At 44.4% G+C, this 72,089-nt stretch overlaps 1 protein-coding gene across 2 annotated transcripts; it reads right to left on the reverse strand.

Annotated features, from left to right (window-relative positions):
- Positions 1–12,077: 12,077 nt before the first annotated feature.
- Positions 12,078–48,352, reverse strand: IFITM10 (interferon induced transmembrane protein 10). Of its 2 annotated transcripts, none has more exons than XM_077460556.1 (3): positions 48,144–48,352; positions 37,479–37,839; positions 12,078–15,577 (listed from the first exon to the last, which is right to left on the reverse strand). In XM_077460556.1, exons 2-3 carry the CDS (start codon positions 37,737–37,739, stop codon positions 15,428–15,430), a joined length of 411 nt encoding a protein of 136 aa, XP_077316682.1. In that variant the 5' UTR covers positions 37,740–37,839; positions 48,144–48,352; the 3' UTR covers positions 12,078–15,427. The 2 variants fall into 2 exon arrangements, with proteins under 2 accessions (XP_077316682.1, XP_077316693.1); XM_077460567.1 differs by having other exon boundaries at positions 48,089–48,171.
- Between the last annotated feature and the right edge of the window lie 23,737 nt (positions 48,353–72,089).

Here is a 72,089-nt window from a genome sequence, read left to right on the forward strand (position 1 = left end):
CACCAGCTTGAACTGCACTTATGGGACTCGGCACATCACCACGTGATACTGCAGTGCTGGTTTGACTATGACCAGATTGTACTAGGCCGCTGGTGCTTGCCAGTTCCCCAGAAGGATGAGCGGCACTAGTACTTCTCTGCTTCATACGAGGGACCTGCGCTTCTTGCACCTCAACGACAGAAGAAGATCAGGGTCTGGTACGCCTGACCTTGGCAGGGACCACAACTCCGTTGTCAGCGCTATCTGTCATGGAGCCGCTGTCGTCTACAGGATCGTATTCTGAATCTGACAGATGAGTGACTTCCTCTTCACTATCTGTCATGCTCAGAAACGTGTAGGCCTCTTCACTAGTGTACCTTTGATTTGCCATTTTGGGCTCTAAATTTAGTGGTACACTAGTGAGACTCACAAGTAAAAAAGCTCCTAGGCTGTCAGCTACTGTATCAAAACGCTACCAAAAAAACTGTTAGCAATCGCAGGGATCAGGCCTTACTCTGCGAACGCTGCAGTTATGTGTTTGGTGTAAGTGACAGTGATCATTCGGTACTGCACTTGTGTGGGCTGGGCGGAGGGGCAAAACACAGGTGCTAGCAGGTATCTGGGCTGATCCCGTTAAGACTGCGTTTTTGGGAACTCTAAACTGCTGGGGACGCTAGTATAGATCTGATCAGATCAGATATTGATCCATTCAGATACTATACCATTAATGCTGCATCTGCAGGTGTTAGCGGTACAGGCACTAACCTGACGCTGTCTGGGGCGACGCAGACCCTAACTGACACTAAAACCTAACATATCACCCACCGGGCGATCAGGAGGTTAAACCTTTATTAGGTAACAAATGGCGGGTGCCTTGGCACTATAAAAAACAAACTAACCAGCATCACCTGTAACAGTTATACAATGATCACTGGTGAAAGGGTTAACTAGAGGGCAATCAGCGGGTTAAAACCTTTACTAGGTAGTGTAGTGGCCATAACCCTTGGCAGGGCGGCCTTGACTTTTGGGTTTACCGGTTACCTCCGCTTGGCTTGTTCTTCCACGTCTAGGGGTTCCCAGGGTTAGTACCCAACAACTTTGGATGCTGACACCATAAAAGTCCTTTAGAAAGGTTTTTATTTGCAGGGGTAACATCCAACAAGCACAGTCTCGTAGGATAACAGAGGGCAAGGGTAAAGAAACTAAGGCACCTTGAACTGCTAATCATCAGAATGTCTCTAATACCACCCAGAGATTAGCCACTCACAGCTGGGCACTTTAAAGCTGAACAAATCTCTAGCCAGAGATTATGGCAGTCAGCACTTTGATCCAGAACTTGTGAAATCTCTGATCTTGAGTAATTTGTAACAGAAAGTGAACAGGAACCTTTTCCTCAGTACCTGGAACGTTCTCTGTCTCCTTGGCAGTACTGGAAAAGCGTGGATTCATTAATGTCCTTCACAACCCAGCAACCAGGCACTTCTTAGGATGCCAGCTTGTTGGCCCTCCTCCGAAGAGTCCTCCCCCGGTCGCTTACACGAGCTGTGGTGCCCCTCCAAACCGAGAGCACACCCGGACGCCTTGAACCCTCCCTCAGTTACTGCGCCTCGGACCAGCCAGTTCCGAGACTCGGGAACAGACGGATGCCCACCCCAGACCAGGGGGGTCTATTGGGGTTAGTCAACCGAAGCATGTTGCAGAGCGATGCACGCTTCCGTGACCGGGACCCCTCACGGGGCTACCCCGGTCCAGAGTCAGGAACAGGCAGCTATGGCCTCACGAACGAACCCAGAACACCTGACTTCAGCATCTTAAGTACCCTTCCCCAGACTCCTCAGCGGGGCCCGGCGCACCCACTGATTGGCTCCGGAGAACGCTGATACCCAAAGCGTCAACCAGGCCTGGTTCTGAGCCTGTCATGTGCACTCAACTGTACACATGACCAGGCAGAACTCTAACACAGCCCAGCCAAACTGATGTCAAAGTTAAACCTAAATAATTAACCCTCAGAACTGTTCTGAGGCGAAAAACTAAATTTGTACATGACAGACACCTTGTCCCAAGTGTCATCGCTACGGTAGTATATGGGGTACCTGACAATATAAAAATCTGACGGTGAACCTAAATACTTACCTGCCTAACTAGCGTCACCTGTGACACTAATACAGCGATCAGAAAAAAGATTGCTTAGTGACACTGGGGATGGGGGGTGATCAAGGGGTTAAATCTTTATTAGGAGGGGGTTTGGGGGTACCCTAGACCTAAAGGGGCCTAACACTAACTGCCCTACCACTTATAACAGTCACAAATGACACCAATGCAGTAATCAGTAAAAAAAAAAAAAAAAAACTGCTATTGGTGTCACTGTGACAGGGGGTGCAGGGGAGGGGGATTGGGGGTGAAAAGTGAGCCTGCGTGTTCTACTGTTAGTGTAGTGTTGACGCAAATTCACATTGATGTCTTCTCTCCTCAGCACCGGATCAAAAAGACCAACATGAGGGGAGATGACATCACTTCCTCTGCCACTGCCACATTACAGGAGCAGAGGAAAGATTCCATGGCCATGAATCGATGGCCTCCCCCTCAGCACAGATCGCTACCGGAACGATGCCGACCACCTCGGGCCCATGGGAGGCAAGTAACGTACCCATACATTACTTTGCCTGCCTGTGCCATTCTGCCTCAGTATATCTGTGTGAGGCGGTCGGCAAGTGGTTAAATACAATTTAAAAGCCACATTTGCTAGTAGGTGAGCTGAAGTGGTTGCACCCCCAAAACACGTCCATTGATCCCCCATGATGGGAGATAGCACATGTTGACATTAGGTATGGGATCAGAAAGGAAATCCCCATTTTGACCTTTTTCACACTATAAAATGTCTGATATTACCTTCTTTTTTGCGATGTTTAACTTTGTAAGTTTCAGAGTTGTGAATGTAATGTTTGGAAACATGCCTGTTTCTGTATTTTTTTTTATTTTTTATTTCAAGGTAAAACTTTGAAAAAAAGATGTGTTTTTTTTTTTTACCGCCAAATGTTTTATAAAACGCACATGTGAATATCCACAGAGTAAAAGGCTTTCTACTCAACAATGTGTTTTTTTTCTTTCAATGCTCAATAAGGCCTCATTCTCACGAGGGCGGATCTGCTTCCACGGAGTCTACCTCTGTCTGCCAGCTCAGCGGGAGATCTCCCGGTTGATCTCTGCTGAGCTGGCGGATGACAGGTCCCTCCCTGCTCACTGAGCGGGGAGGGGCTTGTGGAGCACCGCTTGTTTCTATGGAAGGATCGGATGGAAATGGACAGCATGTCTGTTTTCATCAGATCTCACCTGATCCGCCAGCGACAGATCTGAACATAGGGCCGTCCGTCTGCTTTTGGCAGATTGGGTCGGATGTCAGTGGACATGTCACCGCTGACATCCGTCACTTCATAGATTTGCATGGAGCGTCCGTTCAGATCCGCCATCAAAACTGACAGGTGAATCTGAACGGTCCAACAGTGTGAAAGGGTCCGTGACAATGGGTGTTATTTAAATAATGTGAAAACCACTTGGCACTACAAGTGCACTACGAGACAGATAAAAGAAACACAAGCAGTAAATCCAAATCAAGATTTTATCAGATCAATTTTTTTTTTTTTGTTTAAATGTTTTTTACAAATTAGCTGGCATAGGTCCCCCTATCCATAAAATATTCCACATATTTTTCACACGCTTCACAGGCGCTTTGGGGGGGAAAGCCAGGACGGACAGCTTCCAGGGCTGCCAGTGTTGGTTCCCAAAGTTCAGCCTCAGGCCCAACTGAGGCTATATAATTTGTAGCATTTCTTTTTAAAAAGTTGTGCAGGATGCAGCAGCATAAACCAGTGTGGTTCAGTTTGTACTCTGCCAGGTTGATTGCCGTTAGAAATAGGCGGAACCGGCTGGCTATTATCCCAAAGGTATTCTCCACGACTCTTCGGGCTCTGGCCAGCCGGTAATTGAAAACCCACTTCTCCGGGGTGAGGGTCTTCTGGGGGAATGGCATCATCACGTGATTGCCAGCACTGACACCAGCACCGAGATAGAGAGCACTGAGACCACACCAGCACCGTGATAGAGAGCACTGAGACCACACCAGCACCGTGATAGAGAGCACTGACACCAGCACCATGATAGAGAGCACTGACACCAGCATCGTGATAGAGAGCACTGACACCAGCACCGTGATAGAGAGCACTGACACCAGCCCCGAGATAGAGAGCACTGACACCAAACCAGCACCGTGATAGAGAGCACTGAGACCACACCAGCACCAAGATAGAGAGCACTGACACCACACCAGCACCGTGATAGAGAGCACTGACACCAGCACCGAGATAAAGAGCACTGACACCAGCACCAAGTTAGAGAGCACTGACACCACACCAGCACCGTGATAGAAAGCACTGAGACCACACCAGCACAGAGATAGAGAGTACTGAGACCACACCAGCACCGAGATAGAGAGCACTGACACCAGCACCGTGATAGAGAGCACTGACACAAGCACCGAGATAGAGAGCACTGACACCACACCAGCACCGTGATAGAGAGCACTGACACCAGCACAGAGTTAGAGAGCACTTACACCACACCAGGACCGAGATAGAGAGCACTGACACCACACCAGCACCGAGATAGAGAGCACTGACACCACACCAGCACCGTGATAGAGAGCACTGACACCAGCACAGAGATAGAGAGCACTGACACCACACCAGCACCGTGATAGAGAGCACTGACACCAGCAACGAGATAGAGAGCACTGACACCACACCAACACCGTGATAGAGAGCACCAGCACCATCAGTCCCTCAGTCCCTACACTGATAAAAGACAGCTGCAGAATTGGGCAGCAGTCAAGTATAATATTCTTTCTATATTTGAAAGAAAGTAGATTATACGTGTACAACCCTATATCCGTCCGGTTCCCGACCAGCGCACGACGATGTACGTCGACAGAATGGCACGGGCAGGCATATTGGCGTACAGGTACGTCCAATCTTCAATGCCGCCCTGCCATGGGGAGTGCGCCGCCGGCGGCGCGCTCCCGCGCTGGTCGGGACCCCCGTGAGTCCGGTCGCGGGACCCGCGGACTCGATCGCCGCGGGCATCCCCGCGATCGTCTCACGGGACGGCTGAATGGAGGAAATGCCGTGTAAACAGCATTTCTTCATTCTGCCTAGCAACTAGTGACGCTGATTTCTGCTCCATGTGATTGGAGCTGAGATCAGTGTTCACTAAATTAAAGCCCAACCCCCCCACAGTTAGTAACACACCCCTAGGAACACTTAACCCCTACACTGCCACCCACTGGTTAACCCCTTCACTGCCAGTGTCATTTACACAGGAATCACTGCATTTATATAGCAGTGATTACTGTATAAATGACAATGGTCCCAAAAATGTGTCAAAAATGTGTCAAAAATGTCCGATGGGTCCCCCACAATGTCGCAGTCACAATAAAAATCGCTGATCGCCGCCATTACTAGTAAAAAAAAATAATAAAAAATTATTAATAAAAATGCTATAAAACTATCCCTATTTTGTAAACGCTATAACTTTTGCGCAAACCAATCAATAATCGCTTATTGCGATTTTTTTTACCAAAAATATGTAGAAGAATACGTATCGGCCTAAACTGAGGGAAAAAAATGTTTTTTTATATATTTTTGGGGGATATTTATTATAACAAAAAGTAAAAAATAATGTGTTTTTTTTCAAAATTGTCGCTCTATTTTTGTTTATAGCGCAAAAAATAAAAACCGCAGGGGTGATCAAATACCACCAAAAGAAAGCTCTATTTGTGGGAAAAAAAGGATGTCAATTTTGTTTGGGAGCCACGTTGCATGACCGCGCAATTGTCAGTTAAAGCGACGCAGTGCCGAATCGCAAAAAGTGGTCTGGTCTTTGACCAGCAAAATGGTCCGGTCTGTAAGTGGATATACTGTACGCCTATACCAGTCCTTAAAAGGACCTTTGTGGACCTAGTAGCTAGTGATTTGCAGACTGTCCCTCAGTCCCTACACTGACAAAAGACAGCTGCAGAATCGGGCAGCAGTGCACTCAGCAATCACCAGCACCCTATATACTGTACACCTATACCAGTCCTTAAAAGGACCTTTGTGAACCTAATAGTAATAGCTAATGATTAAACTGACTGTCCCTGCTCCACACAGTGTCCTGTCCCTACACTGACAAAAGACAGCTGCAGAATCAGTCAGCAGTGCACTCAGCAATCACCAGCACAGCAGTGCACCAGAACCCTATATACTGTACACCTATACCAGTCCTTAAAAGGACTTTTATGGACCTAATAGCTAGTGATTTGTGTCACTACAGTCTGTCCCTGCTCCACACAGCAACCTTTCCCTACACTGACAAAAGACAGAATGTAAAATGGCCGCCAGATCAGGTCTATTTATAAGGTAGGGGGAATGTCCAATTGTCCATGTGCTGAAATGTCTCAATTGGCTGTCCTGTACCCCATGATGGATGTGTCATCATGGGTCAAAGTTCTTTCACAATGTAAACGCATATGTCCGCCGGGTGAACAGCGCCAAAAGTCCGCCGGTTTGGCGAATCGCGAACACGCAAAATTCACCGCGAACCGACCGCTGGGCGAACCGCAAGGCCATCTCTACCCGCAAGCACAAACTGAACAGCAGTAAAACGATCGGAAATAAGCACAAGTCTGAAAAGTGTAAATTGTCTCTCACCAAACTTCTACTAACGTGAGATTAGCAGAAGGAGCCCAAAGGGTGGCCCACTGGGTATTAAACGTACTTTTTCTAGTCCCGTCGTACGTGTTGTACGTCATCACATTCTTGATGGTCGGAATTTGGTGTGACCATGTGTAAGCAAGACAGCTTGAGCGAAATCCCATCGGAATTCCATCAGAAAAACCAAGCTTTTTCCGACCAAAATTCTGATCATGTATACGCGGCATAAGAGTGTTTTCTTTCTATTTGACAAGATATACCGTATTTTTTGGACTATAAGACACACTTTTTTCCCCCAGAAATATGGGGAAAAAAGGGCCTGCATCTTATGGTGTGAATATACAATAAGCACCGCCCCTCGCCGCCGCTGGCACTGCCCCGCCACGATCCGGAGCGCTCAACGGCCTCGGCCTTAGGAAAGGCCACGGCTTCGGCCTAGCTCCGGAAACCTGCGTTAGCGGGGCGGGGTCAGGTGACGGGTGGCTCCGCCCTCCGCATATAACAAAAGTCAGGCCGCCGGGATCCCGCAGTGTCTCCTCCGTGGAGACAGAAGATGGATGGATTCGCTGGGCTGGATCAGATGAGCCATCGCTGGACCCCGGAGAGATGATCATGCGTCGCTGGATAGCAAGAGTGGATTACCACCGCTGGAATCTTTTTTTATTTATTTTTATTTTTAATAAAGGACTTTTTCAAAAGTGAGTTTGTCTTATTTAAAAAAATTTTACACTTTCTTTGTGAAATGGTACCATTTCAAACAGGGGGGGCTGGGATCTGGGGGTCCTCTTGTTAAAGGGGGCTTCTAGATTCTGATAAGCCCCCCCACCCGCAGACCCCCACAACCACCGGCCAGGGTTGTGGGGATGAGGCCCTTGTCCCCATCAACATGGGGACATGGTGCTTTGGGGGGGACCCCAAAGCATCCTCCCAATGTTGAGGGCATGTGGCCTGGTACGGTTCAGGAGGGGGGGCGCTCTCTCGTCCCCCCTCTTTTCCATGACTTTCAATGAGTGTTCTCTGTATTACGGGAGACGACAATTCATTATAGCCACAAGTTTAAAGGACTTTTTTCCTGCAGAAATGACACTTTGTGCAGGGACAGTTCTAAGCACGGGAAACATGCGCCCCTTCACAGGCATACTATAGATACCCCCCAGGTACGAAATTTAAAGGAATATTACACTTTTATTGTTTCACTTTAATCATTATTAAAATCACTGCTCCCGAAAAAACGTCAGTTTTTAAAACTTTTTTTTTGCATTGATGCATGTCCCCTGGGTCAGGACCCAGGTCCCCAGACACTTTTTAGGACAGTAACTTGCATATTAGCCTTTAAAATTAGCACTTTAGAATCTTTTCTCTCTATGTCGAATATTTTCTCTCTGTCGAATACTTTCTCTATATAATCTTGGACTAATAGAGGTAAGGTTAGGCACATTCGACCACAGGTTCTATAGACAGATTGTTATTGTCAGAGTCACGTCTAATCTCCTATTCTATATCGAACTGTTGTAACAACGAAAACGAAAATAAAGCATTTATTTATGTCGGATATTTCGTTTTTCAGATTCTGCACTTTCGTTATCGTTTGTCAAAACGAAAATGAAAATACCTTAAATTCGGACGAAAATGCATTCGGACGAAAACGAATACTCAGAAGTACTCATCCATCCCTCATCCATCCCATCCATACTCAGAAGTACTCTCCCATCCATACTCATTCAATCTCAGAAATACTCATCCATCCATGCATCCCTGCCAACCATGCTCAGAAGTACTCATCCATCCCATCCATACTCAGAAGTACTCTCTCATCCATACTGGTCCATTCTCAGAAATACTCATCCATCCATGCATCCCTCCCATCCATGCTCAGAAATACTCATCTATCCATCCCATCCATACTCATCCATGCTCAGAAGTACTTATCCATCCATACTCAGCAATACTCATCCATGCTCAGCAATACTCATCCATCCATCCATCCATCTATACTCAGCAATAATTATCCATCCATCCATGCTCAGCCATTCCATCCACCCCAAGCCATACTCTGCCATACCGAGCCGTACCTAGCCATGCTCAGCCATGCTCAGCCATACTCTGCGATACTCTGCGATACTCAGCCATACCCAGCCGTGCTCAGCCATACTCGGCCATACTCGGCCTCTGTATGTGGCCAGGCTGTGGAAAAGTCTCCCACATATGGTATCGCCATACTCAGGAGGAGTAGGAGAATCTATTTTGTGGTGTTATTTTTAGTACGTGCATTCTATGTGTTAGAAATATTGTATAAATGGACAGCTTTGTGTTAAAAAAAAATGCGTTTTAATTTTCTTTCCACATTTTGCAAAAATTCGTATAAAAAAATGACATGTTCAAAAGACTCATTATGCCTCATAGATTATACGCTAGGGTGTTTTGTTTCCAAAATGGGGTCATTTTTGGGGCGTTTCCATTGTCCTGGTGCTCCAGGGCCTTCAAAATTGTAAGAGGTAGTCAGGAAATTAGATGTGGAATTTATGCTCCAGAACGCCTGATGGTGCTCCCTGCATGTTGGGCCTCTGTATGTGGCCACGCTGTGTAAAAGTCTCACACATGTGGTATCGTCATACTTGGGAGGAATAGCAGAATGTGTTTTGGGGTGTAATTTGTCGTATGCATATGCTGTGTGTGAGAAATAACCTGCTAATATGACAAAATCTTGATTTTGCAAAGAATTGTGGGAAAAAATGACAACTTCAAAAAACTCACCATGCTTCTTTCTAAATACCTTGGAATATCTACTTTCCAAAAAGGGGTAATTTGGGGGGTATTTGTACTGTCCTTGCATGTTTGGGGTCTCTAGAAATTAAGATAGGTCGTCAGTACTTCCGGTGTGAATAATTTTCAGCAATTGGCACCATAGCTTGTGGACTCTATAACTTTCACAAATACCAAATAATATACACCAATTTGGGTTATTTTTACCAAAGATATGTAGCAGTATAAATTTTGGCCAAAATTTATGAAGAAAAATTACTAATTTGCAAAATTTTATAACAGAAACAAAGGAAAATGCATTTTTTTTTACAGAATTTTCAGTCATTTTTCTTTTATAGAGCAAAAAAAAAAAAAAAACTGCGGTGATTGAATACAACCAAAAGAAAGCTCTATTTGTGGGAAAAAAGGACAAAAATGTCATATGGGTACAGTGTTCCATGACATTTTGTAATTGTCATTCAAATTGTGAGAGCACCGAAAGCTGAAAATTGGTCTGGTTAGGAAGGGGGTTTAAGTGCCAAGTGATCAAGTGGTTAAAAAAAAAAAATCACATGTACATAAGTATTCACAGCCTTTGCTATGATACTCAAAATCGTGCTCAAGTACATCCTGTTTCCACTGATCACCCTTAAGTTGTTTCTACAATTTGCTTGAGTCCGTCTGTGGTAAATTCAGTTGATTGGACATGATTTGCAAAGGCATACACCTGTCTATATAAGGTCCCACGGTTAACAGTGCATGTCACAGCACAAACCAAGCCATGAAGTCCAAGGAATTGTCTGTAGACCTCTGAGACAGGAATAGATCTAGGGAAGGGTACAGAAAAATTTCTGCAGCATTAAAGGTCCCAATGAGCACAGTGGCCTCCAGCATCCATAAATGGAAGAAGTTTGGAACCACTAGGATTCTTCTTAGAGCGGGCCAGCAGCCAAAGTGAGCGATCGGGGGAGAAGGGCCTTAGTGATGTGACCAAAAACCCGATGGTCACTCTCACCTCCAGCATTTCTCTGTGGAGAGAGGAGAACCTTCCAGAAGAACAACCATCTCTGCAGCACTCCACCAATCAGGCCTGTATGGTAGAGTGGCCAGGCAGAAGACACTCCTCAGTAAAAGGCACACGACAGCCCGCCTGGAGTTTTCCAAAAGGCAACTGAAGGACTCTCAAATCATGAGACAAAAAATTCTCTCATCTGATGAAACAAAGATTGAACTCTTTGGCCTGAATGGCAAGTGTCATGCCTGTAGGAAACCAGGCACCTCTCTTCACCTGGCCAATACCATCCCTACAGTAAAGCATGGTGGTGGTAGCATCATGCTGTGGGGATGTTGGGCGGGGGTTGGGCGGGGTGTAATTCAGATTTATTTATTTTTTATTCTACACTGACTGTCTTTGAAAATTGCCCCAGCTGCTGTTGAAATCAAATCCGGGGACAGTGTCCTATATCCAGAGACTGTCCCCTGAAACTGGGGACATCTGGTCACCCTAAACTAGAAGAAACAGCATCTAGCCCCTGTAATAATCAGACTTTATATGTGCTCTTTTCATATGATATGAGTGTTCACTATTCAGTCTTGCTACAGCTCCAGGAACCTAAACCTATGAGTTCTTGACTGCACCTTTATCTGTGTGTTGGCTCCGTCTTGTTGGACCTCCTACCAGTTGCATTGGCTTTTATCATAATCAAGCACACTCTGGCTGAAGCCTACTATGCAAAAGTCCACAGCTAAGCATTTGAATGTTGGGGCATATAGATCCATATACAGAGATCTTGTACTGCTTATTATGAGCCATTGAATGCTTGTCAATGCTAGAAAGTTGAAAAGTGGGAAACTATCACGCTGGAATCAATCGTTTTATTTTTCTTCTTGGGTAGCACAAATGATGTTCAAGGTGTAAGAATCCATAGCAACCTAAGAAATGTGTTAGTCACATCACAGGTCTCTTTTACAGAAAAAAAAACCTGCTGCTGAGATACTATAATGGCAGACAGTGTTGGCATATTTTTTATTCATTCTCACAGCTCTTTCTCCCATGAACTGTACTTAGAGCAATTATAATTAATGAAAATTAATGAAAATCTTAACCCCTGTCTCTAAATGCAAGTTAATTTTACGGTGTTCATATGTGATGCCATTACCATCGACACTTCTAAATTCTGCCATAGATGGCAACTATTTCAAAGAGCAAATCTAAACAAGGCAAAAAAATAATTCCGCTTCCGTGATGCATGTTTCTTGCAGTGTCAATCAAAAGTACACAGAGAGGTGGTTGGTACAAACCATAAGAATCAGTACCAGGATAGGGTGGTCCAGGTCCCAGGGCAAGGATCCAGAACTGTGCCCCCTGCATATTATAGAATAAGTGCACCACCCTGCATCCATTCTTTGCCTCTTGCTTGCCCGCCTGCCCACCCCTTGTCCTGGCTCCGATGAGAAGGTGTTAGGAATTGCACTGCATATTAACTGCTTTCCCAAAGATATTATTGTTTACACAATTTCTCATATTCCACAAGTTTCTTTTTTAAGACATTTTTCTGATTTTTAAAATAGACTGAGGTTGTTCTGTAAGGCTAATAAAGTAAATGGAATTAATCACGATAGAGACATAGTATATTTATTTTTCCTCAAAATTTCAATTCAAATTTTACAAAACTCTTTTACATTTAAGGTACTGCCGCTTCAATCTGCTGCTTAAAATCATAGCTGTTAGTTATTATTAATTGTAATCTGCTGTTACACAACACGGTCTCTATTTAACCCTTACGTTACCATGACATTGAAGACTGTATTTAACATTTTAATGCAAAGAGTAATGATGTGCAGCAACCAATCACAAATCAGCTTCTGGACATCTGGTATAATCAGACATGTGAAAGGTAACTTCTAACTGGTTGTTAAGGTTTACTACACTTTAAACATTAAAACCTGATCTGCTGACTCCAATTTTTTCTTAAAAGAAAAACTATGTTTAAAACCCAGCTGAACTTTCAGTTTAAGGCCCCTTTCACACATGCGGATGGTATGTCCGTATTTCATCCATCCGTTTGCGGATGAAATACGGGCATACATTCATCCCTATGGGATAGCGGGTGTCTGCGGATGAGCATCCGCAGACACCCGATATCGTCTGCCTCCGCTACTGTCCGATTCTGCAGACGGAGGAAAATCCTATTTTTCTATCCGTCTGCAGAGCGGATCGGATGAACACGGACAGACGGTCCGTGCTCGTCCGATCCCCATAGAGGAGAGCGGAGAGCTGACAGGGCAGTCCCTGCACAGTGTGCGGAGACCGCCCTGTCCGCCGCCGGCTCAGCGGGGACAACGGATTGATCCCCGCTGAGCGAGCGGATAATCACGGGGCGGATCATTACTGATCCGTCCCGTGTGAAAGAGGCCAAAATCCGTTAAACACATTTCTAGCACATCAAAACAAAAGGTTTTCTTTAGAAAGCAGCCACAGCCTGAGTAGAAGAGCCTGTCCCCTGCCAGCAAGCTGCTGAGAAGAACCCTTGCTCCCTTTGTGACAGTAGTGGTCACTTTGTGGAAGTTTAACACACTCCCTGCTGATTGGAGAGGTCTAGTTCTGACTCAGCAGAGAGACCACTGACACCACACACCACACAGAGAACAATGGTCCTTCTCTACAGCATGCTGGCGGTGAAAGGCTTTTCTACTCTGGCTGCTTCCTAAATAAAATACACTGTAAGACTTTAATTGAAATGTAATATTCAATTAAGCTTTAATTAATAGGGTTTTCCTTTTACCATTATTTTTAACGTAACACTTTACTATAATACGCATCATTTACAACATCGTCTATTAAATATCAGAACATTACGTTCTTGTTTATGGCTTGTGTGTCTTCTACAGTCACTTGATCTGATAATGTATTATTGTTGTGAAGCTTATAAAAAGTGTAGCAAAGAAAAATGGTGTTATTGAATGCTTTCATTTAACTTCTGTTATATATAGCTGGCATCTGATTGGTTGCTGCATCTCAGTTTTTAAAGATGCCACAGTGTAGGTCACAAAGAACTCTAATATACTACAGAATTTTACACATTATATCCCACCCACAAAGCAATACTTGCTGTCCAGTTTTCATATGGATTAACCTAATAATACTAATATAGAATGAATATATGGATAAGGTTTAAAGCGGAGTTCCACCTAAAAGTGGAACTTCCACTCATTTGTCTCCTCTCCTCCTCTGGTGCCACAGTTGGCACCTTTCTGGGGGGAGGGGGCACAGGATGCCTGTCGTTGTCAGGTATCCTGTTCCCACTTCCGGGAGTCCAGGCCACGGCCCGTGACATCACCGCAGGGCTCCCTCCTCCTCTCCCTGTCACGCGGCCAGTAGGAGAGAGGAGCTGGGCCTCACGCATGTGCAGTAAGGTTCCTGACGTGAAGCGTAAGGCTACACCGCCGGGTACCCTTAACCACAATGGTGGCGGCAGCACCCGACAGCTGATAGAAACATCAGCTGCGGTGCCGACATCGCTGGACTCCAGGACAGGTAAGTGTCCTATTGTTAAAATCCAGCAGCTGCAGTATGTGTAGCTGCTGGCTTTTATTTATTTATTTATTTTTTGGGTGGAACACCGCTTTAACCTTCACATGTAATGTTCAATGAGGTCATTGTTAAACAAGCTGTCACCTTACGCAGAGTCAATTCAACTTGAAGTGAGATGTACGATGAAACTCTAATCCTTTGATCATAAATGACCTGTGTCAGGGTATCAGATGGTTTTATATCACTAGTATTTGGCCAGCCTTTGTCAACCTACTTAACCAATGGAATTAATCAATGGAATTAATTTTAAGGTCTCAGGGAACCCTTGTTAAAACCACTTCATTGGGGGTCAGTAGGAAAAATGACCCCTACACTTGGTAGGCAGTGGAAAACATGCTACCCATACCGTCTTGATCAAAATTTTACCCTTACAGACAGCTAAAACGATCATTGGTGGCCTACAGCTGGTTCTGCCAAATAGAGTTGGCCCCAGAACTATGCAGACATCATCAAAGGGAGGTCAATCTGCCCCAGCTCAAGGATTTTCTAGCAAACTCTGAAGGAACTACAAGGTTCCATGGGACTGGTTGAGAATGGCTGGTTTAGGCAATCAACCTTCTGGTGTTACAGGCCCTGTCCCTTTTTCTCGACTCATAACCTTTTAACAAAAAAAAAATCTTCCTTTGCAGGTCCACCAAAGGGTACAAAAGCGAGGCACTTTCTAAAGAAGCTCATGTGAAAATACCCATTAGACATTTTCCATTAGGATGTGTAAAGGTAGAATCTACATTTTATTCAGGCCTTCCTGAGATCCAGGCCTGTGGTGCTTCAGAAGGTAACGATCCATGGATTTTTGTTCTCATGTGTTTTGGTAAATTATTTCATGATTATTATGTCACTTATTATTTGATAGATAAATGTAAAATATGAACCCAAAGGGCAAGAGGTTTTACTAATGCAATAACCTACTCAGATCACATTTTGCCCCTCTCCATCATAGACACACTCTTGTAGAAAACTTTAGTCCTTTATTGGAGGGGATATGACCAGTTGCCACAGAGATGCTCTAAATTCACACACTGGGCTGTTTTTAAAGAGGCACGTGAGTGGAGGAGCGTAGAGCAGTCCAGCCTTCCATTAGGACGTTCCTCCCCCTGTGGTTCAAAGAGAATTAACTTGTTTGCAAGTAATTTTTTGCATATTAGCTGCCATCAGCCAACTGGAGGCTACCTTATGGCGAGGTGCTGATGACATCACAGTGAGATCCGGACAATTATGGGTGGATGTTTTAAAGAATAAGGGGAGGTTACTGAGGCTTACCGCTATGTCTAACTACACTGCACAGAGCTAACTGTTACAGTATAGGATAAAGAGCTTTCTCCTGCTCTAAAGAGAATATCACTCACAGTCTATACAGACAATTATTGTTCTAGTAGTCAGGAGCTGGGGAACGCAGGTACAAAAGCACAATAATGATAGTGAGAGTTGCAAGTGCTGAGCTGGTTATATTAAAGAGTCGCGCTGTCTTAGCATCTTCTACAGCTCCACTGAGGTCGTTCAACAGTTTCTTGTCCCTGACCTGCAGGATGCAAAAAATAAAAAATAAATCAGTTAGCAGCATATAATGTTGCATCTAGTATGAGCACATTTTTGCTTTAAAGGCTAAGTTCACCTTAAAAAAAAAATAATACTAAATGTATGTTTTTGCAGGTTAAAAAATATGCATGTATTATTTTTTTTCACAGGAGCTTGCAGAACATTACACCAGCAATCAGTGGATCACCGAAGCAACAACAAGCTCCTGCAAACTCTCCCTCTAATGCCGCGTACACACGATCAAATTGTCCGGCGTACTTAGTCCACCGAAACGCATTTTACCGGACAATTCGATCGTGTGTGGGCTTCAGCGGACTTTTCCAGCGTAAAGTCCGGCGGACTTAGAAAGTATTTTTGCAGTTCAATCTTTCCGCCGGACTTGGGTTTCAGCGGGCAATACGTTCCTCAGTATGCTAGTCCGGCGGACTAAGAATGACGCATGCTCAGAAGCAAGTACGAAAAGGAAGCTATTGGCTACTGGCTATTGGACTTCCTTTTTCTAGTCCCGTCGTATGTGCTGTACGTCATCGCGCTAGCAAACGCCGGACTTTCTGTGTGTCCGTGTGTGGCCAAGTCCGTTCGGTAGAAAGTCCGCCGGACTATCCGCCGGATTATTTGCCGGACTAAGTATGCCGGACAATTCGCTCGTGTGTACGCGGCATAACTTTATGTCCATAACTCTGTGTTGACCTTCAGTTACAAAGCTGAAGGCATAGTGAATGGAATATGAGGGTGCTCATCAGTGCCCAGCAATCTCCATTGAGCTCTACAAGCCACCTGCCGCAGTGGAAGACAGGACTCATAGTTTTCTCATTCAGAGAGCTCTATGAATGAATGGCGCCACTGTGTGAGCAGAGCCCCATACAACCACACCAATTTTAAAATGTGACAGCTGGTGTGGATCCCCTACTCACTGTCATGTCACAGGAGAGTGAGGGGGCGAGGGTGGGGCTCTTAATAGTAACATCTTACAAGTTATATCCTAAATATGGTAATATGGTCTTAAATGTGATGGCTGCATTCGTTTTCTTTTTAGGCTTTGTTTTGTAGCACCCTCCTAGTTGGGTGCTACTATAAATAGGTAAATGTAGTTATTTTTTAGCTCTGCTGTAGCCAGTGGAGCTGATTTGTATATTTGAGCTGTTCTGGGCTCTGCAGCTGCAGGCTTGCCTGTCTCCCTCTGTCTTTCTATAAATCTTTGGAGCATAGTGGGTGGAGAGGGTAGAGACTGGGCTGACCTGGTATACAGCTTCAGCCAATCCCTGGTCAGTAGAATGACCAGCAGGGGGCTGAGAGGTGTATATAGGATGTGGACCATAGAGCAGCAGGGGCCTTTACGTACTGGAGAGTGATCCGATCTGGAAGTACTGTTAAATCTTCCAGGTCTCTGGGAAGCTGCATGGAGTTCTGGATGATTCTAGCTTAGCAAGTAGCTGAAGGGTCATCCCCAAATCACAGGAACAACCAAGCAATATCCATAGAGGATGTTTTCAGGAGGCTCATGGTGCAGTTAATTGACTGTTGCCAGTGTGCCCCTTATTTGCTAGAGGAACTGTTCCAGACCTGCTGGCCAGTGTTCTTCCATGGTGGGATCCCCCATGCTGATTTTTTTGCTATTTTCTTTTATAGGAGACGTTTTTATACCACAGTTAACTGTTTGCCAGTCCTCCTTCAAGTTTGTTAGTTCTGGGTATCCCAAGGCTTTTCCCATCACCTATCCCAGTTCTACAAAACAAAAATAAACACAAAAAAGACACTATCTGCCTGCTCACTGTGAGAAGGACTGAGTGAAACTTTGTGCACCTGGCATAAAATACTCAGTGACAGGCTGTTTGCAAAACCTGGGTTAAACAACAGGACTAGTAGAGAGTCCTTGCTGCATGTGGGGGCTCGTCAGTAGGATCCCTGCATGCAAGTGGCCATTACTATTAGCAGCCAGAAAAGCCACAGCCAGTAACATTGTGCATGCATTGTAAGAGGAATTCTCTTTTAACAACTAACTGAATATGGAAGTGCTTAAACTGTGCAAAGTTAAGTGAACGTGGAAACTTTTATGCCACCAGGGTTAAACAGCGGGCCCAGTATAGAGTCTGCACTACACTTTATTTACCTGGTGATCTGGCCAGTAAGTCTGTTTTTCAAAAGAGCACGCTCTGTTGCAGATGTAGCAGTGGATGAGACAAAGCACTTACTGCTGACAGGGGTGCTTACAATGATCTAATTAATTTTCTTATTAAAACCTTTATTCCAAAAGGAAAACAGTTGCTGTAACTGCTTAAAAAGTGTGAGCTGGAGTTTGGCTTAAATGTGTCTAAAACTGCTAGTCCATCTAACGCTGCCCTCCATTTAGACTGACAATGCTTCTGTCCAAAGATGTCCCTGTGCTCCTTCATCCAGAGTTGGGGCACTCTAATACAGGAGGTGTGTTATGAAGGAGAAAACGAAATGGTTGCACACTGGAGCCAAATGAATGCTTGATAGAAAATCTTTATTGTCAGATGCCAGACAATGGTACAGGAATCACAGTTGACGCGTTTCACACAAGTGTACTATGCTTGTTCACAAAATAGATGTGTTCTCTGCACAGGCTACTTAAAGTAAATGCCTAAGTGAAGCCAAACCCAAAATCACCTGTGCTAAGAGAACAGCTGATGCACATATGAATACACATCTCCATATTTAAATAAAAAAAACATTACATAGAATGTAATACAATAAACAAGAAAACAAAAGAAAAAATATAAAGAAAAAGAAAAAAAGAAAAATTGATTGAACCAATGACCACACCTAAATACAATATAAAAATAAAACCGAAAAATTGTGATAGGTAAAAACACTAAAGGAAAGACAACTGGCAATATACACTAATGCTCATGGTCATGAGCGTGTGTATATTGTACATATTAAACCGGAATGAAGAAGTATTGGTGTCTGTCTCAGTGCATAGATTGATAAGCACCAGCTAATATATGAAAATTTTTATAAAAATGCATAAAAAATCCCATCCTCCATAACTTCACATTCCTAAAACATGACTACACTCTGCTACATATTATAATATAAGCTGTGAAAATAAAGCAGAATGTCGTGTCCAACAAATGTATATATATGACTATGGACACAGCGTATCTCTTCCAACTGCTAAAAATAGCTAGGTAAATTTGTGGCAGAAAACTAACAACATCATCATGGGGAAGCCACCTGTCTAACTGACACATTGCTTTACATGGAGTGGATCGCCCATCAAAGGGCAGACACAAAAAAAAAAAATATATATATATATATATATATATATATATATGGCAAATCATAGCAACCAGATATCTGAAGCGAGAAAAAGCACGCTTGTCCATGTCTCACATCCAAGGGAATGCGGCATAAACAACGGTGAGTATATATAACTTAACAACTATATCTCCTTCGCATATTGGAGTAGCTCTAAATTGACCTTTGTCAGCAGGATCAGCCCAAGGAAAGACTGTAGAATAAAGAGTTCCAGCCACTGCCCAGCAAAACAGGTGGTAAAAAATCCATGTCGCCACACAATGGGCAAAAAAAAAAACCTTCAGTCCCACGAGAGGGAAAGAGTAAAGACAAACTTAAACATGGAAGTGTGTTATGTCCCATTCAAAGTTTAACCCAAATGGTGTGCATGTTATAAACTGAAAAATCCGAAAAAAAAAAACCCTCTTGCAGAGGAGTTTAAATATATCACCCCCTCTCTTAGGTGTTTGGATCTTTTCTATGACCTGTACCCCTATTACTGAACTGTTACCATCATGATATTGATTGAAATGTCGAGCAACATTAGTAGACAGATTTTTCTCGATGATGTAGAGATGTTCCTGGAATCTGTCTCTTAAGCCCCATACACACTATTAGATTTTCTGCAAATTTTTGTCTTCAGATTTGACAATACCATGTAGTGCAAGGGCCTGCCCGATTGCATACAAATTGAAACTCTTGAAGTTTGACCTCATATTATATGGCTTTGGTAAATCTGAAGACAAAAATGTGCAGAAAATCCAATAGTGTGTATAGAGCTTAAGTCACTTGGTGGTACGCCCTATATATTGTACATTGCAAAGTCTGCATGTAACAAAATATACCACATATCGGTTATTACAACTGTGAGAGGATTTTAACCTATGCTCTTTGTCATTAGAGAATGAACGTACTATGTCACCTTTAATGATGTGTTTTCAGCAGTAGCAACCAGCCGCCCCACATTCATAGCTGCCTTTAAAGTGCAGCCAAGTGGTAGATCTAATAATGGTGGGATCAAAAAAGTTTGGTGACAGAGAATTACCCAGTGTGGGGGCCCATCTAGACACAAAATTGATGCCTTCTTTAAGGAGCTCTGCACAGATCCGGTCATCAAAGAGGATAAATAAATATCTGTGTACAAGTCTCTTGATGTCATCAAACTCCTCACTGAAGGGCGTGTTGAGAAGAGTGGGTCTCTTTTTATTGAAATGCCTTTTCTTTTTGCAACTATCGCACTGACCAGTTCCTTTCAAGAGATCCTATTTTTAGAATTGGCAATAGACAATGCATATATCTTGGCTATCTCCTCTGTACAAAACAAGAATACAGGACCCGCACCTCCTTATCACAGGTATGTTGATCACTACATATTCTGCAGACTCTTAAAAATTGACCAACGGGGATGGGCCATCAACAAGGTGTTGCCGGATAAAAGCTTCCTATATAGACTGGTATGAATGTCTGCTCCAACACCACACAAGTGAATATGTAGAAAATCTAGAAAAATTATTTTCTGTTACACTGTCCCGTGAACTGTAAGTTCATGTCATTCTGATTTAAATATACCAACAAATTAACAAGGGAGCCAAGACCAATATCCACGATGAAAATCAGATCATCGAAATAGCGATAGAACATTCTAATCAAAGATCTAAAGGGATTGTTGCCTCCATATATGGGATGGTGCTCCCACCACCCATATATAAATCTGCAAGTGAGGGCAAAAATTTGGCTCCTGTAGCTGCTCCGCATTTTTGGAGAAACCATACTCCATTGAAAATAAAAAAATTGTGTGTTTAACCACTTCAACCCCAGAAGAATTTCCCCCCTTCCTGACCAGAGCACTTTTTGCGATTCGGCACTGCCTTGCTTTAACTGACAATTGTGCGGTTGTGCAAAGTGGCTCCCAAACAAAATTGACGTCCTTTTTTTCCCCATAAATAGATCTTTCTTTTGGTGGTATTTGATCACCTCTGCGGTTTTTATTTTTTGCGCTATAAACAAAAAAAGAGTGTAAATTTTGGGAAAAAAACACATTATTTTTTACTTTTTGCTATAAATAAATAAATATCCCCCAACAATATATAAAAAAAAACCATCACAGGGAGCAGAGATCAGTGTCACTTGTTGCTAGGCAGAACGGGGAGATGCTTGTTTACTATAGCATCTCCCCGTTCTCCTCTCCACGAGACGATCGCGGGTATCCCCGCGGCGATCGAGTCCACGGGACCCACAACCTGACTCACGGAGCTTCCTGCGAGCACGCCCCTGCCGCCTTTTAAAGGGCAATGTACAGGTACATGATTCTGCCTGTACGTGTCCTTCTGCTGACGTATATCGGCGTGAGGCGGTCGGGAAGCGGTTAATAGATATTGAAGCAGATCCAAAACAAACAATCTGTATTCCACACTGAGGTTGGAATCATTTTCCAAGTAAAGACCAACTGCCTCCAATGCACAATCATGGGGGATAGAAGGATAAAGGCTGGAAAACGTTGCAGGTAATCCAATGTACAATATATAGGGTGTACCACCAGGCGAGGAGACAGATTCCAGTAACATCCCCACAGCATCCAGAAAATTCTGTCTACTTATGTTGCTCGACACGTCAATCAATATCACGATGGTAACAGTTCAGCAAAAGGAGTACAGGGCATAAAAAAGATCCAAACACCTAAGAGAGGGGGTGATATCTTTAAATTCCCCTGTAAAAGGGAGTTTTTGGGGGTTTTTCAGTTTATAACACACATACCATTTGGGTTAAACTTTGAATGGGACATTACACACTTCCATGATTAAGTTTGTCCTTACTCGTTCCATCTCATGGGAGTGGAGGGCTTTTTTTGACCATTGCGTGGCGACATGGATTTTTTACCACCTGTGTTGCTGTGCAGTGGCCAGAATTATTTATTCTACAATCTTTCCTTGGGCTGATCCCGCTGACAAAGGTCAGTTTAGGTCAGTTTAGAGCTACTCCAATATGCGAGATATAGTTATTACGTTATATATACTCACTGTTTTTTTTGCCGCATTCCCTTGGATGCAGGACATGGACAACAGTGCTTTTTCTCACTTCAGATGTCTGGTTGCTAGGATTTGCCACATATACTGTATATATACTTTTTGCATCTGGCTTTTGATGGGCGATCCACTTTTAAAATTGAACTCCTAGGCATGCAACCAAATGCACATACACATACTGTATATAAAACCATCTGAGCAGTTACCACTACTTCTATTAAAGAAGACGTATGGCTGACGCTCTTTTGGCCATACTTCTCCTGTGGGTCACAGGAATGCACTTAACGCTACACTCCTGCGATCCAGATTAATCTGACAGCGAGCTAAAGTCCATTGTCAGCTGATGTCATAGAGCCCATCCAGGCTCTGCAGGGATCCCAACAACAATGTCAGGATCCATCCACATGCCTGACCAGGAGCTGGTTCAGGCTCTTAGCGTGCCGCTAGGAGACTGAGCCAGCTGCTCCCACCTTTCCACAGTCCAGCTCCAGTGAGTGCTGCAGGGCAGAGCACAGAGTGGTCCCTGTCACTGCTCAGAGCAGACCTGAGAACTGAGCGATCAGCTGTCTTTGATCGCACAGTTCTCAGTGTAGAGCCAGCAGGGGACAAATGCAGCAAATGTGATATACTTTCCTATCTATTTACCAATGCTAGCATCATAGGGATTGAGAGAGTGAAGTTCTGCTTTAAAGTGGAGGGGAAGGGGAAGCTCCGCTTGTCTGCCTTCTCCCCCCCTCCGCTGCCACATTTGCCACCTTTTGGGGGGGGGGTACCTGGTTTTGACAGGTACCCAATCATACTTCCAGCGAAGTGACCCGGAAGTTCGGCCCCTACCTACTCCCCCCCCAGCAGACGGGCCATTGAGAAGGCACAGTGCAATTCACGCATGCACAGTAGGAAACCAGATGTGCAGCCACTTCACTGCTGGTTTCGCTTAGCTAAGAAGGCAAAGCACCCAAGAGCTGTTTCAAGATTTGGCTTGGATGAGGACACCGCTGGATGCCTAGACAGTTAAGTGCCCTAATAGTAAAAGTCAACCCATTTAATTTTTAAAGCAGTTGTTTAAGCAGAATATAAAAACACACTCAGAAAAAAATGCCAAAGATATTTGTGTTTTACTAGTTAGAACCCTTCTTATGAATCCCTGCACATCTCTCAGTTGCTGAGATCAAATCTCATCTGTTGTTCAGCAGCTGATGCTACATTGTTACATTGTGGTTCATTTACTAAAATTGGAGAGTGAAAAATCTGGTGCAGCTGTGCATGGTAGCCAATCAGCTTCTAACTTCAGCTTGTTCAATTAAGCTTTAACAAAAAAAAAAAACCTGGAAGTAAATCAAACCCAGACAGTTGGAAGACAAGGCATTTTGCCTTGTGTGGGACGGCACTGGAATAGGCATGTAATGTTCTCTTAGAGCAGAAATTCCCAACTTAGGGCTAAAAACATGTATCAGTGGGCCCATGGCATGTTAAGAAGGCCAAAATGAGTTATACTGCCAATAGTGTCTTACTGATCAATATATGGTGAATTCTGCTGACATTTACAGTATGTTATATGGCAAGAACTGCTCATCGAACTACGAAGAGATATATACCCTGTTTCCCCTAAAATAAGACCTAGCGTGATTGTCGACGATGGCTGCAATATAAGCCCTACCCCCCAAATAAGCCCTGGTTAAAGTCCTTCTATGTCTTATTCTCAGGGTAGGGCTTATTTTTGGGAAAGAGTGTGGGGTTTATTTGGGGGTTAGGGCTTATATTGCAGCCATCACCGACACTCATGCTAGGTCTTATTTTAGGGGAAACAGGGTAGAAGCCCAAGCAAGTTTTATATAGGACAAATATTATTTCTGTGTATACAATACAGTTTCCAAACACCTTCCACAACTTTAATAAAAGGGAAAACTATTTTTAATGGTTTACCCTAATTTTTATTCCTGTGCAACTAAGTGCGGTGCGATTTGCAGCCCATTCATTTGAATGGGCTAAAATTGCTAAAACTGCACTGTATCACACAAAAAGTAGTGCATGCACTACTTTTAAAAAAAAACGCAGGAGATTGCGCACATAGCATGTTTTGAATGCAGTATAGGAAATATTCACAGAAAGCTGGTTTCCCACACCATATTCTGGTATGAATGAGCCCTTAACCAGCCCTCAAAATTTCCACTCGCCTGCTCGCATTTAGTGAGTGGAAATTAGTTGAGGGCGAGTGTGGAGCAGGGACAGACTGGGCCGACTCCCGGTTGAAAGCTTCTGTCAGAAGCAGTGTGACCTTTTTTTTACAGAGCATCTGATGCCCTGTAAAAAAGGCTGCACCGCTTCTGCCAGAAGTGATCAGCCAACTGTCAGGAGGAGAGCCAGTCAGATCACACAGAGAGCGGATATTCCACTGTGACACAACTTGTATATGAAACACCGGCCGCTGTTAAACAAAGTCACACCTCCTGGACCAGCTCTTATATTGAATTGATGGGCACTGATGAGGCTGCACTTATGGGCACTGATAGGCTGGATTTATGGGCACTGATAAGCACTGATGAGGCTGCACTGATACCCTGCATTGATGGGCACTGATAAGATTGCACTGTTGGGCAGTGATGAGGTGGCAATGATTAGCTGCACTGATAGGCCTGCACTGATAAGGCAGGCAGCACTGATGTGGCTGCACTGATTGCCACTGATGTGGCTGCACTGATGGCCACTAATGAGGCGGCACTGATGGCCACTGATGAAGGGGCAATGACGGACACTGATATGCTGCTCTGATGGGCACTAATAAGGCTAAACTGATAAGCTGCATTGAGAGGCTGCACTGATGGGCACTGATATGCTTTATCTTAATATTGTTAATTTGTTGTTACTAATATTTATTTTTGTATCTTTTTGTAAAATCTGCATGAAACATTTAACAGTGTCATTTCATGAGATAATTTAAGAGGGTGTGTTTAGGGGAGGGATTAGGAGCGGGGCAGGGTAGGGTTTGGGTGGGGTAACTGGTAGCGAGTAACTCTTAAGGTCTGGCTAGTAGCTCAGGACTTTAAATTAACTGATGTGATATTGACTATAAAATAGGAATGTGCAACTGTCAGGGCTGGCTTAGCCCTTCCTTCTCTGGGCTGACCACTCAGCTGTCGGCTAATTGCCAGCTCTTTTCTCTCTCCACAGTTACCAGCTGTTCCTGATGATGCTCGTCTGACCTGCCTACTTAAAGCCTTCCAGCTCACTTCACCTCTGCCTTTGCTTGGTCACATCACTAGAAACCATCTCCTGCGGTTTGTTTAAAGACTGGCTTGCTGACATCCCTTCTGGCTCTTTATAATGCTTGCTGTTGCTCTACTTGGATCCCTGACTTCTGGCCTGGCTGACTACCCGATCTGGTTACTGGACTCTGGCTATGCTTGACTATGCTTTTTCTATTTACCTTTTTATTTTTATTAATAAACAAGTGTGATTTAATTTTACTTCTGTCTCAGTCTAATTCATGGTTTCTGAGAGCAACACTGTGAAATCCCGTCTATCCCCCGTGATATCACTCATAACATAACAATACAGTAGCAAATAAAAACAGCCAATATATCATTCAAGAACCCTTCTGGGTTTTTCAGGGGTGTCTTGAAAAAATGCCTAAAAAATGCCCCAAATTGCCCAAAATTTGTCAACAAGTCAGGATTAAACTTGATTTTTTGTTAAAACAAAGCCACAGGTTTTTATTGTGTAGCATTACAACCCTTGGCACCATGCAGGCCAGCTTCAGGCATTCTTGAGATTGTCCATAATTTTAAAGAGTTGAGAAACACTGCTCTACACCATGATTCAAATCAGAAAGATACCCTGTGGTTAACCTCTGTATTACAAAAAGGTCTATACCCTTTGGGGAGTATACTAGGGCAATGATGACTCTGTGATGATAACCTTTGCTGTTCAGTCCAGATTGGATCAAATTGCACTGAGGTATTTAAATCAGGAGAATTCATACTGTAGTATAGTCTATCAAAAGGCTAAATTTAAACACATAGCTGACTCGGTCCTACGCATTTCCTCATCTTATGCCCTGTACACACGACCGGTTTACCCGTCGGAATAAACTCTGAAGGTTTTTCCGACGGAGTTCCTATGGAATTCCGCTCAAGCTGTCTTGCATACACACGATCACACCAAAGTCCGACCGTCAAGAACGCGGTGACGTACAACACGTACGACGGGAAAATGTAAGTTCAATAACCAGTAGCCAATAGCTTCCGTCTAGTACTTGCTTCAGAGCATGTGTCGTTTTTGGTCCGTCGGAACAGAATACAGAATACGAGCGGTTTCCAGATAGGAATTGGTTCCGTCGGAAATATTTAGAACATGTTCTATTTCTACGTTCGTCAGAATTTTTGACGTAAAAAGTCAGATGGGGCATACACGCGATCGGAATATACTATGAAAAGCTCCAATCTGACTTTTTCTGTCAGACATTCCGCTCGTGTGTATGCGGCATTAGACTGTAACAGACCCAGGGACTTTTGGAGGGGACTATGGGATAAGCCTTCTACCCACTGATTATGGCCCATGGGGAGGATTTTGTCTGCTTCTCCCAGTCAGAGCATGGGAAATAGCCAAGGCCGGAAACCCTTTGACTGGCTGGGAGTATCTACCGGGATTATGCGGTCAGGAAGTCCCCAGAAAAGTGGTTTGCCTGTGGGAACATTGTATCAGACAGATCGTGCAGATGCATCTTCACCAACCGAGGATACAGAACTCTTCTTGGGCATATTTCTTATCTTGTCCGGCTCCTCCTCGTAAGCTGCGTAATGGAGCATTTGCCCATTTTGCCACAGTAGTATAGTAGACTGCACTTGATGTTACATTTGAACACTTTGGGATTATAAATTCCTGTTTGCACTCAAGCAAGTGCCGTCTAGTTCTTGGCTGCAATTCTCAGCTATAATACCTTATTCCAGGAGGAAGCACTGTTTGTCAGAGGCACTCAGGTGGTGTCCCAGGCAGTCCGTCACATTTGGTGGCAGCGGCAGGATACTTCCTGCAGTCTGGGACATCCAAACCACCACCGGGATCCGAGGCCCGGTTAGAAGAAGAGGTACATACCAGCCGCCATGGAAAAGGAATTCGGAAGGTGGCTGAAAGAGGTGCAAAGGAGACCAGTGTCAGTGCAGGTCCTGCTGGGATGGTATGATTCCATCAGCTGGCAACTCTAGAAGGAAGCGCTAAACTATGAGCAGTGCCACCAGGGAAAAATTCTCCCCTCCACCTAGGAAAGGTACTGGTCCTAGTACAAAGTGAGGATGCTGTTATTGGGGGAACAATTGCACAAGGAGTGGACAGCAGGCTGGTCTGGGCAGAGATACGGCTGGATGAGAGCTACAGAGCCCTCTGCTGATATGTAGCCCAAGTGTGCCCTTGGATGACAGCCCAATGGAAGTTTTTGGCTACGGTGGTCAGGGTCTGTTGTATGGGAGGCTGCCAGAGGACCCTGACTTTGGGAGTGATTTGGAATGTCGTTTGGAAGAAATCCTGGATTACAGAGACTGGATGCTGAACATCTCGGAAGTGGTCTGGGCACAGGAAGATTTGGAGGCTCTAGCAGTTCAGGAATGGGAGCTGGAGATTGCTTACAGATGGCTGCTAGATTCGACTCAGCAGCTAGGCTGGGCTCCCTTTCCATGGGACTATCTGAAGTGTCAGCCCTGAAATCCTGGCTGAAGTGTTGGCAATGGGTAATAGTGTGCTTTGCCCACCTCCACCCACAGTTGTTAAAGTAAAGCTCTTATGGCGGATGCAGCAAGTGTTGACTCACCTTGATGATACTGTTTTTGCACAGAACTATCTTGGATGTAGGAATGCATCTGTCCAGCTGGATAATGGTACGAGAGATGGAGCAATCGGCTCATCTCCCCAGCAGCAGATCCACAGTCTGGGAGCGAAAGAAGCTGTCCTCCGGCCCCAACAGTTATCCAAAGTGGATGATGTGGGGTCCCCAGCAAAAAAGCCAGCATCAGGCAGATGACCCCTCTCCCCATAGACAAGCTGCTATAGTGAAGCCCTTTCTCCCAGCTGAAGCGCTGGCAACAGGGCAGAGCACTGGCCTCTGTCTAGCACCTAAAGTACCTCCACTGCACCAGGGAGTTGGGGCAGTTGGCCCCTCTTATCAGCAGCAGACCCAGCCCTAGAAAGTTAAAGAACACTCAATTCAAGAGCTGGCAGCTGGTCAAAGGGTCTGCGGCCTCTGCCCCACAACTACTGACAACTCTCCCATGCAGCCAAGAATGGAGATCATGTGGACTGACTATATGTGTTCACTCTGCCCGACTAACACAGGTCCAGATCAGTTGGAGGTCTGGAACCTGGTTAGTATACCTTTGATGGAGGAGAAATGTGACAAACCCAACCAGGATAGGGGCTTTTATGAGCTAACCTTCTATCCACTGATTATGGCCAATGTAGAAGACCCGGTCAGTGCATGGGAAAGAGCAGGCATTTCACATTTGAACACTTTGAGTTTATAAATTCCTGTTTGCACCTAAGCTAGTGGCGTCTATTTCTTGGGTGCAATTCTCAGCTATAATACCTTGTTCCTGAAAAAAGCACCGTTTGGCGGAGGCACACAAGCGATCCATTACGGAGACTTTTTCAGAGCTGTTCCATGAAGGAGTCTTATGCCGCGTACACACAATCAGACTTTTCGCAGCAAAACCGTGGATTTTTGTTCAAAGGTTGTTGGCTCAAACTTGTTTTGCATACACACGGTCACACAAATGGCCAACAATTCCAAACGTGGGAACACGGTGATGTACAAGACTGACGATGAGCCAAGAAAAAGGAAGTTCAATAGCCAGTGCGGCTCCTTCTGCTTGATTCTGAGCATGCGTAAACTTTTGTGCCATGGGCTTGTGTTTGTACACACGATCGGACTTTCCGACAACAAGCTCACATACATCATTTCCCGCCGGGAAATCCGGCCGTGTGTACGTGGCATTAGATGACGAAATGTGTTGGGCAGGGTCAGTTACATGTTCCCATTTCAGAAGAGAAAGCAGAGTGGTCACAGTACCCCAGGGAGAGATGGGCACTGAGATTAGGGCTGAGTATAATAGGGCTAGTTGCACTTTGCAAGTGTAAGAGCAATATTTTTTTTTCATAACGATACTGCATTCTATATTCTGATTTATGTAATGCATATGATCTGTGAAATTTGATTCATTCTGAATAGTTGAGATTACCATCACAGATTCCTCATTACCATGTAATGCTCCCTTTTGTAATAGAGGTCATTCATAGGGTGAGTGTCTTTCAGTTTTGAGAATCAAAGGGGAGATAAATTAGTTACTTAAGTTGAAAAGCACAACACAGTAATGTATGAAATAAGTGTAAAGAAAATTGCTTGTGTAGCAGCTCTATAGTTAGGAGAGAGAGAGGAGATTATATTACTGTCGAAAGTTCAGAAATAATATTGATTATATCGTTTAAACAGTTTTGTTGATATCAGGGCTTCTATATACTCCCTAATCATTTTTGACATTATATTAACATTCACTGTCAGATAAAAATCAAAAGTCAAATTGTATTACCCCATCAAAATCCATTTAAAGTCATTGATTTGTTTTATTATTAAACAAAATGTATTTTAGAGTCAGATTTAAACAGATTTTAGTTTCTTAGCATTTAAGGTGATCTTGTGCTACCCTTCAAAGGGCAGAACAAAAAATTCACTTGCTTTCCCATCCCCCATTTTCATTTGGTTTCGCTGCTGTGTTGGCTGCAGGTTGCGAGAAATTCCCAGTAGCTCTGAGTATAGGACAGCATGTGACTTCATTTCTGGCTCCTTTTCCTCGTTCCTGGTGGAACGGAGTGAGGGAGAGCAAAGGTAGAGTATGTGATGGTGCAGAGGGGAGAATAATTGTACCTATTGCTTTGGGCAAAGCACAGATTCACTTTTACACAGTGGGCACTCGGCACCATTTCCCCCCTATGATTTGACATAACTGTCCAATACCTTTTGCCAATTTTGGATTCAATCATTACAGGTCATTACAGGTACCTGGTGATCATTTGCAGAACAGACATTTGTGTGGCCAACTTAACTCCAACCTGTAGATTTCCTTTCCGAAGTCTCAATATTAAACACTCAATGTGTCTGTCCAGGGCCGCTGATAGGGGGGGGGACCACCAGCCCTCCTGTACTGGGCCCTGCCCTATAGGGGGGCCCAGAGGCAGAGCGGGGGACTCCCACATTATAGGGACTATACTAATCCTGAGCTAGGGTCCCATGTAGTGTGCGTGGGAGGAAGCAGAAAGCAAATTATTTAAACACTTTTGGGAGTAATCTGCAACCGTATGTCCAGACTATTACATACAGTACATTACACAAGTCCCAGTCTCTTCTATATCAATACGCCGGCCGGGACTTGTGTAATGTAATTGTCTGGACATACGGCTGCAGATTACTCCCGAAAGTGTTTAAATACTTTGCTTTCTGCTTCCGGCTGTCCAACTTCATGCCCAGGTGGAAGGAGCAGAGGTTTTAGAGGAGCTCAGCTTCTGGCCGGTCCCCACGCTCCCAGATCCAGAGGATCCAATCCCCCCACCCCAAGAGAAGCACTGCATGAGGACCCCAGATAAAAGAAGCCAGCAGGACCAGGTACTTGTGAAGTTGGGGGATGTTAGGTGGAGGTAGAGACTGGGCCCGGGCTCTGAGCATAAAGTTGGCCATACTGCATACTGCTCTCCCACATATCTAAAATATTGTGGGTATTCACCGTGTCCAGAGTGAAAGTCTTTTCCCTGCTGTGTGGGGGGCCCCACCAGGTAGACTGTACGGGGCCCCATGATTTTTAACAGCGGCCCTGTGTCTGTCAATCATCTGCACCTGCAATGGGTATTGACTGAAAATGACAAGACTGATATAGTCGGGGAGGTGGCCGGATGTGTGTGGGGGCGTGGCGTGAGCGGGAGGATGTAGTTGGGTTGAGGTGAGAGAGACGCCGCTGCTGTGTCTCCTCCCCGCCCTATCTTCAAGAGCTACACGCTGGATGTCCGGACGTATAGCCCAGGGAGAAGTCAGACCCGAGGTCCGGGAGGCCGGTGATGTCGGCACCAGCCGAAGCTGGCCGAAAACAGCCGAAGTTATCTAGAGGCGCGGTGAGCCCGGCCGAAGACTCCCCGGACTCCGTTGGAGCGTAGGTGCGGTAACCTGTGCCAATCATAACGGCTGAAGCTACGGATAAACCGGCATGGGCAATGTATAGACGCCCTCACCTCCTAAACCTTCGGTAGCCGTGAGTACCCCCAGTGGGGGAACATAGCAGAGGAATATCCCTCCTCGATGAGTATATTGCTTGTATCTGTGATGGGTTAAAAAGACCATTACATCTGGGCTCCCCCTGTTTCATTTTTTGGCATATAGAAGCTGGCTCGGCAGGACGCAATCTATATTTTTCATGTGTTTTATATCTGATACACTTTCCCCGGTGCTGGGATTTAAGGCTTACACAGTTATAATGTGTTACACTGAACTGTTATCAGCTCTGATCCCTTGATGTTGATAAAGACTATCCCTTTTTTTTTCAAACTCCCTGAATGATATTCTGTTGATATTTTATATATAACTGATTAACGGCAAGCTTACTACCGGTTAACTACTCCTGGTTGAGGTCATTAGTGGTTACAGCCTGGAACGTTTTTTTTTTTTTTTTTTTTTTTTTTTATATAAAAACAGTGGGCTTTAGCAGGAATTCTCTAGAGGACTGTGTGAAAAAGGGAGAAAGGTTTTTTTTTTTTTTCTCTTGGAGGGTTTTTTCTTTTTTCTCCTTTCTCAGTGGTTCCCCTCCTGTGTATGGTAAGGAGCTGGGGGTCCCCTGGGGAGGTTTTGATACTGGTACACCAGGTCTCCAGCTATATCCCAGGCTCTATTTTGAGGGAACGGCCTATATAATTAAATATGTCTAGACGCCGTGGGGAAGACCAGGGGCACCAGGAGGGGCAGGGAATACAACATCTCCGCTCCTCTAAAGAAAAAGAAAAAAGCACACAGGCAGCAAGTTCAGCCGCGGCAAAACTAGAGCGGTTTGCGCATACCTCGATGCATACCCCAGACCAAACACCAATAAAAGGGGCTCAGGCGGTACAAACCAAATCTCACTCCGGGGGTTCCACGGATAGAAAAAGTCAAGGCCAAGTGGCCCCATTGCCTATCTTAGTTCCTGAGGGTAAGAATAAGAAGAGCATGGGTGGTACCCAAGGAGAATTGGAGGCTGATAGATCTGGCAGGCCGCAAGAGGAGGCCCCTACCCTGAGGGATGTATTACAAGCGGTTAATGTATGCCAACAGTCTTTGGGAGACCTGGCAGCTCAGCTAACAGGAATGAAGGAGGACATACTGTTAGTGCGACAAGACATCCAGAAAGTAATTGAAAGAACAGCGGAGCTGGAAGTTAGAATAAGCCAGCTGGAGGACGATTTAAACCCAATACAGCATACGGTTAAGAAATTGCAAAAAAACTTGGACAGCTACGCTTTTAAAATGGATGAGTTAGAAAATAGAGCACGCCGGGTCAATATTAGACTCCTGGGGCTACCTGAGAAAAGTGAAGGCCCAGACGCTGTAAAATTCTTGGAGTCCTGGCTGCCAGACAAGTTTGGAAAGGAAGGTTTTTCACCGTTCTTCTCGATAGAGAGAGCCCACCGGTATCCCTCTAGAATACCACCGCCAGGGGGGCGCCCCAGACCTCTAATGTTGAAGTTCTTTAACTATAAGGATAAGGTGACATTAATGCGTAAGGCAAGGGAGTTGGGGGATATCTCCTTTAATGGTTCAAGGATCTCTTTTTATCCAGACTATTCTCCTGACCTACAGAGGCGCAGAGCGGAATTCCGGACAATTAAAGCCACTTTTCAGACATATAACTTAACATATGCCCTCTTATACCCAGCAAGGCTGCGAGTGGTAACCCCCTCTGGGGTTCAGATTTTTGACTCAGCAACCGGAGCACTGAAATGGCTGGAGGATAACAAGGAGTCTTTACGGAGTAGCCATGGGGAAAGGGAGGGGAGATAGGGTAGGAGAGTGCTTGTAAATGAGTTTGATAAATTCTTGGTTGAATAATGTAGTTTTAGGGATGGGGAGGGGGGGGATCACTGTGGCAGTGTTTGTGAGATAGGGTGTGAGGAGGGTTATGGATGGTTCGGTCACGTTAAACTCCCGTAAGGGATACCTGGTTAGGTGGGGGGGAGGAAGGGAGGGTTTGATCTTAAATGGGTGGGACGGTGGGTCGAGGGAGGGAGGAGGGTTTAGAGGGGTAGGGACGGGAGGGGTGGGGGGGGGAGGTGGGTTGGGTGGAGTCGGGGTGGGTGGGGAAGTAAAATTGTTTGTAAAAAGAAAACATGTAGAGGTAGAATTGGAAAATAGCACGATAATTACACAAGAGAGTAAATACCTGAAGGGGAAATTTGAAAGTGGTAGGACAAATGCACAGGAGAGAAAGAATACGAACACAAAGCATCATTATAAGACACTCTTTAGGGTTAAATTTAATTGCGTGTTATTATGGTAGAAAGTTGGGAAACACCAATGGGTTATGATATTTGGGAATCACCAATGGGTTATGATATTAAGTTGGCTGTACTTAATGAAGATAGGTATCCTAGTAGACTCTATACTTGATAAGCCTTATGTACCCCCTTCTTGCTTGGTTGCGCGGTGTTTTTTGTTTGTCAGCATGTCTTCTTTTATAACAGATGGTAAATCTGATGCAGGGTAAATCTATTAACATTGGATCTTGGAACGTGAGGGGCTTGGGTACCCCAGCAAAAAAAGCGATAGTTTTTTCTATGCTGGAGAGATTTGATATCGGACTAGCATGTTTGCAGGAGACCCACCTAACCAATATGTCTAAATCATTGTTAAACAATAGGAAATATCAACAACAATACCACTCAGTTTACTCCTCCTATTCAAGAGGGGTAAGCGTGTTAATAAAGGAGGGGGTGAGTTTCTCCTGCATCCAGGCTAGCATAGATGAGTTGGGGCGATATGTTTTCCTGTTTGGTAAACTTGAGGGTAATAGCTGTATTTTGGCAAATATATATATACCCCCCCCGTTTAAAATGGAAGTTATCTACAAACTGATGGAATTTATTGGGGACAAAGAGGACATTCCTATTATCGCGATGGGGGACTTCAATGAAGTCCTAGATGTAAACTATGATAGGTTTCCCCCTAAGGTGCGGTCCGGGGACTTGGGTGAAACTAGGCTGAGTTGTTTCCTGCGTGAAATAGGTTTGAGGGATCTTTGGAGAGAGAGACACCCGAGAGTTAAGCAATATTCCTGCTTGTCAGGATCGTATGGTACCCTGTCTAGGATAGACATGGTTATAGGAAATATGGAAATGGCACAAAATATAAGGGAGATAGAATATCTGCCAAGGGGGGTCTCAGACCACTCTTTGGTGAGGGCTGTGTTCAACACGGGGGTTAAAAAAGTTCAAGGGTGTTGGAAGATTAGTCCTTTTTGGCTGGAACTCATGAAGGATGAAATGGAAGTCAAATTAAGATTAAGAGAATTTATAAGCTTTAATTCGGGCTCGGCGCCAATGAGTGTGGTCTGGGATACCCTAAAGGCGTTTATTAGGGGCGTGTTGATCCAACAGGTAGCAAGAATGAAGAGAAAATCCAGAATATGGGAGGAGAATATCAGGAAGGAACTCTTAGAAGCAGAAAGTACCTATGTCATGGACCCAACTCCAGAAAATCAAAAAATTTGGTTAAATAAACAACAAGGTTATAAAATAGCGATTGTAAAAAAAGAAGAGAGTAAACGAATCTTCGTGAAACAGCGATACTTTGGAGAAGGAGAAGGGGTGGGAAGATTGCTTGCACAGTTGGTTAAGACAAATTCTTCACCTTCACTCATTTCAAGTATTAGAAATATAAATGGGGCGATAACATGCAATAGTGAAGAGATAGTAGAAACCTTCGGAAATTACTATAGGGAGCTGTACCAGTCACAAGGTACAGGCGAGCCAGGGGCAATGGATAGCTTCTTGGAAAATTTAGAAATGGTGACCCTTACCCGGGAGGAACGGGAAGTTCTAGACGCCCCGATAACCATTAGTGAGCTTCAACAGGCAGTGGCCGGGATGCCAAATTGTAAGGCTCCAGGCCCGGATGGGCTCCCGGTAGAAATATATAAATACTATGGAGAACTGTTACTCCCTGAGTTGTATAAAACTTTAATAGATATAACGGATGGGAAACACCTACCGGCATCAATGACAGAGGCAACGATTATAGTGATCCCCAAAATGGATAAGGACCCGCTGGAAGTGGCCTCGTATAGGCCAATTTCACTACTGAATGCGGATGAAAAAATTTTAGCTAAAGTACTTTCAAATAGGCTGAATCAATTCATGACAAAGTTAATACACCCAGATCAAACAGGGTTTATTATGGGAAGATCTACTAGTATGAACATCAGAAGAACCTTCCTAAACATGCAGATTCCAGCAGAGAATGCAGGAGAGAGGGCTATAATGTCTTTGGATGTAACGAAAGCTTTTGACAGCTTAGAATGGAACTTTCTGTGGCGGGTGTTGGAGAAAGTAGGAATGGGCCCCAACTTTATTGGTTGGATCAAAAGGATGTATAGCGCCCCTAGCGCTAGGGTAAGGGCCAATGGCAGGTATTCCGAGAGGATCGAGATGAGTAGAGGGACAAGACAGGGTTGTCCCCTGTCCCCTCTACTCTTTGCGTTGGCCATAGAGCCTCTGGCCATAGCCATTAGGGCAAACTCCGGGATTAAGGGCTTTCAAAGAAGCGGAGAGAGACAGGAAAAGATAGCCCTATACGCAGACGATGTGTTACTGTTTCTGGGAGATACTGGTCCATCCTTGATGCAGGCAGTCACTTTAGTAGAAAGTTTTGGAGATCTTTCAGGGTTGGCCATTAACTGGGCGAAATCCGAACTGCTTCGAGTCGATCCCCCGGATGTTGCGTCTTCGCCGCCGGGGATAAAGGTAAGAGAGGTAGATGCGTTGAAATATCTCGGCATATTCTTGACACGGAACCCTGATCAATATATCAACAAAAATTTAATTCCCCTTCTGCATAAATTTAAGTGTAAATGCGACGTCTGGAGTAAACTTCCGCTTTCAGTAATGGGCCGTTGCAGCCTGATCAAGATGATTTGGTTGCCACAGTTGCTGTACGTTTTGCATAATGCGCCAGTATGGATTTGTAAAAAATGGTTTAGGAAATTGGAGACCCTCTTTCGGGAATTGATCTGGAAGAAAGGCAAGGCCCGGATACGACTCCGGACGCTGCAAATGCCAATAGATAGAGGAGGCCTAGCGGTTCCACACCCTAGGAGTTACTATTTGGCGGCGCAGATGCAGCACCTGGCGGGTTATGACTCGGAGCAGGGAAGGAAGCTAAAAGGAGGGATTAGAATGATAGGAGCCCAACATGAGTTTATGGCAGAGGTCCTGGAGGCTGACTCCTTTCGACATAACAACTCGATAACTAAAATGTTAGCCAAGGTATGGAAAGCGGTGAAGTTAAAACTGGGTTACTCAGGGTTATTAGAATCTATACCCCTCTGGGACAACAAAAACCTACCTGAAATATTAATTATCGGTAAGATTAAATCATGGGAAAAAAAGGGTATAACTAAGTTGATCCAGCTTTATGATGGAGGGGCCTTAAGGACATTTTCGGATTTAAAAAAAATATATGATATACCACAATACTCATTCTTTAGCTACCTGAGGGTGAGACACGCCCTAGCAGCACAATTTGGGGGAAATATGCCCCCGTGGGATAAAATACCTTTACTTCAGAAGTTGCTCACTACAGATGGGGTAAGGGGGTTTATCTCAGGTATTTACAATCAATTAGGTACGGTTCCTAATCAGGAAACTGTTTATCCGAACTTGAAGAAGAAATGGGAAGAGGACTTAGGAGAAATATTAGATACACAGTGGAGGAGAATTATGGAATTAGGGCCGGTAACTTCAATCTCCCCTTCCCAAAAGGTTTCACAGTTGATGTTGGTGCACAGGGCTTACTACACACCCAAAAAATTATGTCAGTTTGGTAGGAGGATAGACGACAGATGCCCCAGGTGTCAGGGACAGGGAGATCTCCTACACATGTTGTGGCGTTGCCCGAAGCTTTTTCGTTATTGGAGAGATGTGTTGGCGAGTATTAATAGGATTTTTAAGTTAGAAATGGTAATGGACCCGATTCTGTGTGTACTGGGATGCAGGCAAGAGCCGAGAGAAGGGAAATGTGTTACGGTGGCAGTGGTAAGATGTCTGTTTCAGGCACGTAGATTGATCATGCAAAGATGGCAAGCTGAAAGAGCCCCCACAGGAGGAGAATGGACCCAATGCATTAATGAACTAATCTGGAAAGAGAAGACACTGTATGTAAGGAGAGGAAACTACAGAGAGTGGAAGGGAATATGGACCCCTTGGATAACAGAGATGGGACATCCTATAGATTAGTTTGATTAAGAGATATAGTCAAAAAAGAATAAAAAAAAGAAAAAAAAAAAAAAAAAAAAAAAAAAAAAAGAAAATGACAATAAACGCACTCACCTTCAGAGAATAGGCCAGTGCAATGAAGCCCAGGCAGCAGAAGTTCAGATAGACAAAATTGAAGATGGACCATAAGTAATAGTCGTTCACTTCAGTGGTTTCTGGGGAAATCTCTATGACTGTAATAGGATGCCCACTTTTCACTGTGGCCACAGACACTGTGCCGGGGGCATACTTGCACTTCTTCTTTTCACGCTCCAGTGTGTGCTTACACTGTGGTGGAGGCCACGTTCCTTCAGTTTTGTAGGACTTATTATCCATATCTTTTCAAAGGAGGAGATAACTTTTTGTGTGTTCGATACACCAAGAAGGAGAGGAAACCCAACCCAAAGCCAAAGATCCACAACGAGGAGCAGAAAGGCTAGAGACAAAGAATGAAAGATAGAAAGAGAAAATAAGACAGGAAACAACTGCTCTGGACTAATTAACGTAAATGTGAAAAATATATTGCAATTTATTTAGTACATTTTTCCCTACTCTACTATTTATTATGGTGGTGTTAGGTTAAAGGGAATGCCCAGAATTAAATGAGCAATGGCCAACTGCTTGGTGCCCCTCTTTGTTTCACCAGAATTATAGTTTTAGTAGATGAACCAGGTGTATTCAGGTAAGATAGTAAATCCTGTGTAGTAAATCTTAATGGATGGAATTTGGCTTTTCTTATGCATAAGCTAAATGTCATCTGATACTGGATGTTTAAAGCAGAGTTCCACCCTAAAATGGAACTTATGCTTTAAGTGATGGTGACCCCCTGACATGCCACATTTGGTGGATACCCAGTTTTTATGGGCACACAGCTTCCACTTCCTCCTGGGCTCCACAATGCCGAAAGGAAGTTTACCTCTCCCCCCTTCCTTCTTGCAATCTTCTGGGACATGTCACAGATCCCAGAAGATTGCCCAACCATTCACAGTGCGTGCTGGAGTTTGAAGCCACAGCCGGGCGCCCACAGTTAGAATGTCGGATCCTCGGAGAGGAGGGGGAGAGGAGCTGGGCTTCGTGAGCCTGCATTGCTGGACCGTGAGACAGGTGAGTGTCTGATTATTAAAAGTCAGCAGCTACACTTTTTGTAGCTGCTGACTTTTAAATGGGTGGAACTCCGCTTTAACATTTGATTTAAAGATGGTCTCTGTTGGTCACAGTAATCATAAAAATACTGCCAACTTAACTGACAAGTGTCAAGTTTTTCCCCCAGATAAAGCTGCATTAATTGCTGGAAGCAGGGCACATAGAGAAGCATGCTTAACCACTTGGTTACTGGGCACCTAAACCCCCCAATTTGCAGCTTTTAGCGCTGACACTCTTTGAACGACAATTGCGCAGTCATACAACACTATACCCAAATTTTATCATTTTTTTTCCCCACAAATAGAGCTTTCTTTTGGTGGTATTTGATCATCTGAGTTTTTCATTTTTTGCTAAAAAAATTAAAAAAGACAGATTTAAAAAAAAATACAAAACCGTTTTATTTTTTGTTAATAAATTTTGCAAACAGGTAATTTTTCTCCTTTATTGATGTACGCTGATGAGGATACACTGATGGGCACTGATAAGGAGGCACTGATAGGTGACACTGGTGGGCACTGATAGGTGGCATTAGTGGGCACTGATGGGTGGCACTGAAGGGCATTGATAGGCAGCACTTATGGGCACTGATGGGTGGCAGTGATGGGCACTGGTAGGTGACACTGATAGGCAGCACTGCTTGGTGGCACTGATTGGCACCACTGGTGGGCATTGATAGGTGGCACTTGTGGGCACTGATAGGTGGCACTGATGTACCGTGGGCACTGATTTGTGGCACTGATTGCTGGCATTGGCAGGCAGAACTGGTGGGCACAGAGGCTCTTCCTCTTCGGGACCGATATCCCTTCAAACAGAAGCCGGCGATTGGCTTTTTTGCTTCTTACGCTGTCAGCGTGAGAAGAAAAAAAAACGAATACCGATCCTCTGTTTACATCATATGATCAGCTGTCATTGGCTGACAGCTGATCACGTGGTAAGGGGCTGGGATCGGCCACTTACTTGGATCTGTGATCATAGCGCGTGGGGGGGGGGGAGGGGAGGGGCGTGGCCGGCTTTGAAAGGGGAGGATGTCAATAGACGGCCTCCTGGAAAAGCAGATCTTCGCTGTAGCCATCATTCGGCTATAGTGTGGATCTGTACAGGTTAAACCAAAAACATTACAGGTAACAATAAAAAAAAAAAATCAAGTACTGTAAAGAATTACATGCAGTGTTTTTCCTTTCTATAAATGAATCCAGTAAGTCAATCACCCCTCATTTCTTGCATGTCACAGCCCTCACCTCTTCTGGAAATGTCTAAAGCCTGGTACACACGGGACAAATATCGGCTGGTTCAACAGAATCCAGCTGACATTCGGCCTGTATGTATATCAGTATGTCCTACAGAAGCCAGCGGAATGCCTGGCTTTTGTTACATGGGCATGCTGGAGAACCAGCATCCGATCAGCGCTGACAGCCATTGGCCTGTGTGTTCTGGCAGAGGGGCAGTCCCCCTGTCAGATCACAATAGCTCAGTGGGGTGATTGCTGCACTAACATCAAATAGTTAGTACTGTACAGTGAGCTATTCCCGAGTAGTAAAAAACATATAGTGTGTACCAGGCATAACTACTGTATCTTTGCTGGCCCAGCTACTCACCTCACTTCTCTAACCTTTTAGGTAGCTACTGGGGAGGAGCAAATTGAATAATATAGAGTGTCATTGAGTGACAGCTCTGACTCTGCTGGGGCTGCAGACTCGGAAATTGAAGTTTCCTTGTTGAAATGAATGGTCCAATGAGAGGGCCTATTTAAATAATACAAAAGAGGTTGTTAATGTACCAATTTGAGAAAAATCGATTTCAGCAGTTGGAATCAATAATACTGAATTACTATGCCATATCCATAGTCAAGGCCAGCTTGCCAGGATCAGTGTTTCTCAACCAGGATTTCTACAGAAGATGACAGGGTTTCCTTTAAAAGTGACCAGTGGTGTATTAATTTCCTATTAGAAAATGCCTACATAGTTCCAGTGCAAATATCATTTGAAAAAGCCCATGATGTGGGACCAGTAAAGCCTAGTCTCTTCTGCCACCAATGAAATGGGGTTCCCACTGACCACCAGCATAAGGTGGCACTAGGCTGATCATCAACGTAACAGGCATTCTTCCCATTGATCACCAATGTAATGGATGTTTTCTCACACTGATCACCAATATAAGTAGTCACTTCTTTCACTGACCACCAGTATGTGGGGGACATTTCTCCTGTGACCATGAATATAAGGGGGCACAGCAATGACCACACCAACATAAATAGGCTCTACATTGGCCTCTAATCTAAGAGGGCATTTCTCCACTGTCTACAAAATATAAGGGGTATATTGATATCCACCACCAGACATTTTTCCAGTGGCCACCAAGGTATCTGTATATTATACTTTTCATCCTCTGCTTCATAATTAATACTGTAAATAGCTTTGTAGTTTACTGCTTTGTGTGTCAGAAATGTTGGGTTCTCCACATTGCTTCCTGAGTTATCTGTGATTTTATTTACAACTTACTACCATCCTAATCAATATTATATTGAAAAAATAATAAAATAATGACACTGTGTGTGTATGTGTGTATATATACACACATACATATATATATATATATATATATATATATATATACACACAATATCTCACAAAAAAATTACATTTTTGTAAATATTTTATATCATTTTCATATGTCAACACGGAAGAAAACCAATGCAATATTCCCAACGCACACATTCTTGTAGAAATGGCTGTACTTATAATCGGGTGCTAAAGTGACCACTGGCTGGAACCGTGTATAGTCATAGAGAGAAATCACATCAGGTCACATGCCTGTTGAAGGGGTCTTGCGTGGCTCCGAAACGTTGCCTTCTGTTGTAAATATGTGATCACTAATTAAAGTTTGGACCCATTTTTGGAGATCCTGGTGTGCTGATGACATTTCTCTCCCTCTCTCTAACCCTGAAGAATTTACACTTTGTTACCACGTAAAGTAGTGAGTATACAGCTTGTTTAACAGTGTAAGTTTGCTTTCCCCTCAAAATAACTCAACACATAGCCGTTAATGTCTAAACTGCTGGCAACAAAAGTGAGTACACCCCTAAGTGAAAATGTCCAAAATGGGCCCAATTAGCCATTTTCCCTCCCTGGTGTCATGTGACTTGTTAGTGTTACAAGGTCTCAGGTGTGAATGGGGAGCAGGTGTGTTAAATTTGGTGTTGTCGCTCTCACTTTCTCATACTGGTCACTGGAAGTTCAACATGGCACCTCATGGCAAGGAACTCTCTGAGGATCTGATAAAAAAAGATTGTTGCTCTACATAAAGATGGCCTAGGGGCTATAAGAAGATTGACAAGACCCTGAAACTGAGATGCAACACGGTGGTCAAGACCATACAGTGGTTTAACAGGACAGGTTCCAATCAGAACAGCATCATATCCAGAGGTTGTCTTTGGGAAATAGACGTATGAGTGCTGCCAGCATTGCTGCAGAGGTTGAAGGGGTGGGAGGTCAGCCTGTGAGTGCTCAGGCCATACGCCGCACACAACATCAAATTGGTTTGCATGGCTGTCGTCCCAGAAGGAAGCCACTTCTCAAGATGATGCATAAGAAAGCCTGCAGTTTTCTGAAGACAAGCAGACTAAAGACATGGATTATTGGAACCATGTCCTGTGGTCTGATGAGACCAAAATAAACGTATTTGGATCAGATCGTGTCAAGCGTGTGTGGCAGCAAACAGGTGAGGAGTACAAAGACAAGTGTTTCTTGCCTACAGTCAAGCATGGTGGTGGGGGTGTCATGGTCTGGGGCTGCATGGGTGCTGCCAGCACTGGGGAGCTACAGTTCATTGAGGGAACCATGAATGACAAAATGTACTGTGGCATACTGAAGCAGAGAATGATCCCCTCCCTTCGGAGACTGGGACGCAGGGCAGTATTCCAACATTATAACGACCCCAAACACACCTCCAAGATGACCACTGCCTTGCTAAAGAAGCTGAGGGACCAACCTCGCAAAACTCGACTCCCCCACAAAAAAACTTCGACCCCTCCAAAGTGGAAACCCTATTCTCCCACATTACCCTCCCATCTATTCGACAAGAGCACCTGGATCTATTAGAGGGCCTGATCACAGACCTTGAAGTCTCAACAGCCATTAAAACGTTGAAACCCATCAAGTGACCGGGACCTGATCTGTTCTCGGCAACCTATTATAAGAATTTTTCACCCATCCTGACCTCCATATTGACTAAGGCCTTCAATTCTCTGCTGGTCTGGCACTCTTTTAGAACCGAAACCCTGACTTCCATAATCACCATGTTACCCAAACCTAAATCTCAACTTGGACCAACTATTGGCCCATTTCCCTCCACAACTTAGACATTAAATTGCTAGCCAAAATAATTGCAACCGAACCCCATTATGGGACAACTGATACATCGGGACCAAACAGGCTTCATGCCTGCACGCCAAGCTGGGGACAATATCAGACGTGCCATTCTACTCGCACATACAGCTAAAACTAGACAAATACCTACATGCCTTCTATCCCTTGACATAATTAAAGCCTTTGACAGGGTGACATGGCCATACCTACATTTTACTTTACAGAAATGGGGCTTTGGTGGCAATTTCCTGACCTGGGTTGCCGCTTTATATACCGATCCCCAGGCCTACATTAAGGATGCAGGCTAATAATCTGCAATGTTCAACATCAAAAGAGGCACCTGACAGGGATGCCCTCTTTTCCCTTTGCTATTTGCCCTACTTATAGAATCACTGGCTTAACTGATCAGGTTGGACCCTGATGTCAAGGCTATAGACCTGGGAGACCACCACAATAAACTCGGTCTCTTCGCAGACGACATCCTCATATTCATGACACATCCCCACACCTCTGCCCCCAATCTTTTATCGATATTGGACAAGTTCGTCCAAATCTCTGGCCTAAAAATCAATCCTCAGAAATCAAAGGCACTCAACACCTCCTTTTTAAAAAAAGGAAGAATTGCGCTAGGTATGTGATAAAGTGTGAAAAAGAATTTGAAAAAAAAAACGTGAAGGATATCCTGCAGCTAAGCACTATAACCCCGATATAGGGCAAAAAAGATATAAGTAAAGATAAGAGTGCAGCGCTGCATAATATACTAATAATAAAGGTGAGTATGATAACAGTGTGTACAACATAATTACAATGTGGCCCTAGTAATCAAAAATTGTGTACAAATGAAAAACATACAATAAAGAATAGTCCATATGTGATTGTGTAATTACTACATTGGTAGCAAAACATTCATTTAAATACAGAATTATTTGTAGCCAATTTCAATGCGAAACCCTGGGTATATGCTTCCACTGCCTGTGCTGCCCGTCACCTCACAATGAAAAATGATGGCTTACCAGAAAGCCAGTGACCGCCCTTACTCAGGGGGTCAGACAAGGCTTAGTAGAGCAGCTGCTAGGATTTCACAGGCTTCCCACACAGGTGACCATCTGGCGTCTCTATGAAGAGCCCCTTCTGAGGTACGCTCCCAGGAGGCAAACGCTACACACCAATGGGCGTTCTCTCACTCCTTCCAGATCAGGGGCGCTGATCTGGGAGGAGTGAGAGCTTTGATCTGTGTTCATCCCTATGGACACATTATAGTCTCACCTCTGGCAGAATTTGCTGATCTGCAGGGAACGCCCATTGGTGTGTAGCGTTTGTCTCCTGGGAGTGCGCCTCAGAAGGGGCTCTTCATAGACGCCAGCCGGTCACCTGTGTGGGAAGCCTGTGAGATCCTAGCAGCGTCCCTGCTGCTCTACTAAGCCTTGTCTGACCCTCCTAGTAAGGGCGGTCGCTGGCTTTCTGGTAAGCCTTCATTTTTTATTGTGAGGTGATGGGCTGCACTCAATATCTTCTTATCACACTCAGATCTCCAATAAGCTAAAGCCTCCTTACCATTCACTTGGGTATCCCACCAACTTCCCTGCTTAGGGGTGCAACTTACGGCTTCGATAACAGACCTCTTCTCTGCAAACTACTTACCCCTCCTATGACACACACAGTGGTCTGCCTTACCATTATCCTGGTTAGGTCGGATCAATGCCACAAAAATGACAATCCTACCAAAATGTCTTTACCTATTCAGAGTCCTTCTGATTCCCATTACTGGCATACTTCCTACGTCTAGCGCAAAGAAGAGAAATGTCTTACATATGGGGGACCACAAAACCTTGCAAACCGAAAGCTACACTATTTCTTCACAAACTAAGTGGGGGCTTAGGCATACCCAATTTCTCCTCCTATTATAATGCTGCACAGCTTACCCAACTCCCCAAATACCACCGAAAACACCAATATGGGTTGCGATTGAATCAGTGGAAAGCGACCCCATCTCGGTAGCGAACATACTTTGGCTTCAACCTACAAATAGAACAGAAATTACCAATCCTGTCACTAAGCATTCCCCATCCATATGTGACAAATTTAGGAATACCCACAAACTACAGTCCCCACATAATCCTCTCTTGTCCTTTCTTAGAAACCCAGCTTTCTATCTAGCATGGGAGTCCCGACTGCATTCATGGCATGGTTCACAGCTAATGTATTTAGACTACACCACCTTACTTCTCAGGATAGATTCTTGACATTCTCTTATACCCAAAATACCCCTACCCTGGAGGTCAAACCCTTGCTTTGTAACGGAACTTTCCTAGGACGACTCAGAGGAGACCCCTCCTGTCCACAGCATGTTCCCCATTGAGGGTGGACAGACAGTGTGGGCCCTCTGTCCCGAAGAATCCTCTACCACCATCTAACCATTTCTAGTACTCTCGTAACCAACCGAACATGTATAATTCATGTATCTAAATGTATTATGATTTTTTCTCATTGTACACAGTACGCCTGGTGTCTATTCCATGAATCTTCAATAAAATCTTTAAAAAAAAAGAAGCCGAGGGTAAAAGTGATGGACTGGCCAAGCATGTCTCCAGACCTAAACCCTATTGAGCATCTGTGGGGCCTCCTCAAACGGAAGGTGGAGGAGCGTAAGGTCTCTAACATCCACCAGCTCCGTGATGTCATCATGGAGTGGAAGAGGACTCCAGTGACAACCTGTGAAGCTCTAGTGAACTCCATGCCCGAGAAGATTAAGGCAGTGCTGGAAAATAATGGACATTAATGGCTGTGTGTTGCGTTATTTTGAGGGGACAGCAAATTTACACTGTTATACAAGCTGTACACTCACTACTTTACATTGTAGCAAAGTGTCATTTCTTCAGTGTTGTCACATGAAAAGATATAATAAAATATTTACAAAAATGTGAGGGGTGTACTCACTTTTGTGAGATACTGTATATATTTACCAGTGATTCCATGAGACCATTTAAAAGTATTAACTGATATATGGTGTAAAATAATTTAACATTTTTTGTTGTCTTGAGGAGGTCTGTTGCAAATGTTCGTATAATTATACAGTAAATGGTGAAATTATTAGTTCTGTTAGGTTAGGCCTGTGAGAGAAATGAATGCACCAACGGACATTGCAATATGTTTAAGGAAAATTGGCATTAGAGACACATAGAGGCTACCTTTGCTAAGCCCATCTTCTGAAAATACTAGTTGCCTGGAAGCCAAATTGTTGCCTTGCTTCAATTCTCTGAGTCACTGAACTGGAACAAGTTTATGGATAAGGACTTCTGAATTTAGCGATCTCTATATTTGTCTAGATCAGTATTGAAGGCAGTGAGTCAGGCTAACTGCTGGCCAGACAGTCATTTTCAGAAGAAGATTAGCAGCCCCTGTATTTCCTTTATTGCAGAATTTTCTAATATTTTATTCAATGGATTTAAATGGCAAGGTTCAGGTCAATGCAACACAATGAAAAATAAAGGACTTTTTGACAACACACTGCAATGTAAGGCATGGGTGTGAACACGTCCTATTAAATACAATTGGGGGCATTTATAAAAACTGGAGCAGCCAGAATCTAGAACAGCTATGCATAGCAACCAATCAGCTTCTATCTTCAATTTTTTCAGTTAAAGCGGAGTTCCACCCAAAAGTGGAACTTCTGCTCATTTATCTCCTCTCCCCTTCAGGTGCCACAATTGACACCTTTCAGGGGGGGGAGGGGGGGACAGGATGCCTGTCTTTGACAGGTATCCTTTTCCCACTTCCGGGAGTCTGGCCGCGGCCGTGGCGGCCGTGACATGACCCCAGTGCTCCCTCCTCCTCTCCCTGTCGCCAGGCCAGAAGTAGAGAGGAGCGGGGCCTCGCGCATGCGCAGTAGGGTTCTCGGCGTGAAACCGTAAGGCTACACTGCCGGGTTCCCTTACGTGCAATGGCGACGGCAGCAACAGACAGCTGATTGAAACATAGGCTGCGGTGCCGACATCGCTGGACTCCAGGACAGGTAAGTGTCCTATTGTTAAAAGCCAGCAGCTGCAGTATGTGTAGCTGTTGGCTTTTAATTTTTTTTTGGGCGGAACACCGCTTTAAGCTTTCGAAATGAAAGATAGCAACTGATTGGTTGTCATACAAAGCGGCTCCAGATTCTGTCCAATCTAGCCCCTAAATGTGTTTTCTCCTGTCAATGTACTTTCGCCATTTAAATCTGCAGCACAATGCATGTCAATGCATCCAATGTGGACAAGCCTTGATTGTGTATGTACACCTTATGTGAGACAGATGGACAAGGTTATATGCGATATACAAGGTCAAGGAGAAAGGCAGGAAGAGGTGAAATGTGTCAGACTTAGTGGTTATTAGCGGATGACACAAGACATGAATATTAATCCTTACATAAAAGCAAGTTAATAGTGCATGAAGAGATATCACAAGAGAAGACCTCATAGCAAGCAGATAGAGGGAAAAAGACACCTGTTTCTGCTTCCAAGCTGTTATTTGCCCATCATCATCCCCTCTGATCCTCTGCTATTCCTTTATTATTTTTTCACACCCCTAAATGCCCCCATCTCCCTGTTCTGCAGTGTGATTCTGCAGCAAACATCCATTCATTGTTTTTCTCCGGGCACTGCAGGCGAGATCAGAACTTGTCAATAAGCTGCAGGCTATTGCACTGCGCCCAACACCTTTCAGATCATTGATCCATAGCGAAGAAAGAAATCAACAGCAGTAGGCACCTAATACCATCCTACTGCATTCAACAGAGTGACAGTAGAGCACCTTCCAGCACCTCCCACTGTACTCTAGTCTGTCACTGCATCAACACATCAGAGTATAGGAGACACAAGCATAGCATCAGAGCATCATAGAGCCTGCTGCATTGCATTGGCTGCTCTCAGCTATAATGACATCCCAGGCTGCCCCTTATACAACACGTCCCACACTGTGTCATGGCAATTAAAGCATTGTAAACATCAGAGTGACTCACTGTGCCAGCCGGCGCGAAGAGCCCTGCAGTTGGCGTAGAAGACTGAAGCCAAATAGGGATTGATTAATAACTCAGGATAATGAATGAAAGTCAGCACAGGACACCACCGCCTGCATCCCTGGTCTCATTTCTGCACTACCCCTGTGACCCCTGCAGAGTATTACACTGCATCCGTATCATCTTACCTGGTCCTGCAGAGCATCACCAAACAGCCCTGAATGTTTCAGGCTCTCTACTCACCCCACACTGCTCTTGTTAGGACCACTCTTGTTAGGACCACTCTTGTTAGGACCACTCTGAGCGCCTATCTGTGACAAGTGGGTATCCCCAGGGATGGAGTGCAGAGAAGAACAGCTGCATGACTTAAAACAAGAGACTGTCTGTATCAGACAGACTACAGAGGAGGAGGCAGAGGGAGGAGGAGAAGAGGGTGTCCAAAGATGCTGGATTGAGAGGAAGAAAAGGAGGAGGAGCGGGAAGGGAGGAATCGTAGAGGGGGCAACTATAGCTAGAGCCACAGTCCACATGATTCATGTAAACATCATTAAAAAGGGCATTGTCCTTGGGACCGGGCACGGAATGGAAGGACAGAGGTCTCTCAGAGCAGAAAAGAATTTGGGACACCAAAAATTTCATTTTAGTGAAGCATACGATTAAAATCCAAACCAAAGCTTACAAAAAGTATTAATAATAAATAAAACCACAATGCAAATATATAGTATATTGCAATGTATTTACAATCTGAAGATGCGGTCATCTCTTGGAAAAGACTTGAGTGTCCAGGTTTATGGAGAACGGCTTTCTATGTGAAGGACTCTGTGACCACACACAGTGCAATCTAACTTCAACCATCTTTTCCAGACCAGGCTTGCCTGTAGAGAAAAAAACAGAATGGGGTATTTAAAGATGAATGATATTACCAAAAGTTTTGAGACACCTGCCTTTACACGTACATGAACTTTAATGGCATCCCAGTCTTAGTCTGTAGGGTTCAATATTGAGGTGGCCCACCCTTTGCAGCTATAACAGCTTCAACTCTTCTGGGAAGGTTGTCCACAAGGTTTAGGAGTATGTTTATGGGAATGTTTGATCATTCTTCCAGAAGCGCGTTTGTGAGGTCAGGCACTGATGTGGATGAAAAGGCCTGGCTCACAGTTTTCACTCTTAATTCATCTCAAAAGTGTTCTATTGGGTTGAGGTGCAGGCCAATCAAGTTCCTCTACCCCAAACTCGCTAATCCATGTCTTTATGGACCTTGCTTTGTGCACTGGTGTGCAGTCATGTTGGAAAAGGAAGGGGACATCCCCAAACTGTTCCCACAAAGTTGGGAGCATGAAATTGTCCAAAATATCTTGGTATGCTGACGCCTTAAAAGTTCCTTTCACCAGAACCCAAGCCCAACCACTGAAAAACAACCCCCCACCATAATCCCCCCTCCAACAAATGATTTGGACCAGTGCACAAAGCAAGTTCCATGAAGACATGGATGAGTGAGTTTGGGGTCGAGGAACTTGACTGGCCTGCACAGAATCCTGACCTCGACTCAATAGAACACCTTTGGGATGAATTTGAGCGCAGACTGTGAGACAGGCCTTCTCGTCCACCATCAGTGCCTGACCTCCCAATTGTGCTTCTAGTAGAATAGTTAAACATTCCCATAAACACACTCCTAAACCTTGTGGACAGCCTTCCCAGAAGAGTTGAAGCTGTTATAGCACAATATTTAACCTTGCGGACCTAAGACTGGGATGCCATTAAAGTTCATGTGTGTGTAAAGGCAGGTGTCCCAATACTTTTGGTAATAGTGTATATTCTGGTAAAAACATAGAATCCCTTCCCATCCCTTCCTTCAACCCCTTCTAACTAATCAATGGCATGAAAAAAATGATCTAAATGCCCTTGTTATATACCTGAAGCCACAGTCATGTGATGCTTCAATCTTCTCTCCACTGTTTATAGAAGGTAGAGTGTTTCTTCGGATGTATACATCACTGCCTGCATAATGTGGACACTTCCTATTGGCTGACTGGTGAGAAGGGTCTCTCAGGATCCAGAAGAGGTGCAACGTCAGAGCCAGGGGATTGTCGGGAACCATTCTGCAAGGGGTGGAATAGCAATCTCATTCTCTGCACTCATATATGGCAAAGGACACAGATGGTGGACTCAGGGGGGTATACCTTGATTTACACAGTAAGGCCCCTTTCACACGGGGGTGGGAGTGGCGTCGGCGGTAAAATGGTGCTATTTTCATCAGCGCTATTCGGCCGCTAGCGGGGCGGTATAGCCGCGCTGCCCCATTGATTTCAATGGGCAGGAGTGGTGAAAGAGTGGTGTATACACCGCTCCTTCACCGCTCCAAAGATGCTGCTAGCAGGAGTTTTTTTAACGTTCCTGCAAGCGCACCGCTCCAGTGTGAAAGCCCTCTGGCTTTCACACTGGAGACACAGCAGGTGCTATTTTTAGAGCTGTAGCACCTGCAAAGCGCCCCAGTGTGAAAGGGACCTCAATATTGAACCCTAAGGACTAAGACCGGGATGCCATTAAAGTTCATGTTCATGTAAAGGTAGGTGTCCCAATACTTTTAGTAATATAGTGTACCACCTGATGACGCAATTACCGATTTGCGAAATGCGTAGCGGCTGTCTGAACCCCGTGAGTTGAAGGAGAGGCTGGGACGTATTCTTGCATATCCATGGGCCACCACTGAAGGCTGTGAACGGAGGGTGAGGTAGATTTGCTTCCCATATCCACATACATTGCTGGTCAAGCTTGGTGCCGGCTGGGGCACTGGTCCATGTGAGTGTACACCTGATTGATTTTAAACGATTTTTAATAAATTTGCATTTACTTGCTACATTATGATGGTCCTTTGTATATCTATTTGAGCCACATTAGTACGAGAGGTTTTACTTTCCATGAGGAGAAATCATTGATGTGACCAGTGAAGGAATGGTTATCCTTAAAGAGGAAGTAAACCCTGATGAGTTTACTTCCTCTTTCATTCCCTGCAAAGGCAAAGCATAATGGACTACTATGCATCGCATAGTAGCCCATTATGTGTCACTTACCTGACACAGGAGCCAGCGAAGTCACCGCTGTCCCCTGTAGTCCGCCGCATCCATCTTCTTGGTGGGGTCTCGCAGCTCCGCCGCTGTCAGTCGGTGAAGCCGCGATGACGTCACTCCCGCGCATGCGCACGGGAGCCGACACGCGCGGCAGCTCCGTCGTTGAGAATGCCGCGCTCAGTGCGCCTGCGCGCCGCTGTCTACCGCGCATGCGCCGTAGACAGCGGTGCCTGTTTTCGGGCAAATATCTCCTAAACCATATAGGTTTAGGAGATATTTCTTGGACCTGCAGGTAAGCCTTAATCTAGGCTTACCTGTAGGTCAAAGTGGTTTGTAAGGGTTTACAACCACTTTAAATGAACCAAAGGCGAAAACACAGACTAGGTCTGGTGAGTGGCCATTCTATTCGGTGGTGGTGAAGCACTCGGTCGGTGTTTATATTAAGCACTTTGGGTTGAGATAGAAGCACTATCAAGAAAATTTCAAACACTGAAGAAACCGTTTACATTTATGCACTAAGCACTTTTTCTTACAGGAGAAACTAAAGCACTTGTAATATAAATGGTATATTAGGTCATATTGTGGTTTATATTGTATGTGGTATACAGAAAGTATTTTTTGTTACACTGTTGAAGTTATCTATTGTGGATGATTTTTTCACTGCAACCCTATATCATTTTGGGGGCTTGAGCACTTTAGTTATTTGTGGTTTGATTAAGATGAATTCTATTTATTTATTTATTTGTTGATACCAGTGCAGGAGTTGGTGGTTTGGGTATCAGACACATACTGCAGTGGTACCATCACATATTTTCTTCTTCCTTTTTTTGGGTTTATAGTTTGTAAAAGTGGTGGTTTATTTGGTAGTGGTATTAATGTATTTGAAACACATGGTTTAGACTCTACGGAATTTGCCTTTGGCAGTACGGCATTAACATAGAAAATAAAGTTAGCGCAACCCTCATCATATACTTATATCTTTAAATACTCCATTATTTTTTTTCTATACAAAGATATACTATATTACGCCTTAAGATTTCGCCTTAAGCCCCGTACACACGAGAGGACTTATGTCCGACAGACTTCCGAAGGAGTTCTGCCGGAGTTCTGCCGGAGTTCCAACAGAGTTCTGACGGACTTTTCGACTGAGCGGACTTGGCCACACACAATCACACTAAACTCCGACGGATTCGAACGTGATGACGTACGACTGGACTCGAATAAGGAAGTTCATAGCCAGTAGCCAATAGCTGCCCTAGCGTCGGTTCTAGTCCGTCGGAATAGCATACACACGAGCAAATTTTTTTCGAAGGGACCGGGTCCGGCGGAGTTCCGTCGGAAAAATTTGAAGCATGTTCCATTTTCTAAAGTCCGTCAGACTTTGGCGAATCAAAAGTCCGTTGCAGCCCACACACGATCGAATAGTCTGACGGAATCAGTCCGTCGGACTTTGGATGTTGAAAAGTCCGCTCGTGTGTACGCGGCATTAGAGTTCCCTTCACTGGAACTAAAGGGCCAAGCCCAACCCCTGAAAGAAAACCTCACACCATATTCCCCCCTCCACCAAATGATTTGGACCAGTGCACAAATCAAGGTCCATAAAGACATTGACGAGTAAGTTTGGGTTGGAGAAACTTGACTGGCCTGCACAGAGTTCTGACTTCAACCCAATAGAACATCTTTGAGATGAATTAGAGCAGAGACTGCGAGCCAGGCCTTTTCATCCACATCAGTGCCTGACCTCACAAACACGCTTCTGGAAGAATGGTATAACATTCACATAGACACACTCCTAAACCTTGTGGACAGCCTTCCCAGAAGAGTTGAAACTGTTATAGCTGCAAAGGGTGGGCCAACTCAATATTGAACCCTATAGACTAAGATTGGGATGTGTCTGTGTCCTAAATGAATGAATAAATGAATGAAAGCAAGCAAGCATTCATTGATGGGCACTGATAGGCTGCATTGATGGGTGCTGGTAGGCTGCATTGATGGGCGCTGGTAAGGCTGCATTGATGGGCACTGATAGCCCTTGTACACGCGGTCGGAGATTCCGACAACCAAATCTGTCTGATTTTGTCCGACGAACTGTTGCATACACACGGTCGGACAAAGTTGTCGGAAAATCTGATCTTTCAGAACGTGATGACGTAATTTCGTTACAATGGGACTACGTTCAGGCTAGTAGCCAATAGCTTTGATGTAGGAATTTGATCTGAGCATGCGTGGCACTTTGTCCGATCAGAACTCTCTACACATGATCGGAGTATGTCCGATCGGAGCAGTTTGTCGGAAAATATTTCCAGCAAGTTGGAAAATTTGGTCCGACGGATATTCCGACGGAAACAGTCCGATGCATACCACACACAGTCGGAATATCCAACAAACCGCTCCGATCGAACACATTCTGACGGAATCTCCGACCGTGTGTACAAGGGCATAGGCTGCATTGATGGGCACTGGTAAGGCTGCATTGATGGGTGCTGGTAGGCTGCATTGATGGGCGCTGGTAAGGCTGCATTGATGGATACTGGTAGGCTGCATTGATGGGCACTGATAGGCTGCATTGATGGGTGCTGGTAGGCTGCATTGATGGGCTTTTCATTAAAAAGGTGGGGTATACATGGGCAGGGCAAATGGGGTGAAGTTAGGGAGGGGTGGAACAGCAAAATTTGGTTTCGTCTAGGGTGTCAAAAATTGTTGCACCAGCCCTGACTGGGGTGCCATTAAAGTTCATGTGCGTGTAAAGGCAGGAATCCCAATACATTTGGTATAGTGTATGTAGAGTATGTGAGGGAATGCTGCCATGAGATGAGTTCAAAGTGCTTTTCCCATAGTAAGCATCCATTAGCCAGAATAAATTCTGCTGTTTTTAACTCCAGCAAAGTTAAAAATATATCTCTATTTCCACACTGCAAGCTGAGCTGAGTTTCAGTGTTGATTTTGTCATCAAATTAAGATTTAGTTTTAATCATAGTCTTTTGATTAAAAATGCCATTTTTGTTTTAGTCCCATTTTAGTCACATGCAATTGTTTTAGTTTTAGTCGTATTAAGTCAATTCAAATTCAGGACATTTTAGTCGACTTAATACAACTAAAACTAAAACAATTGCAGATGACTAAAATGGGACTAAAACAAAAATTGCATTTTTTGTCAAAAAATAATCAAAAAACTATGATCATCTAACATCTAATGGGTTTAGTTAAATTGTAATGCATTATTTAAGCATTTCGCTAGAATTTCCAAACTCATATACTCCTGGAGTAAAAAAAAATAAAAAAATCATATTCTTTATGGTATTAAGGTCTGAGCAAACTCAGACACAGATTTAGCCGCTCTGGATGGTCTGAGGAGGCCTGTAATGCACAGTGTTCTGGACAGTGGTCTGAGGAGGCCTGTAATGCTGCACATTTCTCTGGAACAGTGGTCTGAGGAAGCTTGTAATGCTGCATAGTGCTCTGGACAGTGGTCTGAGGAGGCCTGTAATGCTGCACAGTGCTCTGGATGGTGGTCTGAGGGGAGGCCTGTAATGCACAGTACTCTGCATGCTGGTGGTTGGAGGAGGCCTGTAATGCTGCACAGTGCTCTGGACATGGACACTGAGGAGGAGACCTGTAAAGCTACACAGTCCTCTGGACATGGACAGTCTGAGGAGGAGGCCTGTAATGCATTGTGCACAGTGCTCTGGGTGGTCTGAGGAGGCTTGTAATGCATACTGTTCTGGACAGTGATGTGAGGAGACCTGTAATGCACACAGTGCTCTGGACTGGATGGTGGTCTGCGAGGGGCCTATAATGTAAACACTCACAGTGCTCTGCTCTGGATGGTCATGAGCTGGGACTCTCGTTGGGAGGCCTGTAATGCTCTATATGGTCTTTGCAGAGGCCCACAGTGGCTGCACAGTGCTAACTGGCTAGCATCTAATGGGTTTAGGTAAAATTGTAATGCATTATTTAAGCATTTCTCTAGAATTTCCAAACTCATTGTATACTCCTTTAGTAAAAAATTGATTATATTATATATGGCATTAACATTTAAACAAATTCACAGACACAGATTTAGCTGCTCTGGATGGCCTGAGGAGGCCTGTAATACACAGTTCTCTGGACGGTCTGAAGAAACCTGTAATGCTGCACAGTGCTCTGGGCGGTGGTCTGAGGATGCCTGTAATGCTGCACAGTGCTCTGGGCGGTGGTCTGAGGAGGCCTGTAATGCTGCACAGTGCTCTGGGCGGTGGTCTAAGGAGGACTATAACGCTGCACAGTGCTTGGGGCAGTGGTCTGAGCAGGCCTGTAATGCTGCACAGTGCTTTGGGAGGTGGTCTGAGGAGGCCTGTAATGCTGCATAGTGCTCTGGACAGTGGTCTGAGGAGGCCTGCAATGCTGCTCATTGCTTTGGAATCGTGGTCTGAGGAGGGCTGTAATGCTGCACAGTGCTCTGGATGGTGGTCTGAGGGGAGGCCTGTAATGCACAGTGCTCTGGATGCTGGTGGTCCGAGAAGGCCTATAATGCTGCACAGTGCTCTGGACACGAACACTGAGGAGGAGACCTGTAATGTTACACAGTCTTCTGGTCATGGACAGTCTGAGGAGGGGGCCCATAATTCATTCAACACAGCGCTCTGGGTGGTCTGAGGAGGCTTATAATGCATACTGCTCTGGACAGTGCTCTAAGGTGGCCTGTAATGCACACAGTGCTCTTGACTGGACGGTGGTCTGAGGGGAGGCCTGTAATGTACACACGGAAAAATCAGCCCTCGCGCGACTAAGTGATAAATGTGCAGTTACCCAGTTACCCAGTACACACCGCTATATCCACCTACATAGCTCTTCTCTATTTGAGCCCACTTACCATCTGCAGGAGTTATTGGAAGTTGTGTGTGCCTCCAGCACAGCACAGTATACATCTGTATATACCCCTTTATCTCTGGTGTTCTATAATAAAGGCATCTGCAGGAGTTAGTAGGTTTTTTGTGCCTCCAGCACAATATACACCTGTATCTACCCTTTATTGCTGTTCCCTAATAGAGCCATCTTCAGGGCTTAGTGGGTGTTGTGTGACTCAATTACAGTATACCCCTTTATCTCTGGTGTTCTATAATAAAGGCATCTGCAGGAGTTAGTGGGTGTTGTGTGACTCCAGCACAATATACACCTGTATCTACCGTGTATTGCTGTTCTCTAATAGAGCCATCTGTAGGGCTTAGTGGGTGTTGTGTGACTCAATTACAGTATACCCCTTTATCTCTGGTGTTCTATAATAAAGGCATCTGCAAGAGTTAGTGGGTGTTGTGTGCCTCCAGCACAATATACACTACCCAACTGCTGTTTTACCCAACTCCCTTCAGGCCATTACCATGTCTGGAAGGCCAGCAAGGAGAGGCAGACAGGCGCGAGCCGATAAAAGAGGGCAAGCAGGCTCTGTGTCTAGAGACAACAGTGCTGGTCGTGGACGCGGTGCATTGTCATCAGCATGTGGCCATGGGACACACTTGTCCTTCTTTTCGGCAGCTGGACATGTTGAACCGCAACATGCCAACGACTTGGTAGAGTGGATGACCAAGCCCTCTTCATCCTCCTCATCCTCTCTCACCCAGTCTCAGGGTACTAGCAAAGCAGCTGCCAACGCATCGTCTTCCCTCCTCTCAATGTCATCATCAGTGACTCCTTCCCTAGACCCACCACGTCCTCCTGAGGAGTCTCCTGAACTCTTTGAGCACAGTGTTGGGTACATGCTCCAGGAGGATGCCCAGTGTTTTGTAGGCTCTGATGATGACACTCAGCTAGAGGAAGGCAGTAGCGTGAGCGCAGAGAGAGGGGATGCTCAAGAAGGACAGAAATCTGGCAGTCATGTTCCACAAGCTGCAGCATACTGCCAGGTTTACTCCAGCGATGAAGAGGGAGGGGATGATGAGGGCACTGACTCCACGTGGGTGCCTGGTAGGAGAGAGGAGGAGGAGGAGGAGGAGGAGGAGGAGGAGGCACATGTCCAACGAGGCAGGATGCCCTCCGGGGGCCAGCTAGGGGCAGCACACCGACTGAATCACACCGCAGAGCTCCACCTGTGCAGGGCGCTGCCTCTGCGCGTTATTCTAAAAGTTCTTTGGTGTGGGCCTTTATTGAGACGAGTGCATCAGATCGCACCGCTGCTATTTGCAACATATGTCTCAAGCGTATCTCGCGTGGCCAAAACATCAGCCGCTTGGGCACCACATGCTTGACCAGACATATGTTGACCTGCCATGCAGCTCGTTGGCAAGCGTACCTCAAAGACCCACACCAAAGAACAAAGCGGACCTCTCCTTGCTCCTCATCAGCTGGCATCTCCAACCCCACTAGACCTTCAGTCCTCTCTGAAACCTGCTCTGAGAGGAATGAAGGTGTAGAATTAGGTGTGTCACAGCCAAGTGCTTCCGGGCACTCTGCTAGCAGTACACCCACGTCCGATTATAGCAGGCAAATGTCCCTGCCCCAGCTGCTGGACCGGCGAAAGAAGTTCACTCCCACCCATCCACATGCCCAGCGGTTGAATGCTAGCTTGGCTAAATTGCTAGCACTTCAACTGCTGCCTTTTCAGTTGGTAGACTCGGCCCCTTCCATGAGTTTGTACAATGTGCGGTTCCTCAGTGGCAGGTCCCCAAAGGCCACTTTTTCTCACGGAAGGCGATTCCGGCTCTCTACCGGCATGTGGAAGGCAATGTCCTTGCCTCGCTGGACAGGGCGGTCAGCGGTAAGGTGCATATTACCGCTGACTCATGGTCCAGCAGGCATGGACAGGGACGTTACCTGTCTTTCACGGCCCATTGGGTCACTCTTCTGGCAGCTGGGAAGGATGCAGGACAAGGTGCAGTAGTGTTGGAGGTTGTTCCGCCACCACGCCTCCAAAATGCTACTATTGGTTGTGACACACCTCTCTCCTCCACCCCCTCCTCTTCTTCTTCCTCCATGGCCTCTTCCAGTGCTCTGTCCTCAGAACCAGCGGTGCTCCGTAGGCGCTCCAGGGGCTACGCAAGTACGCAGGCAAAACGATGCCATGCCGTGCTTGCGCTGGTTTGTTTGGGGGACAGGAGCCACACTGGGGCGGATGTTTTGTCAGCTCTGCAGGGGCAGGCCGAGAGGTGGTTGACGCCACGCCAGCTTAAGCCAGGAATGGTGGTTTGTGACAATGGCACCAACCTCCTCTCCGCCCTCCGACAGGGACAACTGACCCATGTGCCCTGTGTAGCTCACGTCCTTAACCTGGTGGTGCAGCGGTTGTTGGGCAGGTACCCCGGCTTACAGGATGTCCTGAAGCAGGCCAGGAAAGTCTGTGTGCATTTCTGCCGATCATTTAATGCCTGTGCTCGGCTGGCTGAGCTCCAAAAGGAGTTGAACCTGCCCAAGAACCGCGTTATATGTGACATGCCCACCAGGTGGAACTCAACGTTGGCCATGCTGCAGCGGCTGCACACGCAGCAGAGGGCCATCAATGAGTACCTGTGCGACTACGGCACCAGGACAGGGTCAGGGGAGCTTGGTTTTTTCTCACCACGCCAGTGGGGCATGATCAGGGATGCATGCACTGTCCTGTCACCGTTTGAGGAGGCCACAAGGATGGTGAGCAGTGACAGTGCATGCATCAGTGACACCGTACCTCTTGTCCACCTCTTGGAGCATACGCTGCGTGGAATAATGGACAGGGCACTTGAGGCAGAACAGAGGCAGGAAGAGGAGGACTTCCTTGCCTCTCAAGGCCCCCTTTATCCAGACAGTGTTCCTGCTGTGCCACCCATCACACAGGAAGAGGATGAGGAGGAGGAAGAGGAGGAGGAGGATGATTGTGTCAGCATGGAGGTGGAGGCTGGCACTCAGCATCAGCATCAGCAGCAGCAGCAGCAGTCTTGTAGGGATGATTTACAGTCCCAAGAAACACGTGGACTTGTACGTGGCTGGGAGAAGGTAGCTGCGGATCATGTTGTCCTTAGTGACCCAGAGGACTCCGGACCGAATGCCTCAGCTAACCTACGCTGCATGGCCTCCCTGATCCTGCAAAGCCTGCGGAAGGATCCTCGTATTCTTCGGATCAAGGAGAGGGACCATTACTGGCTGGCCACTCTCCTTGATCCACGGAACAAGGGTAAGGTTGCCGACCTTATCTTGCCATCGCAGAGGGAGCAGAGGATGAGACATCTCCGGGAGGCCTTGCAGAAAGGTCTGTGCAACGCGTTCCCAGAGACTGGGAGGTTACAAACTCCTGGTCCTGGACAACGTGTTGCTGAGGCATCGGTCAGAAGGAGCGGTGGAGAAGGTGGCCGTCTGACTGATGCTTTCAGACAATTTTTTAGTCCGCAGCCCCAAGGTATGATCGGTTCCAGCAACCATCGCCAGCGTCTGATTTACATGGTGCAGGAATACCTAGGGGCAAGGTCAGACTTGGACACCTTTCCCATCGAAAATCCTCTGGCTTACTGGGTCTTGAGGATGGATCACTGGCCAGAGCTTGCACAGTATGCAATTGAGCTACTGGCCTGTCCTGCATCCAGCGTTCTTTCGGAACGCACCTTCAGTGCTGCTGGTGGCTTTGTTACCGATCACAGGGTGCGCCTGTCCACTGAATCAGTTGATCGACTGACCTTCATCAAGATGAATCAGTCTTGGATCACCCACGGCTACCAAGCACCTGAAGCTGATGTAACCGAATAATTTTTTTTGAAATATCACATCCCTTCAAGACTGCCTATGCTGATGCTGAGTGACTGTCCTGTTATGTTGATTGTCTATCCTCTTCCTCCTCCGCTGATATGTTGGAAGAACATTTCTGGCTCTGGGTGATGCCATCAGCCCAATTTTTCTGCCCCTGTTTAACAGGGGTGTTTAATTACAATTTTTGATGCAATGCTTTGCAGCAGGGCTAATTCCTGCAATAAAACTAGAGTATATGGAAGAGGTTGCAGTGTAGTGGCACCAGCACCAGTGCCTAAGGCCCAATTTTTCTGCCCCTGTTTAACAGGGGCGTTTAATTACAATTTTTGATGCAATGCTTTGCAGCAGGGCTAATTCCTTCAATAAAACTAGAGTATATGGGAGAGGTTGCAGTGTCGTGGCACCAGCACCAGTGCCTAAGGCCCAATTTTTCTGCCCCTGTTTAACAGGGGCGTTTAATTACAATTTTTGATGTAATGCTTTGCAGCAGGGCTAATTCCTGCAATATAACTAGAGTATATGGGAGAGGTTGCAGTGTCGTGGCACCAGCACCAGTGCCTAAGGCCCAATTTTTCTGCCCCTGTTCAACAGGGGCGTTTAATTACAATGTTTGATGCAATGCTTTGCAGCAGGGCTAATTCCTGCAATAAAACAAGAGTATATGGGAGAGGTTGCAGTGTCGTGGCACCAGCACCAGTGCCTAAGGCCCAATTTTTCTGCCCCTGTTTAACAGGGACATGTAGTTACAATTCTTGATATAATATTTCACAGGAGGGCCCGTTCCTGTGCCCACCCAGAGTAACTGTGAGGACTTATAGTGTTGTGGCACCAGCACCACAACCACCAAAGGTAAATTTTTCTACCACTGTTCAACAATGGCATGTAATTACAATTCTTGATATAATCGTTCACAGCAGGGCGCTCCAGCGCCCACCAAGAGTCACTTTGAGGGCTTACAATGTTGTGGTAAAACCAACACCTTGTTCCGCCATTTCTGCAGAGCATATAGGGCAGGCCCCTACTTTCAAACATCCAACTTACAAACATCTCCTACTTGCAAACGGAAGGAGACAACAGCAAGTGAGATGAAAAAAGATGTACGACAAAACAAATTATACAGGGGTGATAACCCTTCCCTGTGTTTTCCAAAAAACTTAAAAATAGTTTTTTTTGACTGGAGCTACACTTTAAAAATGTACCAGTTGAAAATTACAAACAGATTCAACTTAACACAACAAACCTACACAGTCCCTGTCTTGTTTGCACCACCTGTATACTGCTGTTCTGAGTATATAGGGCCTGGGGGCCACACGCATTTCCTTTTTTTAATATGGGTACTGGGTTCCCCTTAATATGCGTACAAGACCCAAAGGGGCTGGCAATGGGCAGGGAGGGCTACCCATGCCATTTTTCTCAATGATTTTCAACCATATTGCAGGAACCAGATATAACATTAAAACCGCAAGCAGTTTTAAATGGTGTTATTTCCGTTTAATGTCATTTTGTGCAGGGACTGTTCTAAACACGGGAAACACGTGGCACTTCACAGGCATACTACAGACACCCCCCAGGCACCATATTTAAAGGAATATTTCACTTCTCTTTTTCACTTTAATCGTCATTAAAATCAGTGCTCCCGCCAAAACGGCCATTTTTAAAAACATTTTAGGCATTGACCCATGTCCCCTGGGGCAGGAGCCAGGTCCCCAAACCCTTTTTAGGACAGTATCTTGCATATTAGCCATTAAAATGAGCACTTTTAATTTCAAACGTTCGAGTCCCATAGACTTCAATGGGGTTCTAACGTTCGTACGAATTTAGGGTCCGTTCGAAAGTTCTGGTGCGAACCGAACCGCGGGGTGTTCGGCTCATCCCTAGTCCTGGGTTTAGTAACACTTTAAAGTGGTTGTTAAGTCACTCTAACCTGTATACACCATCAGCACTGCCTCCTATTGTAGTATCCCCCTCTGTGTGTTATTTAAAAAAATAAATGCTGCAAATACCTAATTTCACTACTGAGATTGTGATCAGATGACTGGCCAGCTTTCTCCCTTCCTCCTCTGAGAGATACAGGGGGCAGGGCTGAGATTGCTCTGCTGATGTCAGTCTGGAGGGGAGGAGGCTCTTAAATTATGTATTTATAGGATTTATATTTAGAAATCATTATCATCACAGTGCTGATGTATACAGGTTAGTGTTATGAGAGCAGCAGGAGGGGCGGCTCACACACAGACAGAGAGGGGAGGGGGAGGAGGACACAGGAGCAGCGATGACAGCAGGCTGCTGATGACAGAGGCACGTAAACTGACCACGGTGTCTGGTCTCAGCAGCCATGATACAGCATGGTCAGTTTACAGAGAGTTGGGGAGAAACTGGTAGGATCAGCCAGGTTTTTTAGGTGTTACAGGGGGCCAAATGACACAGCACAAACACTGTGTCATATAACATGCTTTAAAGAAGCAGGATCCATTTTATTTTTTATTTTTTTCGGGTTAACAAATGCTTTAAGCTGGCCATAAATTATACAATTTTCTTGTTCAATTTCCCATGTAGTGCAAAGGCCTGTCTGATTGCATAATTGAAAATGTTTAGGTTTGACCTCATAATATATGGTTTTGGTTAAATCTAAAGGAAAATTGTAAAAGAAAAATGTACAACCAGCTACATTTTAGAATTGATTAGCATACCATTAAAGGGCCTCACAGTGACAATACCTTTTGCATGTAGAATGTGTTACTCCAGCTTGATGCATTGGGCCCAAATTTGTATTTGACAAAAAGCCTATTCAGCTGTGCAAGCTTTAGAAGTGTGGACGGAATAAGGGAGGTGCAAATTTAAACAGTATTTACCCTATTTAAAAAAAAAATATCCATGTATGCAAAGAAATTGCTGAGTTTTCCAAACCTCAAGATAGATAGCACAATGGCCTCAAATGAAAGAAGACAGTTGCCAAACCCTCTATAATCACATAGCATCAGCTAGAATTATTCACGCGCTGGCAGTTTTATTCCTGCTGTACCAGGTTTATGAATTCTCACAGACTTGGAACATGCAGAAAGTGATGTCCGAACTCCTGATCTTCATATTTGTTTTGGGTCAGTAATCAAACATGTATTGAAGCCAGAGGATCAGCATAACAGCTAAGCAACAAACATATTTGAAGAGGACCAGTAAAGGCAATATATATATATATATATATATATATATATATATATATATATATATATATATATATATATATATATATATATATATATATATATATATCTGTCAGAATTCCTTTAAAGAGACCCTGTAAGCTACTTGCAGGTTAAAGCACTGAAAAAAAAATGTACGTATATTATGTGCACACCTGTAATTATTTCCTTTTTATACAAGAATATTTTTTTATTCACTCACATTGTGCCTTTAAACTTGCTAGAAAATGTGACTACCCATGGTAGTGGCAATTCCCTAGCACAGGCTCCTCCCTCTTTTTATGTCATAGCCCTCTTCTCTTCTAGGAGTGTCTAACTGATGTCTGTGCTGGCATATCTGCTTCATCCCTCCCCTCCCTACAAAACCTTTTGTGACATCACCGGGGGGAGGAGCGAAGGGAAGTTCTTATACAGTGTCAGTTAAAGAGGAACTACATTTGATTAAAAAAAGTAAATAAATAAAATACTGTAGCTGCTAACTTTTAGGCATCATGTTCACAGGATGTTTGAAAACCTCTTCTGAATGCTGGAACTAGACAGGTGTGGGCAGCAGCAGCCCTCCTAATACTTAGCCATGCTGCATTGCGATCCAGCGATATACACGAGAGCCTTGGCTCTACAGGGACTCTCCCTCCTTATTGGCTGGGACAGCAGTGGAAGCCATTGGCTGCCACTGCTGTCAATCACAGCCAGTGAGCAAAAGGGGCGGGGCCAAGCCATGGCTCTGTATGTAAATGGGCACGTAGAGCAGTGGCTCGGGAACAAGCTTGCTCAGGTGCCCACAGAACAAGATGCTTGCGCTAATGGCGCTTGGCAAGAGGGAGGGGTCAGGAGTGCCTGCGGGAGACCCAAGAGGTTTGGGGCTGCTCTGTGCAAAACCACAGCACAGAGAAGGAAAGTATAACATGTTTCTTATTTACAAAAAGCAAAAATTTGCCTTTAATATCATTTTAAATCAAACAGGTACATTAGGGTCTTTGAACTTAGTGGTGACATAGCCTACTTGCTGCAACAATTTATTGGAATGCTAAGAAAGTGGTGTGTGCTGTAGTGAAAACTGGACATGGCTGTACTGTTTAAAGTTTCATTAAAACCAGACTATGAAAACCTCTCATTACATGCAATATAACAGTGCGCATACTCACAAAGCCATAAAAAATCATTTGTTTTGTGTGGCATGAAATATACTTGGTTAATCCTGCCTTCCACTCATTGTCTGTGTCCCCACTGCAGCCAGAGATGGTGTAGACGAGCTGCTGTTATCTGCTGAGAATGCTCCAGTTTCAGTTCCTTTCTAAGCTCTTCATTTCCTGCTTTTTCTTATTTGTGCAGCCCATGTGAGTATAGAGTCATACATGTGGGTGTATACACGGTGGTAAATGACACTCCCCTCCATGTCCTCCTATTGCTAAACACTATGAGTGCAGGATATAGTATGATGATTTATTACATTCACTAAGAAACTCACAAAAAAGCTTAGTTTTAATATAAATCAGTATTAAATATGTAATTGCTAATACCTGTTAAAAAAAAAAAGAAAAAAGAAGATCCTTTGATAAAGATGCCGTTTGAACAAAATGAAAGCTAGTGTCAATAATTTTTGACTCTGCCTACACCATATTAATTGTAAAAAATACACATTTGATGTTTAATAAAATTTTATATGAAGCAGTAAAAAGTTTTTTGATATTTATAATTTCTTTTGAATTGCTCTTCTGAAACTTTTTTTTTTAGTCATGTGACTGGCATAGCACCAATCAGGGTTGTGCAGATACAGACACATACTGTAGAGAGAATATACCAGCGGAGTAATAGAAGCCCCTCCCAAAGATCTTTCCCTGCAAATACCAAAGAACTGGGAAAGATCATGTGACCACACAAGGAATAAGGTACTTAGTGGATTAAAAAAAATACACTGGCATGATATACAGTATGTATATGATATATATATATGACTTATGTGAATGAATTATGGCAATTAACACTACTCTGATTATATCACTTTATCACAAACAGTGAAAAAAAACAGGACTTACAATGCAGAGTAAATTAAAATGCAGACATAGGAAGTTGTAGAATACATTCAGATTCAGCTCATAAAAAACAAATGCCAAGAAGGTACCACGCAGTGTCCCTGCAGACACAAGAGATATTGATTATATCCAGCATACGGAACATGAGAAGTGCTATCGTGTAGCATCCATCCATACAGACAGGCACTGAGAATTGCACCAGAATACAGAACAAGAGAAGTAATATTGTGCAGTGTCCATACATCCCAAATAAGAACAGCTATTAAGGATTATACCCATGACAGCTGAGAAGCATAGGCTCATTTATGACCAACTAATAAACCATTACCTTGTGGCATTGTGCAGTGTTCATACAGTGGGGAAAATAATTATTTGATCTCCTGCAGATTTTGTAAGTTTACCCACTTACAAAGAAATGAAGGGTCTATAATTTTTATCATAGGTGTATTTTATATTATAGAGACAGAATATCAACCAAAAATCCAGAAAAATACACAATACAAATATTATAAATTGAGTTGCAGTTCAATGAGTAAAATACAGTAAGTATTTGATCCCCAGGCAAAACATGACTTTGGGGTTTATTTACTAAAGGCAAATCTACTTGGCACTATAAGTGCACTGCAAGTGCAGTCGCTGTAGATCTGAGGGGTAAAGCTGAAATGAGGGGAAGCTCTGCTGATTTTATCATCCAATCATGTGCAAGCAAAAATGCTGTTTTTTATTTTCCTTCCATGTCCCCCTCAGATCTGCAGCGACTGCACTTCCAAGTGCACTTGCAGTGCAAAGTGGAATTGCCTTTAGAAAATCAACCCCTTTGTCTCACAAGCACAGAGGTAAGACGTATCTTGTAGTTGGTTACCAGGTTTGCACACATCTCAGGAGGGATTTTGGGCCACTGTTCTTTACAGATTTTCCCTAAATCCTTAAGGTTTCCTAGTTTTAGCTTGGCAACTCGAAGATTCAGCTCCCTCCATACATTTTCTATAGGATTAAGGTCTGAAGATTGGCAAGGCCACTCCCTTACCTTAATGTGCTTCTTCTTGAACCACTCCTTTATTGCCTTGGTGGTATGTTTTTGGATCATTGTTATGCTGGAAGACCCATCCACGACCCGTCTTCTGGCTGAGAGAAGAGGGTTCTCATCCAAGATTTTACAATACATGGCCCCATCCATTGGCTCCTCAATGCAGCAAAGTTGTCCTGTACCTTTAGCAGAGAAAAAGCCCCAATGCATCATTTTTCCACTGTAGGGTCACAGTCAGAATTTTTCTCGCTCCAAACACAGTGAGTTGAGGTAATGCCAAAGAGCTACATTTTGGTCTCATCTGACCACAGCACTTTCTCCCAATCCTTCTCTGAATCATTTAGATATTCATTGACAACCTTCAGATGGGCCTGTACATATGCCTTCTGGAGGAGGGGGACCTTGCGGGAGCTGCAAGATTTTAATCCATGGAGGTGAATTGTGTCAACCAATGGTTTGTTTGGGATAATTAACAAGCTCCTCCCATGTAGTTTTGGGCTGATCCCTTGCTTTTCTCATGATTATCCTTACCCAATGAAGCAAAATCTTGCATGGAGCTCCAAACCGAGGGCGATTGATGGTTATTTTGTATTTCTTTCATTTGCGAATAATCGCTTCAACAGTTGTCTCCTTCTCATTCTAGCCTTGTGCAGGTCAATAATCTTGTCTTTGACAGCTCTTTGGTCTTGCCCATGATTGTGAGGTTTGAATGTGTAGCGATATATGGACTGTTACCAGAAAGCTTTGTACCTTTCAGTGTTCTAAACTTTGTTTGTCCCCGTGTTTATTCGTGCAGCCAGTGACTTCATATCTGTGTGCCAACAGCGTGAGTTATGGGGTGTATAGTCCTCTTTGAATCTGCTGCTATGCATGTATTTACTCTAAGACTACAAATGCCAGGGACCCTTGCAATGTCCTGGAGGTTGCTAGGACAGATGATAAAAGGAGCTGAGAAGCCCGCACATGCTCTCTTCCTCCTGGGCTTGACGCAAGACGGACCTCTCTGTATGACAAAGAGAGAGAGAAAGAAGTTGCAGTCTACCCCGCAGAACGTTACTCCCATCACGAGGCCTAAGAGTACTCCTGTTACCCGCTGTTGGACATCCTGTTACTAGCATCACTTACAGTGCCTACGCGTCAGTTAGGACGTGTGGGGAAAGTCACTACCGAAGGCTGAGACAGAGGGTCCATTGCCATCTGTGTTACTGTCTAGAAGACCTTGGATCGATTTGAGTCGTTGGTGAGAGAGCAAGCGGCTTAATCTTTATCTATTCACTACCACCAGCACAGAACACTGTGCACGCGCATCTCATCCAAGAACACTTTACTGCATTGCTGGAACACTGTGCTCAGATGCCTTAGGCCTTCATCACTCAGAACCTATTATTTCATCTACAACCAAATGGATTACAGTTAACAAGCTCCAAATAGCTAGAGAAGAATAACAGATGTGCAATGTGGAACTCTATTGTCATTACTTATAGGAAGTCTAAATAAATATATATATATATATATATATATATATATATATATTAGCACTCTCATTAGAATAACATAGGCTATCTAAGTGTGGCCACATATGTAGTAACTGAAACATCTACTAGGAAGTGACTTTGGATCTGAATATAGTGTATCCATTGTTTAACCATTGTTGTGTCTCCGGGAGGAATCTGTTTGCTGAGTTGGTGCTGTTATCCCAGCTTAGTGGATTTATTTCTTCCTTTTGTGAAATAACTTTTTCAATTCGGGTTCAAGTAAAATATTTTAGAACTTTATACTACTGAGTTGTTTGATTTTTGCTACATAGCATTAACAGGATGTCTGAACCCAGAGTGTCAGATGGGTTGGAAGGTTCACTTGGTCATGGCCGTTCAGATTAACAGGAGATTTTATGGACAGGTGTCTTTTATACACATAAAGAGTTGTTGTTAGGAGCACCTTCTTAAATTGACAGGACTAATCTGTGTACCACATGAGCACATACTGTAGCCAGTCTGTGTGAGCCGGAATAATTGTTGCTTGGTAGGGGATCAAATATTTATTTTACTCACTGAACTGCAACTCAATGTATAACATTTGTATCGTGTTTTTTTGGGATTTTTGGTTGATATTCTGTCTCTATCATTTAAAAAATACACCTTCATTTCTTTGTAAGTGGGCAAACTTGCATAATCTTGCACAGAGTTATATAGTAGGTAAGAAGAAATATATAGCCTTTATCAATAAACTACAACTGCGGCCATGATATTAGAGCCTATTATCAATACTATTGATGTTCCGCAGCTCTAATATCATGGCCGTGGTTTTAGTTTATTGTTTAGACAGGCCCACAACAAAATGGCAATATCGCGGCTTAATTTCAGTGGCTGCCAACACAGTATATAATCTAGCAGCTTCCACCATCCAATCATATCCCCCTGAGGAAGACACATAATAGCCCTGTGTCGTCACGCATAGGGGAGGGGCCAGGACGGTGGAGGAGACAGTTACCTGCTCTGAGCTAGCTGCTGATACACACAAGTTTGTAAGCCGTTTGGAGAGGATTTTTATACTGAATGTTCTCTATAGTTTGGTGTGCTGGAAGCACCTGTGAAGTGTGAGTACCCTGATGCCTTTTACGCACAATAATTTTATATTTAAATGATAATGCACATCTAGTTTCTTTCTTACTTTAAATTGAGGAAAACATCTCTGGAGTATACCTGGGGGATCCTGCAAAGCCCGTTATACTTAGAGCCCAGAGGTGGTTCAGCTGCTTTTGTAGACCAAACTTGATTGTGTGGTCACATACCTGGAGGTGAGCACAGTCATACAGGGGAGGAGCACTGTTCTTATTGCCTGGATCATCACCACAGAGTCACTTTATGGGACATTATACCTTTATTATTAATCTCTTCATCGTGGAATTGCTGAAATTAAGGATTCTTTAATATTTTTATTCGGAGCACTTCATTTTTTCACTGTGCACTTGCTTGAAACTCATTTTTATTTATTTGAAGTATTATACCATATATTATATATATAATATTCTATCTATCTATCTATCTATCTATCTATCTATCTATCTATCTATCTATCTATCTATCTATCTATCTATATATCCATATATATCTATATATATCCATATCCGTATATTATTGTTTTTTTCTCAACGTGCACTTTTTATGTAATTGTTCATAGTAACAGTTCTTGGTATTAGTGAGGTTTATATCACATAGTGCTTGCTGCATTTTTTGATTTTTTTGATGGCACCATCCTCTGATAAAGCTTGCCACAACTGAGAAAGGCAATTATAAAATCCTTGACATATTACAGTGACAAATAACACTGTGCAAATGTGCTCGGGGCATCCTCATCCCATTTATTTCATGGATGTGTAAATTCTACTACAGTGGTCGCTTTAGCATAACCTTAAAAAAAACATAATGGATTGTCTAGTCATCGTCTAACCTGCACAAAAAGATGACAGCTGGAAACTAATTGGTTGGTATATAATTTCTGTTTATACAGCTTTCATGATGGCCTGTAATGATGATGGGCTGTAATTTCAAACACTAGAAATGTGGTTATTCAGCACTGCATGGCACATTTAGTAATATAGCAGTGTTAGATTGCAATGCTAACATTATTTTCTAGCTTTACAGTCCAGCTTGTCACTATTACAGAAGCGCCTGCAGTGAAGATGACTTTAATTCATTTTAACCTGCTTGACAAAGTCATATACTTCAATGTGATCAGCCATCTAAAAGTCCATGCTGGCAGCTATGTTATGATGGCACTAAAAATACTGCCCAATATTCCTGCACACGGGGTAGTTTGCCAACCTTTTATTATACACTGGTAAGCATGCAGATCTGTATTTCCAGGAGATTAAAAGAAACTGATATGGGGGAGCCTTGTCCTGTGCCTTATTGAAGTGTACACATAACATATTAAAGGCCATTTACAAAAAAAAATTGCGTATTTCTTATTAAGTAGCTGCATTATTTATACAGCAGAATTGCACCCTTTTTGCTATTCTGTAATGTTTTAAAAGGTGCTCAAACTTAATGCACAAACTATTAGGGCTGAAACAACTAATCAACATAATCGATTAAAGTTGTCTTTATAGTTAATTAGTTAGTAAACAGATTAGCTGGCCTGCAGAATGCATTATTTTGTTTACATATCAGGAAATACGGCACACATATGGATTAGTACACCATTCATACATGTCTGTATACACAGTGCAGCACACCATCCGTACATGTCTGTACACAGCGGGGAAAAGAAGTATAAGCCCTTGTACACACGGTCGGAAATTCAGATGGAAAATGGTTTGTCCGACCGTGTGTATGCAACACCAGTTTCAGGCAAAATCCGATGGATTTTGTTGTCGGAATGTCCGACCGTGTGTACAAGGGCTTAAAGAGGAAGTAAGGCTATTTAAAAAAAGCAACCTGCAAGGCAAAGGCATAATGAGCTAGTATGCATAGCATACTAGCTCATTATGAATAACTTACCTGAGAACGAAGCCCCCAAAGCGGTCCTCCGTCTTCATGTTCGCCACTGCCATGTATCCCAGAGTGACTTCCAAGTCTCCCTGCTCCGGCGCTGTGATTCGCTGGAGCCGCGATGACGTCACTCCCCTGCGCATACCGACATGAGCGGCATATCGCCGTGATCTGCGGCCTGCCCAGTGCGCCTGCGCGCCGCTCTCTACGGCGCATGCACCGTAGACAGCGGTGGTTGTCTTTTTGTAAGTATCTCCTAAACCGTATAGGTTTAGGAGATATTTCTTGGACCTACAGGTAAGCCTTAATCTAGGCTTACCTGTAGGTCAAAGTGTTTGTAAGGCCGCGTACACACGCGCGGACTGTTGGCCCAACTTTGTCCGTCCAACAGTTTGAGCGAACAGTCCGCTCAAACTTAGCAAGGACGGACATGGCCACACACGACGGACGAACAGTTTGCTGAAACCGTGCGCGATGACGTGAACGGCACGTACGACGGGACGAAAAATACGACGTCCTATACACTGCAATGCAACCTTCCGACGTGGAAATCCTTTCTGAGCATGCGCGAGACTTAGTTGGCCGAACAAGCCTACACACGAGCGAACAGTCCGCTGAAACCTTGTTTCAGCGGACAGTTTTTCGGAATTTCCGTAAGACCTTGTTCGGCCAACTGTCCGCTGAAACTGTCCGCTGAAGCCCCACACACGAGCGGACTGTCCGCCCAAACACTGTTCAGCGGACAAGGTTGGGCGAACAGTCCGCCCGTGTGTACGCGGCCTTAGGGTTTACAACCACTTTAAACATGTCACCATTTTTCTAGGTAAATATATTTCTAAAGGTGCTATTGACATGAAATTTTCACCATGTGTTGTTACAAACCCATGCAATCCATACATACAAATAAACCAAAACAAATATGTTCAGAAATGTAGTTATGTTTAATAAAATGGAATGACACAGGGAAAAGGTATTGAACACGCTAACTGAAATGTATTTAATACTGGGTACAAAAACCTTTGTTGGTAATGACAACTTCAAGATGCCTCCTGTATAGAGAAACTGGTTGCATGCATTTCTCTTTAAATCTTGAAGCCTCTTCGATAAATTCTAAACTTTAGTCCCTTCCATAGATTTTCTATTGGATTCAAGTCAAGTGATTGGCTGGGTCATTCTAGCAGCTTCATTGGTCGTCACAATGCAGTGAGACATGCTTCCTAAAGGTATCCAAGGTCCTGTGCACCGCTTCACTCCCCTTTCTGGCGGAGGAGTGCCGTGATTTTGGCGATGTCTTTGATAAAGGTCAAGCCGGTAGTTTGCCTCTACACCGCCCTTATGATTGCGCAATTGACCTTCAACCTGGTGCCATACCTCCTCGTGGCCGGGTTTACCCTTTGTCGGTCTTGGAGGATAAGGCCATGGAGGAGTATGTTGCTGACGCACTTTCTCGAGGTTTCATCCGCAAATCCTCATCTCCTGCTGGTGCTGGTTTCTTCTTTGTGAAAAAGAAGAGCGGTGAACTGAGACCTTGTATATATTATAGGGGTCTCAATCGTGTTACGATTAAGAAAGCCTACCCGATTCCATTGATTACTGAGTTATTTGACCGCCTCGAGGGAGCAACGGTTTTCACAAAGCTTGACCTGAGAGGGGCATACAATCTTGTGCGCATTAAGGAGGATGACGTGT

The sequence above is a fragment of the Lithobates pipiens genome, unplaced genomic scaffold (assembly GCF_037356315.1).
Source record: "Lithobates pipiens isolate NorthernLeopardFrog02 unplaced genomic scaffold, aLitPip1_a1.2 Scaffold_10, whole genome shotgun sequence".
In the NCBI taxonomy this organism is placed as follows: domain Eukaryota; kingdom Metazoa; phylum Chordata; class Amphibia; order Anura; family Ranidae; genus Lithobates; species Lithobates pipiens.

Coding starts and splice junctions, on each gene's coding strand:
- IFITM10 (XM_077460556.1), bottom strand. CDS start 37,739: ATGGATAATAAGTCCTACAAAACTGAAGGAACGTGGCCTCCACCACAG. Junction 15,578..37,478: donor CACTGGCCTATTCTCTGAAG/GTGAGTGCGTTT, acceptor TGCATCCTGCAG/GTCAGGGACAAGAAACTGTT.